Source organism: Suncus etruscus, chromosome X (genome assembly GCF_024139225.1).
Source record: "Suncus etruscus isolate mSunEtr1 chromosome X, mSunEtr1.pri.cur, whole genome shotgun sequence".
Classification (NCBI taxonomy): domain Eukaryota; kingdom Metazoa; phylum Chordata; class Mammalia; order Eulipotyphla; family Soricidae; genus Suncus; species Suncus etruscus.
The window spans coordinates 93488038-93560126 of record NC_064868.1 but is presented as its reverse complement, the minus strand read 5'-3'; the positions used below and the strand labels follow the sequence as shown (position 1 = coordinate 93560126).

At 42.3% G+C, this 72089-nt stretch overlaps 2 protein-coding genes, 1 non-coding gene and 2 pseudogenes across 3 annotated transcripts; 2 read left to right on the top strand and 3 right to left on the bottom strand.

Moving 5' to 3' along the window:
* Positions 1 to 12336: 12336 nt before the first annotated feature.
* Positions 12337 to 12458, bottom strand: LOC126000396 (uncharacterized; annotated as a pseudogene).
* Positions 12459 to 24795: 12337 nt separating this feature from the next.
* LOC125999600 (U6 spliceosomal RNA) lies at positions 24796 to 24903 on the top strand. Its single transcript, XR_007492123.1, has one exon. It is a non-coding gene; the product is annotated as a U6 spliceosomal RNA (small nuclear RNA).
* Positions 24904 to 29392: 4489 nt separating this feature from the next.
* On the bottom strand, positions 29393 to 31056 carry LOC125999475 (histone H3.3A-like). Its single transcript, XM_049767540.1, has one exon. It carries the CDS (start codon positions 31019 to 31021, stop codon positions 30524 to 30526), a length of 498 nt encoding a protein of 165 aa, XP_049623497.1. The 5' UTR covers positions 31022 to 31056; the 3' UTR covers positions 29393 to 30523.
* A 9894-nt stretch (positions 31057 to 40950) lies between these two features.
* Positions 40951 to 42141, bottom strand: LOC125999478 (DNA polymerase epsilon subunit 3-like; annotated as a pseudogene).
* An 11683-nt stretch (positions 42142 to 53824) lies between these two features.
* Positions 53825 to 60331, top strand: LOC125998947 (endogenous retrovirus group K member 8 Gag polyprotein-like). Its single transcript, XM_049766963.1, has 3 exons — positions 53825 to 53840; positions 57921 to 58101; positions 58249 to 60331. The coding sequence occupies exons 1-3, from the start codon at positions 53825 to 53827 to the stop codon at positions 60329 to 60331; spliced, it is 2280 nt and encodes a 759-aa protein (XP_049622920.1).
* The last annotated feature ends 11758 nt before the right edge of the window (positions 60332 to 72089 follow it).

The window sequence follows — 72089 nt, the reverse complement described above, 5'->3', positions numbered from 1 at the left end:
CAAAAGTGACTGTGTCATGGCTCGTGTATTCTCTCGGGAGCTTGAAGATACCTGGCTCATGGCTCTTCCCATCTCTGGAGAGTTTGCCAATGCCTGGTTCATGTCACGTCCCATCTCTTGGGAGCTTGAAGATGACTGGCTCGTGGCTTGACTGGGAGCTTGATCTTTCACCAAGCCTTTGCCTTCTTTTGGTCTAGGAGTACCTGGGCATGGCAGTGGCCTAGAGGTGGCCACCCTCAACAATTGGATGTATCACACCCTTTCACTATGATTGGCCAGACAACCTGTTTCTAGCTACTGGGAACACTGGAGGGCCTTTATCATCACAAAGAGCTAGTCTGACCAGCACGGGGAGGACGATGCCAGCAAAGGCTGCAATCAGTGGGCACAGCTTGCAATGTGCTCCCAGAAATTGCCTACTGTTTGCTCGCTGGGAGTCTGGGGTCTCTTTGGCGATGGACCCAATAGCTAAACCTGGCATTGAGCGGAATACTGCTGATGAGGCAAATGTTCCTTCACATACATTGTATTGCACTTCTGGTCTTAGGAATCCAAACCTACAGCTGACGAGGGCAGAAAGAGACAGAGAATAAGATAGAGGAAGAAAGAAAAAGAGAGAGAGTCAAAGAGAGAAAGACAGACTGAAAGACATAGAGAGAAGTTAGAGAGACAGAGAGACAGAAAGATTAGTTTTGTGTTGCCTTGTTGCTGTTTTCTTCTTCCAGAATTTGGATGAGCTTCAGTGGATGTCCAGTGCCTTTTGGTGATCTGGTGTCTTTTAGATCTAGCAAGTGTGTTCATTGCTGATGAAATAGGCAACACCATATGTTGCTGCTCCCTTGTATATTGCTTATCGGGGGGTGAACATTTGTTTATTTGGTAATCACACCACTGGTGATCAGGGATAACTTCTGTCTCTGTTCTCAGAGATTATTCCTGAAGAGGCTCCAAGATCATATATGGTGCTGAGTATTGAACCTGAGTTTTCCAACAGCATGCTATGCAAGTTCAGTACGTGCTGTTCTATTACTTTGACCTATTGTTATATTTTTATTGTACTAAGTCACTCTGACATACAAAGAAAGTCATTCATAACTGAGTTATGGACATACAATGTTCCAGCATTGATCCCACCACCAGTGTCAACTTCCTTCGACCAAAGTGCCCACTCCTATAGTCTGCCACAACAATAAGCACGTTTTTAAGTTAAGTTGTTGACTTTTGGGGCCTGAGCGATGGTATAGAAGTAGGGCTTTGGCCTTTCATGTGGCTGACCCAAGAAGGACTACAGTTTGATCCCCAGGGTCCCATATGATTCACCCAAACAAGAATGGTTTCTGAGCGCTTTGTCGGGAGTATCCCCTGAGCATCACCAGGTGTAGCCAAAAAATCCAAAATAAAAAAGTTGTTGACTGTTGGATTTCTTCACAGTTTGGTTTGGGGGGGCAACCTAGAGTTTTTCTGGCAATACTACTGGCTGTATGTTCAAGAAATACTCCAAACAGATGCAAGGCTTTATTTTTTGCATGGCCCCACAATTCTTACCTCTTCTTTTCAATGTAGTTAATACTCTGCTTTATTTTGTGAGCTATACCACTTTTTTACGACCTCAATCCTTTGGGCTTACTCCTGACTGTGCTCAGAGATCACTCCTGGTAGAGCTTGAGGGACAGTATTGTTGTAGACTCTACAGCAGCCCCTGCACATGTCTACTGGTTTACGAGATATACTATCTTTCCAGCCCTTTCAATATATTTTTAGCCTAGCAGGCAATCAACTGAAAGAGACCCATGAGAGTTTTCATAAACAATATATTGGACATTACCTACATTCAGAGATAAGTACCCACAGGAACCTTCCTATTAAGCAAGTATATTGAAGCAAATATATTTTCAAATGAATTCAAAGGCAAGTATTACAAAACAAATATTTCCCCAGAAATTCAGTTGTAAAGATGTTTATTTGGATTTTGATAATTACAACAGCCAAAAGGAAAACCATCAGAAGGAAAATGGTTTAAAATTTCTAACTAAATTTGCTGGAGGGATGGCGCAGGAGGTAGGGATTTTGCCTTGCACACACTAAGGACAGATGGCAGTTCGATCCCTAGTCATCCCATATGGTCTACCCAATCCAGAGGCAATTTCTTAGTGCATAGTCAGGAGTCACCTATGAGTATCACAGGGTGAGGCTCAAAAACCAAAAAAAAAATCTAACTTAAATTCTAGGTGAGACTTTGAAAGTGTGAGGAAGATTACTATGTGACTCATACAACCGTGAATCCATGCTATGCAGTGACTGAAGCATGATGAGTGTGTGCCATTATTCAGGTACTTAAAGTGATCATATAGTTCAAGAACAGCCAGGATAACTACTTGAACTGACTTCACAACAATCTTGATTGTGTAAGATTAATGAGTACCAGGATCAGCTTCATTTCGTTTTTGGACTACATCTACTAGTGCTCAAGAGGTACTCCTGGATCTGTGCTGAAGACTCACTTCTGGTTGGCTTGGGGGCCATATAAGATGGTGGGGTATGGGAGAATTCAACACATGTTGTCATCGTGCAAGTCATGCACCCCACCAGCTGTATCATTGATCTGTCCTCAGGAAGAATTTTACTGTGAATTAAATTTGATGGACCTTTACTTATCTCACTTTAAAAATATAGCCACTTCCAGAGATACTCAAGAATTTCTCTTGGCTCTGACTGCAGGAATTACTCCCAGTGATACTCTAGGGGTAATATGAGATGCTATGGATCCAACCTAGGTAGGCCTTGTGCATGGCCTCTATACTATAGCTCTGTCCCTGTACTTAAAAATATTGAAGCAATAATACAGAATTGAAGAGATAATATAGCAGGTAAGGTGTTTGCCTAGCAAAAAGCCAATCCATATTCAATTTCTGGTAGCCGCTATGGTCCCCTGAACCCTGCCAGAAGTTCTTGAGCTCAGAGCCAGGAGAAAGCCCTGAACTAAGAAGGGTGTAGCAAAAGAATGAAAGAGAGCATGAGAAAAAGAAAACAAGTAGGAAGAAAGAAGACAAAGAGAGAACAAACTAATATAGGTATAATGCAATGAAACTTTAGTAATTACATGAATGCAGAGAAAACACTTGGATGAGTTACCTGATAGTTGACAACATTAGGTTTCTTTCTCCTTATCTCCACCACAATTGGTGACTCTGTTGTGTAGCTATATTAGATCAGAGGCTAGTGTCTTACCAATTTGTCCCAGCCTCACCAAACTTGTCAAAACAACATCAAAACTACTTCAGACCCCTCCTTGGAGATATCTCCTTTCCCTGCTCTGCAAGACCTCCCTAAACTATGCATGACCTCACCACCGTGCTCCAAATCTCAACTCCACTCCACAAAAACCCCCAAATCTTCCTCCAAAACTCTCCCAGCCTCCTCTACTCTAGAAATTCAACAGACTCATCACAAACCTCATATTTCGACCCAAATATTTCTGACCCACCCAAAATATGACAAAATCCATGTAAACTTTCCCCAAATTCCTTCCAAAACTCTGTAATCTCCTGGAAAAAATCCTCAATCTTCCCAAACTACTCCAAGACACCCACACTCAACTTCAAAACATCCCACTCTCCTCTCCAAAAGGCCTCCTACACAGATGACCTCAAATCCACCAACAAAACTTACCATATCTCATTCAAAACCTGCCCCCTTTTCCAAGAACTCACACCCCCACAAAACTCCTCATTTATCTCTGAAACTTCCATACCCTCCTCCCAAACCTACTCCTCTTAATGAAGACCTCAGATCCCTCTCCAAAATTTCCCTACCCTCCTCCAACACCAGCCCTTCTTCCCCAGTGCCTCCAATTCTCCTCACAAACCTCCACCACATACCTCCCAAGACTCAGTACATCCTCAAAACCTGCTCTCTGTCCCCCAATTTTGACCCACCCTTCTTCAAAGCCTGTTTTCTTCCTGTCATGACCTACCCTCCTCTAAAACCAGTACCCTAAACCTCATATTCTCCGATAAAATCTTATTACAGCTACCCAATACTCTCTACATATCCAAAATCTGCCTTTCTTCCCTGAAGACCTTACTCCCTTATGGGAAACATACTCTTCTTCCTCCATGATGCCCTCTCATGCCCCAAATCCAGCCCTCCTTTCCAACAAGCTCATTATCAACTTACATAACCTCCTCAGATACCTCCTAAATCTTCATACATGCCTATAACATTTGCCCTCCTTCATACAAGACTACCTACCAAACCCTTCAAAATATCCCCCTTATCTTTGCAACATCCTCTTAGCCCTCAAATTCCAACCCTACATCCCCAAAATCTGGCAGGATTTTCCAGAAGCCTAGCCTCCACTTTCAAGACCAAAAGGCCCTTTTCTAGAACCTGCCCTTCATCATCCATGACTGCCCTTGTTTCCTCCAACACATGCTCACATTCCCCCAATATTCCCCAACATCCTCAAAAACCTCCCCAAATACCTCACAAACCTCATGCCCTTCACCAAAACCTGCAGTCCTTCACCAAGTACTAGCCAGCCAGCCATCGCTAAATCTTTCTGTCCTTTTTCCTACGTAGACCACCATCCTTAGAAACTTGCTTTTCTTTTTCTCAAGAAAACTTGATATCCTTTCTCCCAAATCTCAAACACCATTCTCCAAATGCCTTCCACATACTTCCAAACCTCTGCCTTTTCCCCAAACCTGCCCTCCTTCTCCAAAGACCACAAGACTTCCTTGCAAGGCTCTGCTCCTTCATTCAAGACTTCTCTTCTATCCTCCCAAACTGGGAGTCCTGCCTCTAATACTGACCACCCTTCTCCAAAACCAGACCTCCTTCCTGCATCCCAGACAGCACTTTTCTCTTCCTTAACCTGCTCTTGTTTCTCCAAGACCTCACTTACTCCCACCGCCAAAACTTCCCCACATACCTCCCAAATCTCTGTACTGTCCTCCAAACTTTGTTCTCCTTCCAACAAAAACTCCCCAGTCTCTTCCAAAACCTTAGCACACTCCACGGAAATCTTCACTAATCTACAGATTCCCCTTAGTAACCGCCTGCACCATCTCCCCAATTCTATCTAAGCCTACAAAATTCCTTCAACCCTCATTCAGAACCTACCAAAACTTTCACAGTCACCTCACATATCTCCCAAGACCACTCACATTCCCTACTGTAAAATGTTCTCTTCCTTCTATCAAATCTCCCCTTTCCTCCAAACCTCAACAACCTCTCCAAAACACCCAAATTGCCTTCAAAATTTTCCACCATCCCCCCAAAGGATGCAATCTTCCTCCAAACCTCTCCCCTTTACTCCTATATCTAATTTCAAACTCTAAAACCTCCCCTCCTCTAAGACCTCCCATTTTTCTAAGATCTCCCACCCTCCATCAGTCCCGCCATGTCAAGCTATTTCCTCTCCTCCAATAACAAGCCCCTCCTTCAAAAACAAGCTTTCAAGACCTCCCACCTTCAACCAATTCATCCTCTGAAACCTCCAAATAATTCTCAAATCTCGCCACACTATGTCATTCTAGTGCCACACCTGTTGGTCCTGTGTCCCCTTTTGCTCATGCCTCATGCCTTCACCTCAGTGATCTGCTCTTCTGGACAGCTGAACTCTCCTATACTTTTCCACCAGGGGGCCCTACATTTTTTAATTCAACTATAAGCTCCAGGTGCTCATGATGCCCCTCTTAGTTGTGGCCCAACTGTTGGTGGACACCACACTGAAGTAAGCTGGTGCAGTGCCTGAATCAGTGACCTGGCATTAGACCAAAAGGGGACCAGACCTGCCTAGGCGAGCTTCAGTGGTCCAGACAGATCCCAGCCTGGGTGGTAAAATAAGCCCACTCAGTAGTGGAACTGACAGGGGCTCCACTGGGGTGGAAAATAAAGCAGACAGCTTTGTAATTCTCAATAATTTATTTACTCAGTGGAGTATTTTCCTAGGCTAAGGCTCGAGGTGTTCCTTGAGTGTGGTGGAGGATTATGACAGAAAGTGCTGCCAAGGTTATGAATGGCAAATTGGGTGTTGTACTAAGGCATTCCTCACTCATTCAGTTTCTGAGAGCTTTGTGGGCAGATCCCTAGACTCTGTCCTTCAGAAATAGCTGAAGCAGCAAGCCCTATTATTTGAGAAGTGCCCTCCCCATTGGGCCCATTTCCCTCACTAGTACTGACATTGTGTAAAGCATCTGGATGTAAATTACTTTCAGAACCAGGGGGGCTAATCCCCATGGTATCCTTAACACATAGGTCATTGCTTTGGGCCCCGGATTCAGCACCTTTGCTGACATCCTTAGTATAAAGTCGAGGGAGAAATCTATTAGGCGGCATCATCTCCCTTCTTTTTGCACCTGTTCTGTCCTCTGGGCACGCGGGTATCCCCTTGTTCTTTCTCTTGTTGTTTGTACCAGGTACCTTCCCTTCATTCATGTCATACAAAGTTTACTTTGCATAATACTTCCATTAATTTTATCTCTCTTTCTCTTCTTTCTTCCTACTTCCTTTCTTTCTCTCTTACTCTCTTTCATTCTTCTGCTACACCCTGCTTAGTTCAGGGATTTCTCTTGGCTCTGAGCTCAGGAAATTCTGACAGGTTTCAAGAGCTGATATGGGCTGCCAGGAATTGAATGTGGGTTAGCTTTAAGCAAGGCATGCACCTTACCTGCTATATTATCTCTCCAGCCCTGCAATATTACTACAATATTTTTAAGTACAGCGTCAGAGCAGTAGGATGCTGGGGGTACCTTGCACAGAGGCTACCTGGGTTGCATCCAGGGCATCTCATATAATCTATCGAGTAATCCCTGAGTGCAGAGCCAAGAGTAAGTCTTGAGTATCTCAAGGAGTGGGTATATTTTTAAATTGAGAAAAGTTTTAAGTACAGATACATCACAATTAATTCACATTATGATGCCTGACTATGCACTCAGAAATTGCCCCTGGCTTGAGGGACATTTTGGATGCTAGGGATGATCTGCCTTTTGTCCTTAGTTAGCTCAGGCAAACAAAAGCCCTACCTCCCTCACCATCCTTCAACACTTTTAATTAATTATTTTTAATTTTTATTGTGGTCAAAGTGAATTACAAATCTTTCACATTAACCACAGTTTGATCCCCCAGGGTCCCACATGGTCCACTAAGCCAGGAAATATTTCTGAGCACATTGTCAGGAATAACATGACAATAACCCTGAGCATCACTGAGAGTGATACAAAAATCCAAAAACGTTCACTTTTAGATTTCTTCATATTTTGGTTCTGGGGCGCAACCCAGAGGTGTTTTGGGATTACTCCTGGCTGTATGCTCAAGAATTACTCCCAGCAAGTGCAAGGCATGCACCCCTCCTGCTGTATTTTCGCAATGGCCCTGCACTTTGTACATCTTGATTTCAGTGATTCTCTGGTTTAGGTTGTTATCTATCCCACTTCTTTACAACTTCCATTCATTGGGGCTTACTCCTGAGTCTGCTCAGAGTTTGCTCCTGGTGGCGCTTGAGGGACCATATGGGTATCGGAATAGAGCAGCCTTGCACAGGTCCACTGGTTTATAAGCCATGCTAGCTCTCCAGCCTTTGAAATTACTCTTTGTTTTCGCAGGCAATCAACTGAAAGAGACCCATGTTAGTTCCCATAAACAATATCTTGGAATTACCTACAGTCAGAGATAAGGACACACAGGCCCCTTCATATCAAGCAGATGCATAGAAGCAAATATCTTTGCCCATGATTTCAAGGGCAAATATTACAAAACAAATATTTCCCCCAATGAATTCAGTTGTAAAAATATTTTTTTTGGATTTTATAATTTACAGCAGTCAAAATGAAAAACAACAGAAGCAAAATGGTTTAAATTGCATTCATGCCACATGCAAGGCAAATGCCCTACATCTACGCCATTTGTCTGGCCACAAAATTAAACAACTTAACTTAAAAATGTGCTTATTGTAGTGGCAGACTATAGGAGAGGGGCTGATCCCTGGGCACAAAGGTGGAAAGAAGTTGACAATGGTAGTGGGATCAGTGCTAGAACATTGTATGTCTATAACTCAACTATGAATGTCTTTGTTCATTAGAGTGCCTTAGTACAATAAAAACATTAAAAATGAATGGAAACAATAGAAAAGCACCTATGAACTTGGTTTTCATGCTCTTGGACAACCCAGACTCGATACTCAGCACACTATATAATCTTGGAGCCTCTGCAAAAATGATCTCTGAGACCACAGACAGAAGTAAGCCCTGAGCACCACTTGGAGTGACCCCCAAATAAATGTTCATCTCCCCTAATAAGCAATATGCAACTTCTGATGATCTCTTTCTCATCAGCAAAGAGCACACTGGCAAGATCTAAGAACCATAGATCACTAAAAGACACTAGAGCTCCACTGAAGCTCATCCAATTTCTGGAAGAAGAAAACAGCAACAAGGCAACACAAAACTGATCTTTCTTTCTCTCTGTCTCCCTACCTCTATCTATGTCTCTCAGTCTGTCTGTCTCTCTGTCTGTCTTTTTCCGTTTTCCTCTCTCTTTTTCTCTGTCTCTTTGTGACCACGTCAGCTGTAGGATTGGATTCCTAAGATCAAACTTACAACACAATCTATGTGAAGGAACCTTAGCCTCATTGGCACTATACAATTCAATGTCAGGTTTAGCAATTGGCCCCACCGCCCAGAGCACCTAGACTCTTAGCCATCAGCAGGTAGGCAGTTTGAGAGCGTGCACTACAAGCTGTGCCCACTGATTTCAGCCTTTGCTGGCAACCTCCCCCCCCCCCCCATGCTAGTCAGACCAGCTCTTTGTGATGTCAATGGCCCTCCTGTGTTCCCAGTGGATAGAAACAGGTTCTCTGGTCAATCACAGAGAAAGGGTGTGGCAAGTTCCATTGACTTGGGTGGCCATCTCTAGGCTACTGCCATGACCAGGTGCTCCTAGACCAACAGAAGGCAAAGGCTTGGTCAAAGCTCAAGCTCCCAGTCGAGCCATGAGCCAGTCATCCTCGAGCTCCCGAGAGATGGGACGAGCCATGAGCCAAGCATCTTCGACTTCTCAAGAGACTGGCCGAGCCATGAGTCAGTCATCTTTGAGCTCCCGAGGGATGGGACGAGCCATGAGCCAGGCATCTTCGAGCTCTCGATACACTGGACGAGCCATGAGCCAGGTATCTTCAAGGTCCCAAGAGATGGGACGAGTCATGAGCCAGGCATCTTCGAGCTCCCGAGAGACAAGACAAGCCATGACACAGTCACTTTCGAGGTTCCAAGAGATAGGAAGGAGGAAGGCATCTACTTTGACCCCTCGATCAGATAAGGGGTCCAAGGTGAGAGAGTAGTGCCACTGAAGTACTTCCACTTCCCAGCAATGCCATGCCACTCGTCTCCTGGTCTGCCCTGGCACCTGCCCCATTCCATTGACCCCAGTTTCCCAACCACATTTTCTTGCCCAACCCAGTGACATTTTCTCCTTTCATTCCAGGTCTCCAAACAAAGAAATGGAAAGGAGGAAAAGGCCCCCGAAAATGATTTCTATTCCAACCAAAGTATGACTACATTCAACAAGCAGATGATTTGCTACCAATGCCTAACCTTGATGGAGGCCTCAGTCCGGTTATCAGAACCAGAGGTAGCGCCCAGCACTTCAGAAAGCAAAGGGAACACCAGCCCGAAAGGCAATGAACCCTACCGATTCAAAGGGTGGTCAAAAACCTTGTCCTCAATGTCATCACTTTCATATGACTTTGATTCCACATCCTCTTCAGAGTAAAGACTCAACTATAAACCAGTTTGTCAGCTCTGATTTAGGAAAGGCAAACTTCACAAACATGTGTTCCCACTTGACTCTGATGATGCTAAAAAAAATTGTGAATAATCTTTGTCTTTATGTGAGTTCTTTGGTGGCTCTGAAGGTGGGAAAGAGTTGGCTATGATGGAAAAGGAGAGCACTGTGGGGGTTGGTGGGGTGGAGTCACAGCAGAAGGTCCTCAGCTATAAAGTGTGCAAAGAACCCCATGAAATCTGAACTTGTTATTCTCAATTAGCACAATTTTGGGGATAAAAATTGCACGTTTGGTTATATTACAAACTATGAATCCATTTTTCAGGGTGACATAAATTTAGATTTTTGCTAACAGTATGTGATGCAGTTTTCCCACACCCTCGCCAGCATTGAACAATTTTAACTGTTATTTATTAATGTTTAATTCAGATTTAGCCAAAAGCTATGAGATTGAACATCTTTACCTTTTGGGGGGCAGGGAGAATTGTTTTGGCCACACCAGGGATGCTCAGGGATCACTACTGTTTCTGTAATCAGGGAAAGCTCCTGGCATTATTGAGCAATCAATTCCAAGGTCAAAGGTACAGCCAAGCATCTAGATCTTCTTCAATGGTCTCTCCACCAAAAGCGGTAAATATGAGGAAGATATTAATTAGCTTGACTGTAGTAATTATGTCACTACATATGGCCATGATATCATATTTACAATATATAATTGTGAGTTATTTGTAAGGTGTAGGTCTAGGAGAAGAAATCTGTTTTTGCTCTCTGATAAAGATTGCTTTCTAAGCCATATGTTTGTTGCATGCTATAAGATTTTATGTGTTGTATTTTGTTTGTATTTAATTGTCAATTTTCGATGCTTTGCTTAGTTAAGACTTCATGTTAGATGTGGGAATTTTTTTTATAAATGTTTGTTTACATTTCCTTTTAATCAGTTAAGATTGTTTTACAAGAACATAACTATTTATATGTTTCAGAGGTAAAACATGCCAGGCAACATACATCACCAAAGTGTAAATGTCATCTACCACCTTCCATCAAATCCTGCTGTCTGTCTACTCCTCAGCCCCACTTATGTCTGTGGAAAGAGTCCAAGGATTCTTTTGACTAAATGTTCACTATCCCTTTTTTTATTTCCTATGGTTTCATAAATAAGAGACATGGGTACTTGTCTTTCTCCTCCTGGTTCATACCATTTATCACAATGCCCCTGGGTCATCCTAAGGTGTAATTAAAGGCAAGATTTCACTAGTGCTTAGACTTGAATAGTATTACCTGAATATACACATTTCATGTTTTATAATTACATTATATCATTTTGCACTCAACTACAATTGGTCTCTTGAGCTTTTCCCAGATCTTAGATACTATCAAACGTGCTTCAGTGAACATAGATAGGTTTGCATGTAACATTTGATTCACTAGTTTTGTACAATTTCAGATTTACATATATTTGGGGCAATATTCATGTTTATTGTATTCAATGATTCAGAAATGTACTCTTCTGAATAGTAAAACAGTTTTTTTTACTTAGATACTTAAAGAAAACCCAGACCCTGAAAATTTTGTATTTTAGATAATGTTCTGTATGTATTCTGAAAAGAATTTTATATTGATGATGTTAAACAGGTGTCCTATGAATGCCAGTAAGAGCAGGGTTGTTGATTATTTATGTTTTCCTCATACTTACTGATTTTTCTATTGGGGTCACACCCAACAATGCTCAGGGGTTATGCCTTGCTATTCATTCCGGAATTAGTTACTCTGGGTGGAGCTTGGGGGAGTAGATGGTGTGCCAGGGATCAAACTCAGGTCAGCCATGTGTAAGATAAATGACCTACCCAGTGCCCTATCACATGGACCACTATTCTTAATGATTTTGTATTCTACAATTAATACAATAAAGATACTAAAATTTTCAAATAAATTTGTGTATTTGTCTGTTGCTCATATAGGTTTTATTCCTAATTACTACTAAATATTTTATTGTCATTTATGTAATATAGTTACAATGGGTTAAAGTTGATGGTACATTTCCTAGAAATTACTGTTTTATTTTTTCTTTTAAATATAAATTAGTCTATTTAAAGACTATTTAAAGTATCACATGGTAAGAAGGTTTAATGAGGTCTTAACCACTAATCCACAACTTTCTGTAGCTCTGCCAAAGGAACCCAAACTCTAGGTATGCCAGTATTTGGGCTGATAACACAAGACAGTTTTGGAGTGAGTGCAGGGAACCACCAAACCCCTACTTTCTCCCAATTCTAGTAGGCCTGGCATCTGAAACCATGCTCCACAAAGGCCTCCAAGTCACTAAAGTGATTGAACTTCCAAAAAAACTATAAATTTTAAAATGTTTTCTTTTCCCATAGAACACACCAATTTAGATGCAATGTTTATTAAAAGTCACCTTATGTTCAGAAAGAAAAGGGTAACAGAATGATCAGTAGGAGTAAAAAGACCTCACTAAACCTTCTGACTATTAATTGATGACCTCCTTTTGAGACACAATAATTCTGACAAAATTGAATATCACTGTACATTTTTATTAATCTTTTCTCCTTTTTCCCACTTTTTTCACGAATTTGCATGTCATCCTTGGACAGGGCCAATGCTAATCTTCTATGTATCATTCCAAGTTTGAAAATATGTGCTGTCGAAGTGAGCACACTTTTTTCCTTTTTAAAGAATAATTTCACTTCCACTTATCTCCAAACAAATGTATATACACAATGCCAACAATGTGATACTTTAAATAGCCTTTAAATAGACTAATTTATATGTGGAAAGGTTTTGGAGAATGGTGTTTGAGTTTGGGGGAAAGAATATCAAGTTTTCTTGGGAAGAAGGAGAGCAAGTATTCAAGGGATGGTGCTCTACCTAGGAAAAAAGAAAGATTTAGCGATGGCTGGCTGGCAAGGACTTGGTGAAGGACTGCAGGTTTAGGCGAGGGCATGGAGGTTTTGGAGGTATTTGGGGAGGTTTTGGAGGATGTTGGGGAATCTTGGGGAAGGAGGGTAGGAGTTGGAGGAAAGAATGGCAGTCATGGATGACGAAGGGCAGGTTCTAGAGCAGGAATTGTTGGTCTTGGAAGTGGAGGCTAGGCTTTGGGACATGGTACAGTGTTTTAGGAGGTATATGGAGAGATTTTGGAGAATTGAGGACATGTGGGAAGGACAGTAGTATTTGGAGGAGGAAAGGAAGAGAGAAAGGAAGGCTTTCAGGAATCAAGTAAGTTTTAGAGGGAAAAAAGAGGTTTGGGAGTTGGGGAATTTTCAAGAAGTATTAGTATCTACAAGGCGGGCAGGATTTGAAAAAGGTTGAGGATGTCATGCAGTAATAGGGCAGGTTTGCAAGAGAAGGAAGGAGAGAAAAAAGAAAGGAATGATTTGAAGATGAGAGAAGAAAGATTTGGGATAAGAGAAAAGAAAAGTAGAGAAGGAGAAATGGAAAGAGAGAATTGGTGGAAGAAATTTTTTGTAGAAAGGTGGGGAGGTCTAGGATCTGGGAGGGCATGTTTTTTTTTTTTTTTGGTTTTTGGGCCACACCCGGTAACGCTCAGGGGTTACTCCTGGCTATGCGCTCAGAAGTCGCTCCTGGCTTGGGGGACCATATGGGACACCGGGGGATCAAACCGCAGTCCATCCAAGGCTAGCGCAGGCAAGGCAGGCACCTTACCTCTTGCGCCACCGCCCAGCCCCTGGGAGGGCATGTTTTGCAGGAAAGTAATGAGGTTTGGGAGGTATGCAGGGTTTGTGGAAGGAGGGTTGTAGGCTTTGGGGAATGAGTTAAGGTTTTGGTGTATAAAACTGAAGTCTTGCTGGAAGGTTGAACAGGTTTTGGAAAAGAGTACAGCACTATTTGAAGGAGGGCCTGTTTTGAGGCTACATAGCCTTGGCAGGTATCGGAGGGATTTTGGAGAGCAGTGAGAGGAGGAAGGACTGCAGTTTTTATTGGAGGTTACAAAGGTTTGGGAAGAATGCAAGGAGGTTTTGCAGGATTGTCTGCATGTGATGGGGAAAAGGGCAGGCTTAGAGGTGGTGCAGAGGCTTGAGGGGTATGTGGTTTCGTTTTCGTTGAATGTTTTATTTTTATGACAGGTTTGGAAGTGTGTCGAGGTCTAAAGGAAGAACAGCAGGTTTTGGAGGACAGAATTGAGGTCTAAGAGGAATAGGACAAGTTTTGCTGAAATGTGTGGAGTCTTCAGAATGGAGGGTATGTTGAATGAGGAGGGTTCAGGTTTGGGAGATATGTGGCAAGGTTTGGAGGAAGGTTTGAGGTTTAGGGGAAGAAGAGTAGGTTTTGGTGGAGACTGTGGAGGCTGGGGGTGTATCTGGGGAGCTTTTGGAGGATCTTGTCATGTATTGGGGGTGTAGGGTAGGATTTTGAGGAGCTTGGAAAATGTTGGAAAGATAAGGGTGATATTTTGGAGGGTTTAATTAGTATTGTGCGAAGAAGGGCAATTTTTAGGCATATATGAACGTTAGAAGGTATCTGAGGAGCTTATGGAGGTTGCTGTTTAGGTTATTGTTATTAGAGAAGGGTAGGTATTGACAAGAAGAAAACAGCTTTGAAGAAGGGTAGGTCAATCTTGGAGAATGGAGGGAAGGTTGTGGAGGATGTACAGTCTTGGGAGGTATTTAGGGAGGTTTGTGAGGAGAATTGGAGGCCCTGAGAACGAAGGGCTGCTGTTGAAGGAGGGTAGGGAAATTTTGGAGAGGGGTCTGATGTATTCTTTAAGGAGAGCAGGTTTGGGAGGAGGGTATGGAAGTTTCAGTGATAAATGGGGAGTTTCTGAGGAAGTGGGAGTTCTTGGAAAAAGGAGCAGGTTTTTGGTGATATGTGGGAAGTTCTGTTGGTGGATTTGAGTTCCTGTGTGAAGGAGGCATTTTTAGGAGGAGAGTAGGAGGTTTTAAAGTTGAGAGTGAGTGCCTTGGAGTAGTTTGTGACAGGTTTGGGAAGATTGGGAACTTTCTTTTTTGAGGAAATTACAGGTTTGGGAGGAATTTAGGGAAAGTTTATATGGATTTTGTCATATTTTGGATGGGCCAGAAATGTTTGGGTGGAAATTTTCAGGTTTGAGAGGAGTCAGTGGACATTCTAGAGAAAGCTGGGGGAGGTTTGGAGGAGGATTTTGGTGTTTTGGTGGAGTGGAGTTGGGATTTGGAGGAGGGTGGTGAGGTCACAAGTAGTTTTGGGGAGATCTTGCAGGAGGGGATTAAGGGAAATTTTTTGGAGGAGGTGTCTGAAGGAGTTTGGTGCTTGTCTTGCTGGGGCTTGAAAAACTTGGTAAGGCACTAGCCTCTGACATCAGGTAGCTACACAACAGAGTCACCAGTTATGCAGAGCAAAGGAGAAAGTGACTGAATTTTGTCAACTACCAGGTAACTCATTCAGGTACCTTCCCTTCATTCATGTCATACATTTTTTCCATTGCATTATACTTTCATTAATTTTCTCTCTTTCTTTCTGTCTTCCTACTTCCTTTCTTTTTCTCTTACTCTCATTCTTCTGCTACACCCTGCTTAGTTCAGGAAATTCTGACAGGGTTCAGGGGTTCATATGGACTTCCAGGAATTGAATGTGGGTTAGATTAACACAAGGCAAGCACCTTACCTGCTATATTATCTCTGCAGCCCTGCAATATTGCTACAATATTTTTAAGTATGGGATCAGAGCAGTAGTATACTGGGGGTGCTCTAGCCTTGCACAAGACCTATTTGCGTTGTGTCCAGGGCATCTCATATAATCACCTGAGTATCACTGGGAGTAATTTCTGAGTGCAGAGCCAAGAGTAATTCTTGAGTATTTCTGGGAGTGGCTATACTTTTAAAGTGAGAAAAGTTTTAAGTACAGACACATTAATTCACATTAAAATTTCCCCCTGAGGACAGATCAGTGATATAGGCTGTAGTTGCTGCCTTGCACTAGGACAGCTCATGTTGAATTCTACCACACCCCAGCAGCTTATTTTTTCCCCCAAGACAATTAGGTGTGATTCTTCAGAAAACATACAGCAGCACCATTAGATGTACTCCAAAAACAAAATAAAATAGTTAAAGAAGGTGACCCTAGTCACCATTAATCTTACCCAGTCAAGGTTCTTACGAAGTCACTTCCAGTAGTTTTCCAGGCTGTTATAGAACTATATAATCACTTTAAGTGACTGAATAATGGCACACAGACTCCCCATTTTTTCAGTCACTGTGTAACATGGATTCATGATTTCATGTATGAGTCATATAGAAATCTATCTCACTTTTTCAAAGTCTCACCTAGAATTTTAGTTAGAATTTTTTTTATTCTTTTTGGGTTTTGAGCTACACTCTGTGATGCTGAAAGGTTACTCCTGACCATATACTCAGAAATTGCCCCTGGCTTTGGGGACACATTGGATGTCAGGATCGATCTGCCTTCTGTCCTTAGCTTAGGCAAGCAAAAGCTTTACCTCCTTTGCCACCCCTTTAGCCTGAGATAGGACGATTCATAAGCCAGTCATCTTTGAGCTCCAGAGAGACAGGAAAAACCTTGATCCAGTCATCTTCGAGCTCCAGAGAGACAGGATCAACCATGAGCCAGGCATCTTCTGACATTGGACGAGCCATGACCAGGCATCCTCGAGCTCCCAGGGGACTAGACGAGCCATGAGACAGTCTCTTTTGAGCTCCCGGGAGATAGAAAGGAGGAAGGCATCTACTTCGACCCCTTGATCAAACAAGGATGCCACCTAAGTACCTCCAATTCCCAGCAATGCCCTATCCCTCGGCTCCTGCCCTGCCCTGGTACCTGCCCCGTTCCATTGACCCCAGTCCCCCCAACCCACATTCTCTTGCCAACCCCAATGTCCTTTTCTCGTTTCATTCCAGGTCTCCAAACAAAGAAAGGGAATGGAGGAAAAGGCCACCAAAAATGTTTTCTATTTGCTACCACTGCCTAACCTTGATGGAGACCTCTGCCTGGCTATCAGAACCAGAGGTAGTGCCCAGCCCCTCAGAGAGCAAAAGAAGCACCAGTCCAAAAGGCAAATAACCCCACTGATGCAAAGGGTGGTCTGACACCTTGTCCTCAATTTCATTACTTACATATGATTCTGAATCAACATCCTTTTCAGAGTAAAGACTCAACTATATACTACTTTCCCAGCTCTGATTTAAGTAAAGGCAAACTTCCCAATCAAGTGTTCCCACTTGGGTCTCTGATGATGATGAATAAAAAAAAACTCATGTGAAACATCTTTGTCTCTGTGTGAGTTCTTCGGAAGCTCTGAAGGTGGGAAAGAGTTGGCTGTGATGGAAAGGAGAGCAGCTGTGGGGGTGGGCTGGGGTGGGCTCACAGCAGAAGGTCCTCAGCTATAAAGTGTGCAAAGGAGCCAGTGAATTCTGAACTTGTTATTCTCAATTAGCACAATTTTGAGGACATAAATTGCACATTTAGTTATATTACAAACTATCAAACCATTTGAGGGTGATATAAATTCAGATTTTTGCTAATAGTATGTGATGCAGTTTTCCCACACCCTTGCCAGCATTGGATAATTTTAACTGTTATTTATTGATGTTTAAGATTTAGCCAAACGCTATGAGATTGAACATCTTTACCTTTTGGGGGGCAGGGAGAACTGTTTGGGCCACACTGGGGATGCTCAGGGATCACTCCTGATTCTGTACTCAGGGAATGCTCCTGGCATTATTGAGCAATCAATTCTAAGGTCAAAGATATAGCCGAGGATCTAGATCTCCTTCAATGGTCTCTCCACCAAAAACAATAAATGTGAGGAATATATTAATTAGCTTGACCGTAGTAATTATGTCACTATATATGGACACAATATCATGTTGTATTTTGTTTGTATTTAATTGTCAATTTTCGATGCTTTGCTTAGTTAAGACTTCATGTTAGATTGGGGTTTATTTATAAATGTTGGTTTACATTTCCTTTCGATCAGTTAAGATTGTTTTACAAGAGCATAACTATATGTTTCAGAGGTAAAACATGCCAGGCAACGTACACCACCAAAGTGTAAATGTCATCTACCACCTTCCATCGGATCCTGCTGTCTGTCTACTCCTTGGCCCCACTTACGAATCTCAGGTCTGTGGACAGAGTCCAAGGATTCTTTTCACTAAATGTACTAACACTTTCTTTATTTCCTGTGGTTTCATAAATGAGTAAGAGCCTCGGGTACTTGTCTTTCTCTTTCTGGTTTATACCATTTATCACAATGCCCCTGGGTCATTCCAAGGTGTAATTAAAGGCAAGATTTTACTATTGATTAGACCTAAATAGTATTCCTGTGTATATACATTACATGTTTTTAAATATCTTACATCGTTATGCACTCAACTATTATTGGGCTCTTGAGCTATTTCCAGATCTTAGATACTATCAAACGTAGTTCAATAAACATAGATATGTGTGCAGGTATCTTTTGATTTAGTAATTTTGGACAAATATTGATTTGCAAATATTTGGGGAAATTTTCAGTTTTATTTTATTCAAAGATTCAGAAATAAACTCTTCTAAAAAGAAAAACAGTTTTGTTACATAAAGTCGCTTAAAGATGCTTAAAGAAAAAACAGACATTATTAAGACTGCGAATATTTTCTATTTTAGAGAAAGTTCTGTATGTATTCTGTTAAGAATTTTACATTGATGATGTTGAGCAGGTGTGCTATGAATGCCCGTAAGTGCAATGTGGTTAATTATTTATGTTTTCCTTATCCTTACTAATTTTTCTTTTGGGGTCACACTCCGCAATGCTGAGGGGTTTTCCTTGATATGCATTCAGGAATTAGTTACTCTGGGTGGAGCTTTGGGGAGTAGATGGTGTGCCAGTGAACAATCTCAGGTCAGCCTTGTGTAAGATAAATGACCTACCAAGAGCCATATCACATGGACCACTATTCTTAATGATTTTTTTATATTTTATTTAAACACCTAAATTACATACATGATTGTGTTTGTGTTTCAGTCATGTAAAGAACACAACCCATCACCAGTGCAACATTTCCATCACCAATGTCCCATATCTCCCTCCTCCCCACCCGACCCCTGCCTGTACTCTAAATAGGCTTTCCATTTCCCTCATACATTCCCATTATTAGGACAGTTAAAAATGTAGTTATTTCTATAACTAAACTCATCACTCTTTGTGGTGAGCTTCCTGAGGTGAGCTGGAACTTCCAGCTCTTTTCTCTTTTGTGTCTGAAAATTATTATTGCAAGAATGACTTTCATTTTTCTTAAAACCCATAGATGAGTGAGACCATACTGCGTTTTTCTCTCTTTCTCTGACTAATTTCACTCAGCATAATAGATTCCGTGTATATCCATGTATAGGAAAATTTTATGACTTAATCTCTCCTGACAGCTGCATAATATTCCATTGTGTGTATGTACCACTGTTTCTTTAGCCATTCGTCTGTTGAAGGGCATCTGGGTTGTTTCCAGAGTCCTGCTATGGTAAATTCTGCTGCAATGAATAGAGGTGCAAGTAAGGGGTTTTTGTATTGTATTTTTGTGTTCCTCGGGTATATTCCTAGGAGTGGTATAGCTGGATCATATGGGAGCTCGATTTCAAGTTTTTGGAGGAATCTCCATATCGTTTTCCATAAAGGTTGAACTAGACGGCATTCCCATCAGCAGTGGATAATAGTTCCTTTCTCTCCACATCCCCGCCAGCGCTGTTTATTCTCATTCTTTGTGATGTGTGCCATTCTCTGTGGTGTGAGGTGGTATCTCATCGTTGTTTTGATTTGCATCTCCCTGATGATTAGTGATGTGGAGCATTTTTTCATGTGTCTTTTGGCCATTTGTATTTCTTCTTTGTCAAAGTGTCTGTTCATTTCTTCTCCCCATTTTTTCATGGGATTAGATGTTTTTCTAGTAAATTTCTGTCACTGCCTTGTATATTCTGGAGATTAGCCCCTTATCTGATGGTTATTGGATGAATAGTTTCTTCCACTCAGTGGGTGGCTGTTGTATCCGGGGCACTATTTACTTTGAGGTGCAGAAGCTTCTCGGCTTAATATATTCCCATCTGTTAATCTCTGCTTTCACATGCTTGGAGAGTGCAGTTTCCTCCTTGAGTATGCCTGTAGTCTCAATGTTCTGGACTGTTTTGCCTATGTGTTGTTCTATATATCTTATGGTTTGGGGTCTGATATCGAGGTCTTTAATTCATTTGGATTATACCTTCGTACATGATGTTAGCTGGGGGTCTAAGTTAAATTTATTGCAAGTGGCTATCCAGTTGTGCCAACACCACTTGTTGAAGAGGCTTTCCTGCTCCATTTAGGATTTCCTGCTCCTTTATCAAAAATTAGGTGATTGTATGTCTGGGGAACATTTTCTAAGTATTCAAGCCTATTCCACTGATCTGAGGGCCTGTGCTTATTCCAGTACCATGCTGTTTAGATAACTATTGCTTTGTAGTAAAGGTTAAAGTTGGGGAAAGTAATTCTAACAATATTCTTTTTCCCAATGATTGCTTTACCTATTCGAGGGTGTTTATTGTTCCAAATAAATTTCAAAAGTGCCTGATCCACTTCTTTGAAGAATGTCATGGGTATCTTTAGAGGGATAGCATTAAATCTGTATAATGCCTTGGGGAGTATTGCCATTTTGATTATGTTAATTCTGCCAATCCATTAGCAGGGTATGTGTTTCCATTTCCAGGTGTCCTCTCTTATTTCTTGGAGCAGAGTTTTATAGTTTTCTTTGTATATGTCCTTCACATTTTTAGTCAAGTTGATTCCAAGATATTTGAGTTTGTGTGACACTATTTTGAATGGGGTTGTTTTCTTAATGTCCATTTCTTCCTTATTACTATTGGTGTATAGAAAGGCCATTGATTTTTGTGTGTTAATTTTGTAGCCAGCCACCTTTCTATATGAGTCTATTGTTTCTAGAAGCTTTTTGGTAGAGTCTTTAGGGTTTTCTAAGTAGAGTATCATGTCATCTGCAAACAGTGAGAACTTGACTTCTTCTTTTCCTATCTGGATTCCCTTGATATCTTTTTCTTCCCTAATCGATATAGCGAGTACTTCCAGTGCTATATTGAATAGGAGTGGTGAGAGAGAACAGCCTTGTCTTGTGCCAGAATTTCGAGGGAAGTCTTTCAGTTTTTCTCCATTGAGATTAATATTTGCCACTGGCTTGTGGTAGATGGCCTTAACTATATTGAGAAAAGTTCCTTCCATTCCCATCTTGCTGAGAGTTTTGATCAAGAATGGATGTTGGACCTTATCAAATGCTTTCTCTGCATCTATTGATATGATCATGTGGTTTTTATTTTTCTTGTTGTTGATGTTGTGTATTACGTTGATAGATTTAGGGATGTTAAACCATCCTTGCATTCCTGGTATGAAACCTACTTGATCGTAGTGGATGATCTTCTTAATGAGGCATTGAATCCTATTTGCCAGGATTTTGTTGAGGATCTTTGAATCTGCGTTCATCAGCGATATTGGTCTGTAATTTTCTATTTTTGTAGCATCTCTGTCTGGTTTAGGTAAAAATGTGATGTTGGCTTCATAAAACCTATTTGGAAGTGTTTCCATTTGTTCAATTTCATGAAAGAGTCTTGCCCGGATTTGTAGTAAATCCTCTTGGAACGTTTGAAAGAATTCATTAGTGAATCCATCTGGGCCTGGGCTTTTGATTTTGGGCAGACATTTGATTACCGTTTTAATTTCATCAATAGTGATGGGGGTGTTTAGATATGCTACATCCTCTTCATTCAACTGTGGAAGATTATAAGAGTCAAAGAATTTATCCATTTCTTCCAGGTTCTCATTTTTAGTGGCATAGAGTTTTTCAAAGTAGTTTCTGATTACCCTTTGAATCTCTGTCATATCACTAGTGATCTCTCCTTTTTCATTCCTAATATGAGTTATCAAGTTTCTCTCTCTTTCTTTGTTAGTTTTGCCAGTGGTTTATCAATCTTGTTTATTTTTTCAAAGAACCAACTTCTGCTTTCGTTGATCTTTCGGATTGTTTTTGGGTTTCCACTTTTTTGATTTCTGCTCTCAGCTTGGTTATTTCCTTCTGTCTCCCTATTTTTGGGCCCTTTTGTTGAGCACTTTCTAGTTCTAATAGCTGTGTTATTAAGCTACTCAGGTAAGCTCCTTCTTCCTTCCTGATGTGTGCTTGCAAAGCTGTAAATTTTCCTCTCAGTACTGCTTTTGCTGTGTCCCATAAGTTCTGATAGTTTGTGTCTTTATTGTCATTTGTTTCCAGGAACCTTTTGATTTCCTCCTTGATTTCATCTCGGACCCACTGGTTATTGAGTATGAGGCTGTTTAACTTCCAGTTGTTAAAGTTTTTCTTCTGAGTCCCTTTGGAATTCACAAATAATTTCAGAGCCTTGTGGTCAGCGAAGGTAGTCTGCAAAATTTCTATCCTCTTGATATTATGGAGGTATGTTTTATGTGCCAGCATGTAGTCTATCCTGGAGAATGTCCCATGTACATTGGAGAAGAATGTGTATCCAGGTTTCTGGGGGTGGAGTGTCCTATATATATCCACTAGGCCTCTTTCTTCCATTTCTCACCTCAGGTCTAGTATATTCTTGTTGGGTTTCAGTCTGGTTGACCTAGCCAGTGTTGACAAAGCCGAGTTGAGGTCCCCCACAATTATTGTGTTGTTATTGATATTTATTTTCAGATTTGTCAACAGCTGTTTTAAATATTTTGCTGGCCCCTCATTTGGTGCATATATGTTTAGGAGAGTTATTTCTTCCTGCTCTACATACCCCTTGATTAATATAAAATGTCCATCTTTGTCCCTTACAACCTTCCTGAGTATAAATTTGCATTATCTGATATTAGTATGGCCACTCCAGCTTTTTTATGGATGTTGTTTGCTTGGATAATTTTTCTCCAGCCTTTTATTTTGAGTCTATGTTTGTTCTGACTATTCAGGTGCGTTTCTTGTAGGCAGCAGAAGGTTGGATTGAGTTTTTGATCCATTTAGCCACTCTGTGTCTCTTAACTGGTGCATTTAGTCCATTGACGTTGAGAGAAAGAATTGTCCTGGGATTTAATGCCATCTTTATATCGAAATTTGGTGTGTCTTTTGGTTAGTCTTTTCTTAAATTAGGTCTTTCAGTTTTTCTCTTAACACTGGTTTGGAGTCTGTAAAGTTTCTGAGCTGTTTTTGTCTGTGAAACCATGTATTCTTCTGTAAAACCAGAAAGTGAGTTTTGCTGGGTACAGTATTCTAGGTGAAGCATTCATTTCATTCAGTCTTGTCACAATATCCCACCACTGCTTTCTGGCCTTGAGTGTTTCTGGTGACAGGTCTGCTGTAAATATCAAGGATGCTCTATTTAATGTAATTTCCCCTTTTGATCTTGCTGTTTTCAGAATTCTGTCTCTATCTGATGGATTCGTCATTGTGACTAGGATGTGTCTTGAGGTAGTTTTTCCAGGGTCTCTTTTGGTTGGTACTCTTCGAGCATGCATGATTTGATCACATATATTCTTTTTTTTTGGGGGGGGTCACACCCGGCAGTGCTCAGGGGTTACTCCTGGCTGTCTGCTCACAAATAGTTCCTGGCAAGCACGGGGGACCATATGGGACACAGGGATTCGAACCAACCACCTTTGGTCCTGGGTCAGCGGCTTGTAAGGCAAACGCCGCTGTGTTATCTCTCCGGGCCCTGATCACATATATTCTTTAGCTCTGGAAGTTTCTTTTTAATGATGCTCTTGACCATTGATTCTTCCTGGAAATTTTCTTCCTGGGTCTCTGGAACTCCAATGATGCTTAAGTGTTTCTGTTGAGCTTATCATAGACTTCTATTTTCATCTGTTCCCATTCTTTGACTAATTTTTCCATTGTCTATTCATTTGCTTTAAGTTTTTATTCCAATATCTCCAGCTGTATGGAATTGTTATTTATCTTATCTTCCACAGCACCAAGTCTATTCTCTGCTTCTAATACCCTGTCCCAGAGCTTATCCATTTTGTCATTCACTTTGTTTACTGACTTTTTCAGTCCTGTTAGTTGACATGTTATTTCAGTTTGGAGTTTTGTGATTTCTGTCTTCATATTTTCTTGGTTCTTATTAGTGTTCTATTCAACTCGATCCATGGTTTCTTTGAGTTCATTGAGCATCTTCCATATTGCTAGTCTAAAGTCCTTATCTGAGAGGTTGATTAGTTGGTTGGTCATTATCTGGTCCTCAGAATTGTCATCTTCATTCTCTATGTCTGATGCTGGCCTTTGTTGTTTCCCCATTGTCAAACTTGTATTGTGGGTTTTTCTACATGTTGTGGTGGTATTCATTGGCTATATGATGCAGGCAGCACACTCCTCTGGCTCCGCCCTTTCTGGATGGGTCAACTTGCCTCCAAGGGAGGGGAGTCCTCCGTGGATGAAGCCTCACACAGGATCAAATCTTAGGCCCTAGCACGCAGCAGAGAAGACTGTCCGGGGAGAAATGCTGGGCTTCAGTGATCCAGCACAGTTCTTTGTGTGATTTTTTTCTTCTTGTTGCGATGGTGTTCTTTTCTTAGAAAAAGCCCATGGCCGCGTAGCGAAACGGAGCTAAGTGCTCTGCTGGAGCCTCTTTTCGGCCCACTCCCAAGAGGTTCATGCAACAGGATAGTAGACAGACACACACACAGCACTCACAATTTTTCACAGTCGGGCCCCACTGGGCAGGTGTAGTTTCGTGGATTTTCCCCTCTTAATGATTTTGTATTCTATCAATTAATAAAATAAAGATATTAAAATTTCCAAATAAAATTGTGTATTTGTCTGTTGCTCATATAGATTTTTGCTTCTAACTACTACTTAATATTTTATTATTGTTTATGTAATATAGTTACAATGTGTTAAAGTTGATGGAATATTTCCTAGAAATTACTTTTTTAATTTTTCTTTTAAATATAATTAGTTTATTTAAAGACTACTTAAAGTATGACATCGTTAGCATTGTGTATATACATTTGTTTGGAGATAAGTGGAAGTGAAATTATTCTAAAAAAAGGGAAAAAGTGTGCTCGCTTCGATAGCATATATTTTCAAAATTGGAATGATATAAAGAAGAGTAGCTTGGACCCTGTGCAAGGATGGCATGCAAATTCATGAAAAAATTGGAAAAGGAGAAAAGATAAATAAAAATGTACAGTGATATCCAATTTTGTAAAAATTATTATATCTCAAAAGGAGGTCATCAATTAATAGTAAGAAGGTTTAGTGAGGCCTTGTTGCTCCTATTGATCATTCTGTTACCTTTTGTTTCTGAATATAAGGTGGCTTTTAATAAACATTGCATCTAAATTGGTGTATTTCTACAGGGAAGAGAATATTTAAAATTTAGAGGGTTGGGTAAAGTCCAATCACTATTACTGACTTGGAGTTATTTGTGGGGCATGGTTTCAGATACCAGGCCTACTAGAATTAGGAGAAAGTAGGGGTTATTCACTCCAGTAATGTCTGTGCTATCAGCTCAAATACTGGCATACCTAGAGTCTGGGTCAGTTTTGCATAGCTACAGAGAGTTGTGGATTAGTGGCAAAGCTGGGTCACTGGCAAAGTGGTGATTATGGTTTATGGGTATAGGTGATGTTGCTTTGGCAAGGTGGGACTTGGTTCACTCTCTTCATCTGAGATTGCTAGGTTTCACCTGTTTTGCCTTGTGTCTATGATTTGTCATGTCTTGGTTTACATCTCGTTCAAGAATAGAGAGACCCGTTTGATGCTCAGAGGTTACTCCTGGCTAAGTGCTCAGAAATTGCCCTTGGCTTGGGGGAACCATATAGGATGCTGGGGGATCAAACCGCAGTTCTTCCTTGGCTAACACTTGCAACACTTGCAACACCTTACATCTAGTGCCACCTCACCGGCCCCAAGACTATTATTTTCTATTTTCTTCAACCTAAAATAATTTATTTTTTAAAAACATTTTATTGACTCACCATGAATTACAGAGTTAAATTAATTGTCATTAATTTTCAGGCAACCAATATTAAACCAATTCCTTAGCTAATGTTCACTTCCTTGCACTAATGTGTCCAGTTTCTGCTCCATCCATGACCCAATTGCTTCTTCTGCAGGCTCTATTATTTCCTTTCTCTTAAGTTTATAGTGTTGATGTATAGCGGTACTGTATTCCACCAAATCTAAATGACAAGAGGCCCACCACTTTCTCTGTCACTTCAAGTCTACCTCTTTTCTCCCCACTCTCTCACCTCACATCTGGGTAATCTGAATTTTTCATTCTGAGACCTGGGATTTGTCCTGTTTATTCTCTGAAAAAATATGATCAAAGAGTGTTGATGTGAGTGTGGTGGAAAAGAAATTAAACTAATATAATATAAAACAAACTACAATGTATAAATGTATTTAAATATAATTATATAATGTATTGAATTAGTTGATTAATATAGCTACATATTATAATATAGACATAATACGATTCCATGTTGCATTGCATAGTGAGATAAATATATAGTGTATTGTATTTATTTTCATATTCATATAGTGTTTATTTAAATATATCAAATAATCATTTAATTTCATTGATATAAATTAGTCTCTTTGAATCTAATTTAATGTAAGTTAAAATTTTGATATCTATTCAAAATCTGTAAATATTTTGATGCATTTTCAATTGAACTATATATGATGTGAACATTTAAATTATATATTATTAACATAATTATATTTATATAATTATAATTAAATTTATATTCTTAACATAATTATATTGCATAGCTTATATAATTACATGTTATGTACTATATTAATTCAAAAATATATTTGTAAAATGGTTAGTAAAATTAAATTATATAAAATATAACATAATCAGAAGTAGCATGGTGTAATAATTTACTTATATTTATGTCATGATATAACATACATTTATGTAATTGTTTAATGTATTATAGTTACTAAAATTATATTGTGTAGTTCATATAATTTTATGTACTAACCATAGTTGATTCAATTACATAGAATGCAATATTGCTTCTGTAATCATAGTATATATTGCATTTATATGATTATGTTTCAGGCTAAAATTAATATAATTCCTTCAATAGGTATTGATTGAATATAATGATATATGCTACATAGTTAATATAATTATATTTTATATGTAATGATTTTACATCTTTTTAGCATATTTATGCTATTTTTGTACTATGATATGATGCTAATTTAATCGATACAGGGAAAGTGGTTAAGTTGTCAAAAATAAATTAAAAGAAACAGTTCAAAATTGTAAAGAGAAAATTTACTTCTAGGGAGATTTGCTTATGGCCCAGGGCATTGTCGGGGGCCATGCCTGGCTGCTTCTGAGGCCCAGAGTTCAGACCCTGTACCACTTTCCCCAGCTACCCAGGTAATGCTTGGAATTCTCCAATTCCCTGGAAAACATGGTCTTTGCTGGAAGCTTGGGGACCATGGGGAGAAATATGCTCCCCTTCCTTCAATTTCTGGAGGTCTACCAAAACTCCAACTTCAGGAGAGATCAGCCTATCCGCCATGCTAACAGCAAGAGAAAGAACAAAGGGATACTCACGTGCCCAGAGGACAGAACAGGTGCAAAAAGAAGGGAGATGATGCCGCCTAATAGATTTCCCCCTCGACTTAATACTAAGGATGTCAGCAAAGGTGCTGAATCCGGGGCCCAAAGCAATGACCTATGTGTTAAGGATACCCTGGTTCTGAAAGAAATTTACATCCAGATACTGTGCGCAATGTCAGTACTAGTGAGGGAAATAGGCCCAATGGGGAGGGCACTTCTCAAATAATAGGGCTTGCTGCTTCAGCTATTGCTGGAGGACAGAATCTAGGGATCTACTCAGAAAGCCCTCAGTGAGTGAGTGAGTGAGTGAGTACAACACCCACTTTGCCATTCATAGTGTTGGCGGCATACTCTGTCATAATCCCCCACCACACTCAAGGAACACCTCAAGGCTTAGCATAGAAAAATACTTAGGGAGTAAGTAAGACATTTGATTATCATTTTAATTTCATCAATGGTGATGGGGGTGTTTAGATATGCTACATCCTCTTCCTTCAACCGTGGAAGATTATAAGATTCCAAGAATGTATGCATTTCTTCCAGGTTCTCATTTTTAGTGGCATAGAGTTTCTTGAAGTAGTTTCTGATTACCCTTTGAATCTCTGTCATATCAGTAGTGATCTCTCCTTTTTCATTCCTAATACGACTTATCAAGTTTCTCTCTCTCTCTTTCTTTGTTAGGTTTGCCAGTGGTCTATCACTTTTGTTTATTTTTTCAAAAAACCAACTTCTGCTTTCGTTGATCTTTCGGCTTGTTTTTTTGGGTTTCCACTTCGTTGATTTCTTTTCTCAGCTTTGATATTTCCTTCTGTCTTCCTATTTTTGGGTCCTTTTGTTGAGCACTTTCTAGTTCTATTAGCTGTGTCTTTATTATCATTTGTTTCCAGGAACCTTTTGATTTCCTCCTTGATTTCATCTCGGACCCACTGGTTATTGAGTATGAGGCTGTTTAACTTTCAGGTGTTAAAGTTTTTTTTCTGAGTCCCTTTGGAATTCACAAATAATTTCAGAGCCTTATGGTCAGCGAAGGTAGTCTGCAAAATTTCTTTCCTCTTGATATTATGGAGGTATGTTTTTTTTTCTTTTTCTTTTTTTTTTTTTGACTTCTCAACGGCAAACAAAACCTTTTATTTTGTCTCATCCATCAAGAGCACAGGATACCTTCGGCAGCTCCCCCCATTTTCTCCAATAGAATGTTCCATCATCACCTTTATCGCTTTGGAGATAGCCCACATGGGTAGGCTGAAGACCATCTTCATCCTCAGGCAGTGGAGCTGCAAGTGCCACCAAACAGCCATTTGTTTCCAAGCTGCCCGACCAAGTCAAGGAACCTTTCACTCGAGGAAGCAGTTTGGAGGTTCAAGGGCTATGCACGCGGTTTGGGATGAAGACCCCTTGGACACAGGCAGAGGCTCCTGCATAGGGCACATCCGATTTCCATCTGCTTCCAGAACCCTATGTGAGTTGGCCTCTTTGGCAAGTGCTTGTTTTAAACCAGGCCCTGCAGGTTACAGTGGTCCTTCTGCAAAACCAGTTGACTTTCTACAGGACTCTGACCTATGGACACCCCTCCCCCCAATCTCTAGTTTTTTGAAAAAGGGATGTTTCCAAGTGGCAGATGTCTTTAATAGAAGCAAACTCTTCCTAAACTACTAGGTTCACATATACAGCATGCTTGCTGATGACTAATTTGCCCACACCCACTGACACCTACATATTCCGGTCAATTTTTCACACTGCCAAAGTTTCAGTGTAAAGTGTTGGTTGAGACCCAACATTGCCTCCTGGAACCCTGGGCATTTGCTAGTAGAGCTAGCTCTAAAACTTTCCTTCCCTGGGCCTATGTCCTACACTAAGAATTTATGCTGGAAAACTCTGGGATGGGAAGACAGACTTAAGCTCAGGTATGGCAATCTCAGAAATTTTGAGAGGCAGAGGGCCAGGCACATGCTTTAGAATATTTTTCTGAGATTCCGTGGTCTACCAAGACGGACCGAAAGTAAGGTCAACTTTAAAACACCTTAGAATCTGGATGATGGTGCCAATCAAGTTTTTGACACTGTTGAAGAAAACAAGTTTTATTTGTAAATTTAGCCAATATTACATAATTAGCCTCAAAACTTCCACTTAAGAGTGAGGTTTGCAACCACTCAGAAGGCTGTCACTCCGGGTTTTCCCCAGGAGCAAAGCACACCAAATGTACCCTGACCCAAAACCATCCTAAAACTGGCAGAGGTTCCAATATCCTCTGGAGCTGTGCGCCCTCCCTAAGGGCAAACAGATCAAAGGAAAGAGCTTCATTAAGGTCTCCTCTTGGTAGAGAAATCAGCTTAGTCGAGACTAACCACAACACAAAGGAAAGCTGCACTGAACTAGTTTAGAATATTAGTAACAGATGATGCTGGTGTGAATAACTTGTATTATATTCTAGAGCCCTTATAAATATAAGACCCCCCCAATTAGTGTTCTGCATTATCAGCTAGAGGGTTAGTTAACATGTGGTAGAATGAGGACTTAGGCAAGGGGTAGAATTCGCAAAAGCGTCTTACCACTACAAGGAAAAAGAAAAAAAGTGTCTACTTCAAAGGAAACCAACTCATCTCTCAATTACACACGCCTTAATGACAAGACTCCCCACCAAAATGTGAATGTAAAACATTTAATTTAAAAATGCCGACACTACAATATATAAAATAGCTATTATAAATGCACATAGTGTATTCTATAGCTGCCAGGTTTACGTTTTTTTTTCTTTTTTCTTTTCTTTTTAAGGAAACTGTAAGTTACACTGTGGTTAAGACTTGTTGATCTTCACCCTTGAAAAGCCCACATTCTATCACAGTGATGTATGGTCAGACTTAACAGCCCCAATTGTTAAACACTTGGATCAAGTCATAACCAGTTTTATTGCAAAAGGACCCTGTACACATGTATCGACTCTAGTACCTTAATAAGCTACCCAACAAGTCGGTAACATACAGAAACATGCATCATGAGAAGCAAGAAAAGATCACCCATCCCGTCCCTTCTGCATATTAGCAACTTGTCACTCCTGAGCAACAGCGCTCACATCACTGAGTTCTGTGAACAGTCACTTGTTTTGTTTTGTTATTTTCTGCATTCATCCTGAGTGAAAGATGGAATGACTGAAGTACAAATGCAACATATTATAAACAATCTCTTACAAAAAAAGTCACAAATTAAACCAAAGTATTTTACAGGATTTACTACAAAACACCATAAAAACGGCCCTCGCTGCTTTGTGTTTGCTGTATTTTTTAAGCTCGCCCCCCCCCCCCCGTATCCGGCGAGCCAACTGGATGTCTTTGGGCATGATGGTGACTCTCTTGGCGTGGATGGCGCACAGGTTGGTGTCCTCGAAGAGCCCCACCAGGTAGGCTTCGCTCGCCTCCTGCAGCGCCCCGATGACGGTGCTCTGGAACCTCAGGTCGGTCTTAAAGTCCTGCGCAATCCGCACCAGCCGCTGGAAGTGCAGCTTGCGGATCAGCAGCTCGGTGGACTTCTGGTAGCGGCGGATCTCCCGCAGCGCCATGGTGCCGGGTCTGTAGTGATGGGGCTTCTTCACCCCGCCAGTAGAGGGGGCGCTTTTCCGGGCCGCCTTGGTGGCCAGCTGTTTGCGGGGCGCCTTCCCCCCAGTCGATTTCCGCGCCGTCTGCTTGGTTCGGGCCATGGCTCACCGAAAGTCGAGGTCCCGGGCCGCTTCTCCCTCCGCTGCTGTCGCTGCCGCCACCGCCGCCACTGCCCAGGGAGCGCCGCAGGTCCCGAGCCAGCAAGTGTCACCAGCCAACGACTCAATCGCTCTGCGCCTATGGAGGTATGTTTTATGTGCCAGCATGTAGTCTATCCTGGAGAATGTCCCATGTACATTGGAGAAGAATGTGTATCCAGGTTTCTGGGGATGGAGTGTCCTATATATATCCACTAGGCCTCTTTCTTCCATTTCTCTTTTCAGGTCTAGTATATTCTTGTTGAGTTTCAGTCTGGTTGACCTATCCATTGTTGACAAAGCCGTGTTGAGGTCCCCCACAATTATTGTGTTGTTATTGATATTATTTTTCAGATTTGTCAACAGTTGTATTAAATATTTTGCTGGCCCATCATTCGGTGCATATATGTTTAGGAGAGTTATTTCTTCCTGCTCTACATACCCCTTGATTAATACAAAATGTCCATCTTTGTTCCTTACAACCTTCCTGAGTATAAAGTTTGCATTATCTGATATTAGTATGGCCACTCCAGCTATTTTATGGGTGTTGTTTGCTTGGATAATTTTCCTCCAGCCTTTTTTCGGCCCACTCTCGAGAGGTTCATGCAAGAGGACTGTAGACAGACATACACAGGTAGAACTCACAGTTTTTCAGTCGGGCCCCACTGGGCAGGCATAGTTTTATGGATTTTCCCAGCCTGATGTCACAAACAGAGGACCTGGCTTCTGCAAAGTCCTGCCCTGAAAATGGCCTCTGGGAGAGCGAGTTTTCTGGAGCCTCTTTTCGGCCCACTCCCGAGAGGTTCACGCAAGAGGGTGGGGGCAGAATGCCAGGTCACACCCTAGGGTAGGGTACAATCACTGATCAGGGTAGGGTCAGTAACATAATAATCCCCTAAAATATTTACATACACAACAAAGTATGAAGAAAAATTATCTTAAAAACATTGAATCCTGGGCCGGAGAGATAGCACAGAGGTAGGGCATTTGCCTTATATATGGCAGACCCCGGATCGACCTCATTTGATTCCCATCATCCCATGTGATTCCCCAGCCTGGCAGGGGTGATTCCTGAGCATAGAGCCAGGAGCACTGCTGGGTGTGGCGCAAAAACCAATGAATCAATCAATAAAGTTAAAAAAATTGAATCCTTGAAACCAGAAACATTCAGGTATTGGAAAAGATTAGTGATTTCTACATCACAACTCATATTTATTTGGTTAGATATTAACCTAAATAACTTGGAGTGTGATATTTCATAAGTAAAAAAGATTTTTACAACAGTCCTTCCATAAAAGAAATGAGAAGCCAGAAGTTTTGCCAAAATAAACTTGTTAAAATTTTGGGCATCTGTATGATGAACATTTCCTCTAAGTATAGCTGAATCTCAGGAGAGAATGGTGAGATTTCTGGAGTTTCAAACTTCAATTCCCTTCTTTCTCTAGGCAGAATTCCAACACTCCAGAATGACTGGGGATGACAACCAAATGCCTAGAATTCCCCAAGTAGGTACAAATTTTATGTGCCTCAAAGGTTTCACTCTCAAAGGCCTGGCAATATTCAGTTGACCATCAGTTACCAGAAAAATTCTCACCTTTTTATCTTTTTTTCTTTATTTTTGTTTGTTTTGTTTTAGGGCCACACCCATTGATTCTCAGGGGTTACTCCTGGCTATGGGCTCAGAAATCGCTCCTGGCTTGGGGGGACCATATGGGACTCTGGGAGATCGAACCTCGGTCAGTCCTAGGCTAGCACTTGCAAGGTCTTACTTCTAGCGCCACCGCTCCGGCCCCTTTTTCTTCTTTCTTTACTTTTCTTTATTTGTTTTCATTTTTACTCCTCTTCTCTGCCCTCTTCTCTTTTCTACTCCTCTCCCCTCCCTTCCTCTCCTCTCTCCTCTTCTTTCCTCTCTCCTCCCCTCCTCTCCTCTATCCTCTCATCTGTCCTCTCTTCTATATACTCCTATCCTCTACTCTTTCCTCCCCTTACCTCTCCTCTTCCCTACCACCCTTTCCCCATATCTCTTCTCCTATTCCCTCTACTCACCTCCCCTTCCTCCCTCCCTCATCTATTCCCTCAGACCCTCTCTACTCTTCTTTCATAGCTTCCCTCCTCTCCTTTCCCTTCTCTCCCCTACCATCCTGTCCTCTCTTTTCATCTTTTCTCCTCCACTCTCCACTCCTCTTTATTCTTCTACTCTTCCCCACCCTCATCACCTATTCCTTCCTTTACTCTCCACTCCTCTCCACTCCTCCCCCTCTTCTCTCTTCTTTCCTCTCCTATCCCTTCCTCTCCTCATCTATCCTCTGCTCTTTTATCTTCTTTCATCCTCTCCCCTCTTTCCTCTCCCCTCCTCTCTCCTCTCCCTTCGTCTCTTCTCTCCTTACCCCTCTGTTCACCTTATTTTTCCTCTGCTCCACTCCGTTTTTATCCCTTCCCATTCCATTTAATTCTCTCCCATCTGCCAGAGACCAAACCCTAATATGGAATTCAGTAGGACAAGCCAGTCTGTGTGGCCTGAATACGTAACTCAAGGTATTAGGTATTAACTAAGCCCCAGAGCTCAAAGAAATACCACAGTGTCCTATCAGTCAAACATTCCAGGAAGCTTGTGACATATTTGAAGCTTCACTAGCTTAGAGTTAAACGGTTCCTGTGCTTCTGATATAAAGGTAGCATGTAAATATTACCCACAGGATGCTCTCGGTAAAGATTGTCTGTAACGCAGACTGTTCCATCCTGCCTTCGCTCCACCCCCTGTAAAAATGTGCTTAAAAGGAATCTTTTCCTGATCAATAAACAGAACCTTGACAAATCTTGTGTTGCTTGGTTCCCTTCTTTCCCCCCATTCTTTTCAGGCTGGACCCCTCTACACTCACGAATAACCTGTCCTGCAGGCCAGGACACCCATCCACTCCTGTTCCCCCCATTTCATTTCCATACCTTACCTCTCATCCCATTCCCCTTCTATTCCCTAGTCCCCCACTCACTCCTACCATCTCCACTCCTCTTCCATACATTCCCCTCCTCTAGCCTCCTCTCCTCTCGCCTCTCTCATCTCTCCCCTACCCTCCTAGCTCTCATCCTATCATTTCTCCTCTCCCATCCACTTCTCTACTATCCTCCCACTTACTCTCCTCTTCCTTTCTCTCCTCTCTTCTCCACTTTGCTCTCCTCATCTTCCCTCTGCTCCTCTGCCCTTTCTTCCTCTCAACTCCCCTTTCCTCCTGCCCCCTACATTCCAGTCCCTCCTTTTCCCTCCTCTTCTCTCTTATCCTCCCCTCTTTCCTCTCTCCCCTCCTCTCCTCTCATTTATCCTCCTCTTCTCTCCCATCATCTCTCCTACCCTTCTCTAATATTTTTCATTTTATGTAAGGTTTGTCATAACACTCCACCAAACCAAACTTTAGGCCACCCCCTTTACTCCCTTTCATGGATTTTGCATGCTTTTATCAAGGAGTCATTCACGTGAAGAGCAATATCATTTCAGAAGCTGGAGTTTAGTCTCAGCTCCCCACTGGGTGCAACAGCCAACAGAGAAGGTCCATTTTCAGTAGTGAGTGGTTGGAAAACTTGTAGTTTAATATGACCATACTCAGAGTTCCCTTGGTGAAAATAGCTTTTTCCATGGCAAATGTTTGTCTACATAGTAAATGTTTATTTAAAACAACCAATGGCACTTTCTGGGCCTATGGTAATATATGAGATAAACAATAAACATATCCAATAACATAGAGGACATTCTGGGAAACTGGATAGCTAGACGGGGGCTGTGAAACTTCAGTTCCATAATAAACTGACCACAAAGTTAAATGAGCAGAGACTTTTGTGGCTCACTTCAGAGAATTAAGGTATTATGGAATAAGAATATAAATGCCCCTAATAAATAAGAACAACCCAAATGGAAGAACAATGAACTTTGTCTTTGTGGAGGAAGGATTAAATTCCCAAAGTTGCTGCACTACTATTTTAATTGTATAGTTTTTCTTTAAGGCACTAAGACACAAAGGAGCAATAAAAATAGTTACCAAATGGCAAAATAACTAGTCAATAGAAAATCCCCAAGGGGAACCCCAACTGTTGGAGTTATTAGAGAGATTTTAAATTGGTTACTCTTAACATGTTTAAAAGAAATAATTATCTCGAACAGTCTGGAGAGTGCTCAAGGAACTCAGAATTGAGCTCCCATTTGACCCAGCAATTGCTCTCCTAGGTATCTACCCCCAAGTCAGAAGGACATTAATCCCAAAGTATGTGTGCACCCCACTATTTATCGCAGCACTCAGTATAATAGCCAAGTCTTGGAACCAACCTTGATGTCCAACAACAGATGAATTGATCATTAAGATGTGGTATCTATACACAATGGAATACTACATGGCAGTCAGAAATGATACAATCATGGACTTTGCAGCAACGTGGATGGACCTAGAACATATTATGTTAAACGAAGTAAGCCAGAAGATGAAAGATAAACACAGAATGATAGCACTATTCTGAAGCATCTATAACATACACCATATATACAACTAATACCCAATGTTCAAATAACAGGGTTTAACTGGGGAGAGACTCCAAACACTGTAACAGTCAACATATACTGGGGAATAGTGCCCAAATCACATGAAAGAGAAATAACACAAACTCTTGACTACACATTATACCATAAAGAAACTAACAACAGCAAAAACAGCAGCAAAGAGAGAACAAGTATGTAACCAGCCTTTTACTACAATGGCCCATAATAATCTCTTAGGGATCTTATATAGGATTACAGGTAAAGATTACCATGGGAAATCACTGACTCCAATGGAAGCATTTCAAAATAATATGATTTAATGTCTTAATCTTACTATATTTAAAATAATCTCTCAGCTTTTTTGTCCACAGGCGTTCTTGGATACAAAGGGTGGACAACCTAAGATGGCATCTTGGGTCTCAGTCACATGAGATATCATACCCAGCTTGCGATATGAAGAGGTCTCGATAAAACTCTTTAACATACCCTTTATTTCTAGGTTATACCTTCTTTTAGGACTGGAAGTATGTGACCAGCCAGATCACCGAAGCAACAACTGTGACCTACAGATTTATACTACAGGGCCTACTCATCGAACACATTCAAGCAAACTAACATTCCTTTGCTCTTTTCTCCTATCTTCTCACTATTTTTTCTTCTTTTTCTTTTTAATAGTATTTGCTCTTTTCTCTTTTTCTGCCCCTTCCATATACATCCCCCATTTCCCCCTGTTAGAAATCCGACTATCCCTTCACTTGTCAATCTCATCCAGATTTCCCACCTTATTAAAACTCTTCACCCTCAGTTCTTAATCTATTAGGCATCAAGACTGACCTCCTACCCCAACGAACCAGTATCCAGCACTCAAGTGACGGGACACCCACTTAAACCCACACCTCATCCCCAGCAAGAAAAGACAACCAACACCCCTGCTGACTCATGTGGTGTGGCCCTCCTTACCAACTCTTCCTAACGCGGACTATTGCTTGATACCAGACTTAGCTCTAAAAGGACTCCCAATGTAAGAACTCTACCCAAGACCTCCCTGCCGCAAATCTTTTGCCAATCTCAAGAAGGTCAGGGTGTGTGATGAAAAGGCGCCAGGGAACCCACACCCCACAAGAAAATCTCAAAAGACAATGGGGGGAACCCATACCCCACAAGAAAATCTCAAAAGACAATGGGGAAACCTATAGTTCCATTATAAGTATAAGCCTTGTATAACACTACCTCTTTACTGACTCTTCCCCCAAATATAAGGTAGTCTCCTGCATCACCTTTTTCCTTTAATTACTTTTTATTTCATTTTTATTTTTATTAAAAAACTTTTTTCTTTGTACATATATTTTTATCTCTATTTTTATCTTTTTTGGGTGTGTGACTTACTTCTGTTTTCTTCTCTTTCCACCCCCAAATGCACCAGCAATATAATGTAGCACCATTTCTTCCTGCAAAGGCACACTAAATAAAGGGGTAAGGTTACATATAAAAACAAGCTCTTAACTACTAGGGATAAGAATTCATGCTTTTTTACACACAGGGGCATCTCCCACCTTGAATATATGTCATGTGGACCCAACTTAGAAACCAGGTGATTAGACACCGATCATCCAGCCTGGAACCCTGTATCCCAGGCATAGAAATGACACAGTTCTTCACAACAGCTACAGGAACCAAATCCCATCTGGGACATCCTTAATACTGCTCAAACACCAACATGGCCCAGCTCTAATATGATATCCTGACAACGAGGAAATTAGGAACAACCTGACCTAACAGTAGATTATCCTACCTCACCAGCTAACGATAAGACAAAATCAGAAGACTTGTCACCCTTTGGTCTGTGCAAAAGCAAAGATCACAAGCTACAGATGACTGGCTGATAGAACCATGACTGGGCAGTATGTATCCTGGGACCAATAAAAAAGCCCTAGTCTAGGGTTTGATTCTACGACCTGCACAACAACCATGATCTCTAATTCTAGAGGTCTGTGTGAGACAGTAGCAACTGAATGGATCTCCTGGTAACATAATGAAAGACATTATCCCAGGCTCCATCCTATGATTAGCTCAAGGACCAAGACCACCAACCACAGAAGACGAATTAAAATGACACTAGGGGAACAGAACTTCTAGAACCACAAAGAAAGACTTCACCATAAGTTCCATCCTTGACCTGTACAGAAACCTGTGCAGAAACTGAGATCTCTAGATACAGAGACCTGACTTTACCACCCAGGACGGAGCAGAAGTCTTCCATACACCACAAAAGCACCAACAGGAGAGAAAATGAACTGGAAAGGACTCTATAGTTAATCCCATGACAATATACTCCAAGGATGGAGAAACCCTATATCTCTTAGGCCAAGAGAATTCATTTTCGAATAACCCCAATGTTCACTGTGCCTATGCAGGAGGGGAAAAATAAAAAAGAGAGACAAAAAGTACAAAATAATCTTTTTTATTCTATCTAGTTTTTGTCGATTTCTTTGATTTGGTGTGGATATTGAACTGGTTGTACCCATTTTTATTTATTTATTTTTCTTTCTTTTCTCTTCCGTTTTGTGCTCTGTCATGTTTTTTTATCTCAAGACCATGGCAAGTATGTGGTGCCTACATTTATTGCTGTAGTGCCCATTGGATATTTTATTTGATACTTCTTTTTATACTGTTGTGGTATTTCACCTTTTTTTCCCCCTTTATCTCTCAAACTGAGGATGAGAGCCTCTAGAAGGACTCCTCCCATTTTCGGCATATTTTATTTTTACCCCATCTTATTACTTTTCTCTTCTTCAAACAAAACCACATAACTTTAACTATCTAGTTCTGCCTCCCAATTAGAGGGGGATACAATGGAGGTACCATGACCAAACAGTTGTAAGATTACTAAGTAGTTAGCTAGGCACAGAGAGGATGACTCATTCTAGCAGCCCCAGGGGTGAGGGTGGAGGCTATGGGAGGCAGGACGGGAACAGGGCTGGAGGGAGGACAATTCGGTGGTGGAAATTCCCTTGACTCAATGTTAATATGTACCTAAAATATTACTCAGAACGATATGTAAGCCACTATGATTAAAATTAAAAAAAAGAAAAAAAGAAATAATTATCTCTAAAGATTTACCATATGGTATAAAAGCACTGCTTTACTTGCTAAAGTATACTAAAGAGTAGGACGTATAAAAATGATCAAATATAGCCTGCCAATTCTGTACTTCACTTAGTGTCATTTTGCTATACACTGGAATGAAGGATGATGCAGTTGTAAAAGCACTTACCTTCCTTATAAATCTCAGGTTGGAGGGCCTGGAATTTCACTCCTAGGTAATCTGGGTGTCATGCCCGCAGTTCTACTGCTGGGAATGCCAACTCCACAAGAAGACAAGATAAGACCTTCAGCACACCACATCCAAGTGTATGAGCATAGCAATTAAATTGTGTGAACCCTGGTGAGCACTACAAGCAAAATATGTGTGATCACCATAACTAAAGTCTGTGGCCTTTAGTAGGCCACATGCAAGCACACACAACGTGTGCAATCCTCTGGTTATACCATCTCTAGTTACTGAAACAGTGACATTGAATCAGTGATTCACAAATAGTGGGGCGCACCCCCCAGGGGGGCGCGAGGCTCCATAAAAGGGGGCGTGTTTGACCTTGGCAAACACTGTCATAACAACCTAAGCCCCGTGTTTATGTCTCTGTATGTCTCTGGAGCTAAGAGTTGCTGTGTCCTGCTTCAAACCTCGCTTTGAAAAACTATGCATTGCAAAACGTGCTCATTGTTAGCCATTAATCCAGACATCACCTCTGATTAAAAAATCAGCTCAAATTATTATATATATTTTTGTTTTGCAGGTTAAATTTTTTTAATAAAGATACTATTTACAGTTGTACAAGGGGGCACGATAAATGTTTTCTTCTTCCCAGGGGGGTCATTAAAGAAAATAATTGAGAAGCATTGCACTAATTTGAAGGAAAAGTGAACAAAATTTAAAATATTTAAGAAATGGGGCATTTTTATTTTATGTTTTGTGGATTAACCAATAAAAAGAATAAGATAATAAGTAAAGGCATGAAATTTACAGTGAAAGAAAAATGGGAAAAGTGGAAATTACAGAATCTTTGATCTGGAAGAAGTATCACTTAGCACAAGTTAAAAAGACTACCCAATCTGAATAAGAAAAAGATAACCATGAAAAAGTAGAAAGAGAACAAGATGAAGCCTATGATACATAATCAAGTATACAAATAATAAGTACATTTAGATATCTAAAAAAGACAAGAATGAAGTAGACAGAACTTATATTTGATGAAATAATGGCTCAAAATATCTCCAATTTAATTAATAAAATAGATTTGATAAAATACATTTGAAAAGTTCAAAAAAATGATCGGCTATTATAGACTACTATTTCCAAAAGATATCTTTCTCAAACAGACATGGAATATTTTTCAGGAAAAGCCATAACTTAGATCATAAAATTAAGTTCAATAAAATTAAATGTATTGGTTTTTATTTAAATGTAAATCCTACAAAACATGTTACTGGCTAGTGCTATAGGTGGCTTCTGTCCTACAGCCATCAGTGAGATTTCAGTGAATCCACTTTAGGGAGAGTGGGTTGCATGGGTGGCGAAATACGAAATATAAAATAATGTAATCACACACAGAGAATGTGGGGTCAACACGTTTTTCCTTTTTCTATTTTTCTTTTTTCACTTTTAACAAGAATGTTCTTTATTTATACAAAGCATTAGATTTTCCCCCAACAGTCTTAATTTATCAAACAACATTTTACTGAATTCAATGAACAAATTAATAATGTCAAACTATTACTTCATAGCCTGTCAAACAACCTCTAGTCTACAGATTAGAAACAAACAGAAGTGCTTGGAGCACCAACATGGAAAGAGAAAGACCTAGAAAAGGCAACAGAGGTACTTTTGAAGCAGCTTGAGAGGAAGGATTTTGAAGGGGCATAGAGGAATGATGGATATTAGCTATCACGGATATTAGATTCCTGAGCACCATCAGATTTCCTTTAAGATTCAGAGAAATCTTATAAAATCAGTTGTATTTTGGGGGGCCACAACCAGCAGATCCCCAACCCTTTGAGAATCTTTCTGGCTTCGCAAAACATTTCTAAGACATGTGATTAGAACTAAGGAATTAGAGGAATTTACACTTTGGATTATAAGCAGGTTATCAAAGTTCCTAAATAGATAGGAGACAGAGTAAGTATAAGCAGCAGAAAGATAAGGGGGAAAAGAACAGAGGAGGATGAGAGAGAGAGGAGAGAGAGAGGAGAAAGTGAGAGAGGGGAGAGACAGAGAGAGAGTTGTGCTTAGAGGAAGTGGGACATGTCTGAAGAGTGAAAAAACAGTTACAAGTCTGAGAGAAAACCTAGACTTTTATACTTTCCACATTACTACAGATACCAATGCTTTTTAGAGCAGTAAAATTATGCTCTGTAAAAGTGAACCACTGGCAGTCCTGCTTGACGAACTTCCTCTATACTGCTGAGCTGTACAGCCACCCTGGCAGTCCCAATGCCCACAGGAAATGAGACAGAGCTCCAGCCAGTGGGTTTGAAAAGACACAGAATATTAATGTCAAGTGAAGAACTATCCCAGCAGCAGCTTTCATTCTTCTCCAACAGCCTTTTAGTAGTTTCTTGAAGCTCAACTATCCTGACCAATTGAGATGGTTAGCGTTGCTAAATACTGTACAGTATTACAGCCAGACAACAGAAAAGGCTCAGAGGCTGGTCTGCTTCTACTACCCTGCGAGCAGCATAGAAATTTACTTTAGGGGTCACACGAGCATGTGTGTGTAAAGGAAGTCATTAGGGGTCATAAACTGCTAGTTCTATATACAAGTAAACCAGGAAGATTCAAATGAGCTCCTGAAAATGAGTTACTCAGAATCCCTGTTGCCAGTATGTCCTTCAGACCAACAAAACCAAACAGAATTCTATACTAGAGGCACTGGTCTGGACAGGATTCAGTATAAACAGCATTTGAATTTCCATTTTCTCTGGTTCCTCTGCCCAGCTCGAAAAAGTCTCACCCATGGGTTCTATGCTCTAAAACCTCCCCAGGTGCAAGGTTGGGGGGAACGACCTGGTCAGTTGTCTAATTCCTCCTCTTCATTCTGTTCCTCTTCCTCCAACCGCTCCTCCTCATCTTCGTCTTCTTCCCGGCTCTTGTCCTGCTCTTCTGAGTCAGTTTTTTGTCCTTGTCCTTCTTCTGCTGCTCAGAGACTTCCTTCTTGCCCTTCTGCTCTCTTTTGTAGGCTTCCAGGGCTTCTTTGAGCAGTGTGATGAACCGCTGAAACTCCATCTCCTCCATGGCAGAAAGGACGTTGCTGGCATTCAGTGTCTTGTGTTTCCCCTTCATCGCGAAGTTGTTGGCGCTGGACATAGCGTACAGCATGAAGATGCTGGCAGAGCGGGAGATGGCGCTGCAGGCCTCCTTGGAGATGTTGACGCCATCAGGGAGCGCCTCCTTGGTGATCCTAGTGATGACAGTGTTGGGGAGGTTCAAGTCCTCGGGCCTCTCCACCATCGCTGAGCACCTGGGCTTCAAGCCTCCTCCCAGGCTGCTCTGCTCTAGGTTCCAGACTTGTCAACACGTTTTTCTGGCAGGAGTGCGACAAAGTTAATTTTTTGACCAGGGGAATTTATAGGGGTATAGTTAGCCAGAGGTGAAGAATAATTATAATCACAAAGCAGAGTACAACAGTAACAATACCTAAGCTATGGGTGTGACTGTAAAAATTCTAGGTTACAAAGGACGAAGTTATTACTCAAGGTAACTCTTTGCAAGCTTACTTTAAATGCAAAACTAGGATTAGGAGAGAGTAGAAAATATCTAGAAACTTGATCTTTACTAGACTGGACTCTATTGTTTTAGAGGTTAAATAAAGGGAGGAGCCAAATCTCTAAAAATGAGTTTCCCTATTTCTTTTTTTTTTAATATATTTTTTATTTAAGTAACATGATCATATTTGGGTTACAGTCATAACCAGAACAACCCCTTCACCAGTGTAACATTACCCCCTCCCCCTCCCCATCCCCTGCCTGTATTTGAGACAGGCATTCTACTACAGCAATTTGTTTTTAAGTTCAGTAAGTTGTATTTTTTTCCTTAAAGGATAAGAGTAAAAAAATATAGCAAAGGTGTGATAGTGGGACTCGCCATTGTTTGCATATGTCCAGAAAAATGGGGAAAATGGAAAAAAATCCTTGACCTGATTACAAAAAGGCCTCACCCCAGAAGTTTATTGGCATAAGACAGACTCTGGGTTCCAGGCATACCAGTCTATCCAACTCCAGGTATTCTCAAGGTCCCGGTGAAACTTTTTCACACTTTAGCTATTGTTGGTATCAGATTCTTATATTTAAAGACTCTGGATTCTGTGCATTTCTTTCATCTATGTCAGGCTGATGTGGAGCATCCTATAGTTTCAGATACCATTAAATGCGGATCAATCTGTCCTGCGTGCAGACTGTTCCTGAGTCGTCTGGGTGTTGGGAGCACTCTTTGGAGTAAGTCAATGCCAAAGCAGTGGTAGGTCTTCCCTGGTAGAGGCTTGGATCCTGGTAATGTTAAAGACAATTGTGGTTGTTTCCATAGATGGTATCCATTGTTCAGGTGTGTGTGGGCGATGCCCATTCTTCTGAGGCCTGAGCCAAATCATTATGGCAATGTTCAGGGTAAAAGGCCTAATTATATTACCAAATTTGTGTTCCCATCTCTATTAGATAAGAACTTGTTTGCATATGTATTATTTTCCCATTTTAATGTGCCTATGCAAAAGAGAAGCAATGCCACAAGATATTGTTGGTGCATCTGGGGGCCGATGAATAAAGTCCAACATTCCCCGTAACTTGGTATGAACGTAATATCTATACAGAGATACTCTTCTATCAGACTGGGAACCCCCACACCAGGCGGGTCTTCGTGGCAGGCCCTGGCAACTCGGGCCCTGGGGGGCGGGCAGAGGAGGGAAACTCCTTCCCTTTCAATTTTCAAACTGGAGAGGGAGCCCGCAGTTGAACCCAGTAAAGCGCACATGCCAGGAAAGCTGTCCCTCTTTTTTCTGGTATGTCAGGGTCGCTGGTCAAACAGCAGACCACAGATCTCCTGAACTGAACACTTGGTCCAGGAGACTGGGAACCCCCCCCACACCAGGCGGGTCTTCATGGCCGGCCCTGGTAACTCGGGCCCTGGGGGGCAGTCAGAGGAGGGAAACCCCTCCCCTATGTATACTGGACCCCCTGTATTGTTTGCTACTAACACTATCTTTCAAAACAGTGCAGGCACATTTGCACTCACGTGACAAATATACATTTTTTAATTTTTTTATTTTGAATTATGAGAACAAAAGATGCAAAGAAAGAGGACAAGGTAAAGTTACAGTGGAAGGACAATCACACATAACATAATTCTCAGAAGAAGTCCCCTTGTTGATATCTTAACTTTGAACTTTCAGCCATAGAACGTTAAGATAAATAAAACAGAATCCATGTAATATTACTTTGTCCCTCAAGTCCCCAGATTGTAACACATTATATTTCTTAACAGCACACAAGGCAATATAAAGCCATAAAACTTACATAACTCCTTAAACATTAGAGGCATAGTATGTTTTACATTTCCATGTACATGAATATTAGCTTAAGTTAACCTCAAATTTTAAGTGGTTTTTTTAAGATTTAGAGTCAGGGGTCTCCAGAACGTGAAAACCGGGAGGCTTTTGCAGAAGCCAGCTCCCCTGTTTGGGACATCAGGTGGGGAAAAGCCACGAATCTACACCCGCCCAGTGGAGCCCAACTGTGAGTGCTGCTTGTAAATGTTTGTCTACTGTCCTCTTGCGTGAAACTCTTGGGAGTGGGGCAAAAGAGGCTCCAGCAGAGCACGGCCGCTCCGCTTCGCTACGCGGCCGTGCACTCTTTCTAAAAAAGAACACCATCTCAACAAGAAGAAAAAATCACACTAAGAACTGTGCTATAACACAGAAGCAAGCATTCCTCTTCGGACTGTCTTCTCTGTTGAATGCTTGGGCCTAAGATTTGATCCAGTGTGAGGCTCCAACCATGGAGGACTTCCCTCCCTTAGAGGCAAGTCAGCCAATCCAGAAAGGGCGGAGCCAGAGAAGTGTGCTGCCCACATCATATAGCCAATAAATACCACCACAACACGTAGAAAAACCCAAAATACAAGTGTGACAATGGGGAAACAACGCAGGCCAGCATCAGACATAGAGAATGAAGAGGACAATTCTGATGAACAGATAATAACCAACCAACTAATCAACCTCTCAGATAAGGAATTTAGACTAGCAATATGGAATATGATCAAAGAACTCAAAGAAACCATGGATAGAGTTGAACAGAACACTAATAAGAACCAAGAAAATATGAAGACAGAAATCACAAAACTCCAAACTGAAATAACATGTCAACTAACAGGCCTGAGAAAGTCAGTAAATGAAGTGAATGACAAAATGGATAAGCTCTGGGACAGGGTATCAGAAGCTGAGAATAGACTTGGTGCTGTGGAAGATGAGATACAAAACAATTCCATACAGCAGGAGAGATTGGAAAAAAAACTTGAAGCAAATGAGCAGACAATGGAAAAATTAGTCAAAGAATGGGAACAGATGAAAATAGAAGTCTATGATAAGATCAACAGAAACAACTTAAGAATCATTGGAGTCTCAGAGACCCAGGAAGAAAATTCCCAGGAAGAATCAATGGTCAAGAACATCATTAAAGAGAAACTTCCAGAGCTAAAGAATATATGTGATCAAATCCTGCATGCTCGAAGAGTACCAACCAAAAGAGACCCCAGAAAAAACACCCCAAGACACATCCTAGTCACAATGACAAATCCCACAGATAGAGACAGAATTCTGAAAACAGCAAGATCAAAAGGGGAAATTACATTCAAGCAAGCATCCTTGAGATTTACAGCAGACCTGTCACCAGAAACACTCAATGCCAGAAAGCAGTGGTGGGATATTGTGACAAAACTGAATGAAATGAATGCTTCACCCAGAATACTATACCCAGCAAAACTCACTTTCTGATTTGACGGAAGAATACATGGTTTCACAGACAAAAAGCAGCTCGGAAACTTTACAGACTCCAAACCAGTGTTAAGAGAAAAACTGAAAGACCTAATTTAAGACAAGACTAACCGAAAGACACACCAAATTTCGTTATAAAGATGGCATAAAATCCCAGGACAATTCTTTCTCTCAACGTCAATGGACTAAATGCACCAGTCAAGAGACACAGAGTGGCTAAATGGATCAAAAAACTCAATCCAACCTTCTGCTGCCTACAAGAAACGCACCTGAATAGTCAGAACAAATATAGACTCAAAATAAAAGGCTGGGGAAAAATTATCCAAGCAAACAACACCCATAAAAAAGCTGGAGTGGCCATACTAATATCAGATAATGCAAACTTTATACTCAGGAAGGTTGTAAGGGACAAAGATGGACATTTTATATTAATCAAGGGGTATGTAGAGCAGGAAGAAATAACTCTCCTAAACATATATGCACCGAATGAGGGGCTAGCAAAATATTTAATACAACTGTTGACAAATCTGAAAACTAATATCAATAACAACACAATAATTGTGGGGGACCTCAACACGGCTTTGTCAACACTGGATAGGTCAACCAGACTGAAACCCAACAAGAATATACTAGACCTGAGGAGAGAAATGGAAGAAAGAGGCCTAGTGGATATATATAGGACACTCCAACCCCAGAAACCTGGATACACATTCTTCTCCAATGTACATGGGACATTCTCCAGGATAGACTACCTGCTGGCACATAAAACATACCTCCATAATATCAAGAGAATAGAAATTTTGCAGAATACCTTTGCTGATCACAAGGCTCTGAAATTATTTGTGAATTCCAAAGGGACTCAGAAGAAAAACCTTAACACCTGGAAGTTAAACAGCCTCATACTCAATGACCAGTGGGTCCTAGATGAAATCAAGGAGAAATCAAAAGGTTCCTGGAAACAAATGACAATAAAGACACAAACTATCAGAACTTAAGGGACACAGCAAAAGCAGTACTGAGAGGAAAATTTATACCTTTGCAAGCACACATCAGGAAGGAAGAAGGAGCTTACCTGAGTAGCTTAATGACACAGCTAATAGAACTAGAAAGTGCTCAACAAAAGGACCCAAAAATAGGAAGACAGAAGGAAATAACAAAGCTGAGAGCAGAAATTAATGAAGTGGAAACCCAAAAAACAATCCGAAAGATCAACGAAAGCAGAAGTTGGTTCTTTGAAAAAATAAACAAGATTGATAGAGCACTGGCAAATCTAACAAAGAAAGAGAGAGAGAAACTTGATAACTCGTATTAGGAATGAAAAAGGAGAGATCACTACTGATATGACAGAGATTCAAAGGGTAATCACATACTACTTTGAGAAACTCTACGCCACTAAAAATGAGACCCTGGAAGAAATGGATAAATTCTTGGACTCTTATAATCTTCCACGGTTGAAGGAAGAGGATGTAGCATATCTAAATACCCCCATCACCATTGATGAAATTAAAACGGTAATCAAAGGTCTGCCGAAAAACAAAAGCCCAGGCCCAGATGGATTCACTAATGAATTCTTTCAAACTTTCCAAGAGGAACTACTACCAATCCTGGCAAGACTCTTTCATGAAATTGAAAAAACGGAAACACTTCCAAATAGCTTTTATGAAGCCAACATCACCTTGATACCTAAACCAGACAGAGATGCTACAAAAAAAGAAAATTACAGACCAATATCGCTGATGAATGCAGATGCAAAGATCCTCAACAAAATCCTGGCAAATAGGATTCAATGCCTCATTAAGAAGATCATCCACTATGATAAAGTAGGTTTCATCTTAGGAATGCAAGGATGGTTTAACATCCGTAAATCAATGTACATCATACACAACATCAATAACAAGAAAAATAAAAACCACATGATCATATCAATAGATGCAGAGAAAGCATTTGATCAGGTCCAACACGCATTCTTGATCAAAACTCTCAGCAAGATGGGAATGGAAGGAACCTATCTCAATCTAGTTGAAGCCATCTACCACAAGCCAGTGGCAAATATTATCCTCAACGGAGAAAAACTAAAAGCCTTCCCTCTAAGTTCTGATACAAGACAAGGCTGTCGTCTCTCACCACTCCTATTCAACATAGCACTGGAACTTCTTGCTATAGCTATTAGGCAAGAAAAAGATATCAAGGGAATCCAGATAGGAAAGGAAAAAGTCAAGCTCTCACTGTTTTCAGATGACATGATACTCTACTTAGAAAACCCTAAAGACTCTACCAAAAAGCTTCTAGAAACAATAGACTCATATAGCAAGGTGGCAGGCTACAAAATTAACACACAAAAATCAATGGCCTTTCTATATACCAATAGTAATAAGGATGAAATGGACATTAAGAAAACAACCCCATTCACAATAGTGCCACACAAACTCAAATATCTTGGAATCAACTTAACTAAAACTGTGAAGGATCTATACAGAGAAAACTATAAAACTCTGCTCCAAGAAATAAGAGAGGACACACGGAAATGGAAATGCATACCCTGCTCATGGATTGGCAGGATTAACATCATCAAAATGGCAATACTCCCCAAGGCATTATACAGATTTAATGCTATCCCTCTAAAGATACCCATGACATTCTTCAAAGAAGTGGATCAGGCACTTTTGAAATTCATTTGGAACAATAAACACCCTCGAATAGCTAAAGCAATCATTGGGAAAAAGAATATGGGGGGAATTACTTTCCCCAACTTTAAACTGTACTACAAAGCAATAGTTATCAAAACAGCATGATATTGGAATAAGGACAGGCCCTCAGATCAGTGGAATAGGCTTGAATACTCAGAAAATTTTCCCCAGACATACAATCAACTAATTTTTGATAAAGAAGCAGGAAACCCTAAATGGAGCAGGGAAAGCCTCTTCAACAAGTGGTGTTGGCACAATTGGATAGCTGCTTGCAAAAAATTGAACTTAGACCCCCAGCTATCATCATGTACGAAGGTAAAATCCAAATGGATTAAAGACCTCGATATCAGCCCCAAAACCATAAGATATATAGAACTGCACATAGGCAAGACACTCCAGGACATTACAGGCATCTTCAAGAAGGAAACTGCACTCTCCAAGCAAGTGAAAGCAGAGATTAACAGATGGGAATATATTAAGCTGAGGAGCTTCTGCACCTCAAAGGAAATAGTGCCCAGGATACAAGAGCCACCTACTGAGTGGTAGAAACTATTCACCCAATACCCATCAGCTAAGGGGCTAATCTCCAAAATATACAAGGCACTGACAGAAATTTACAAGAAAAAAACATCTAATCCCATCAAAAAATGGGGAGAAGAAATGAACAGACACTTCGACAAAGAAGAAATACAAATGGCCAAAAGACACATGAAAAAGTGCTCCACATCACTAATCATCAGGGAGATGCAAATCAAAACAATGATGATATACCACCTCACACCACAGAGAATGGCACACACCACAAAGAATGAGAATAAACAGTGTTGGCGGGGATGTGGAGAGAAAGGAACCCTTATTCACTGCTGGTGGGAATGCCGTCTAGTTCAACCTTTATGGAAAGCGATATGGAGATTCCTCCAAAAACTTGAAATCGAGCTCCCATATGATCCACTTATACCACTCCTAGGAATATACCCTAAGAACACAAAAATACAGTACAAAAATCCCTTCCTTACACCTATATTCATTGCAGCACTATTTACCATAGCAAGACTCTGGAAACAACCAAGATGCCCTTCAAAAGATGAATGGCTATAGAAACTGTGGTACATATATACAATGGAATATTATGCAGCTGTCAGGAGAGATGAAGTCATGAAATTTTCCTATACATGGATGTACACGGAATCTATTATGCTGAGTGAAATAAGCCAGTGAGAGAGATAAAAACTCAGAATGGTCTCGCTCATCTATGGGTTTTAAGAAAAATGATAGACATTCTTGCAATAATAATTTTTAGACACAAAAGAGAAAAGAGCTGGAAGTTCTAGCTCACCACAGGAAGCTCACCACAAAGAGTGATGAATTTAATTAGAGAAATAACTACATTTTGAACTTTCCTAATAATGAGAATGTATGAGGGAAATGGAGAGCCTGTTTAGAGTACAGGCAGGGGTCACGTGGGGAGGAGGGAGACTTGGGACATTGGTGATGGGAATGTTGCACTGGTGATGGGTGGCGTTCTTTACATGACTGAAACCTAAACACAATCATGTGTGTAATGAAGGTGTTTAAATAAAAATATGTGAAACAAAAAAAAAAGAAAAAAGTTTATCTTATAATACACATCTCTTCTCTCTACAAATAAAAAATTAAAGAAAACAAAGAGAAAATAAAAAAAAGAATTAGAGTCAAAGGAACACAGTACAATCAGTGTTAGAGTGGCAATTGTTGTTTGCATAGGCCCACCAAAATATGAGAGGCATGGAAAGGAATAACTTTGGCCTAAATACAAAGAGATCCTACCCCTGAAATTTCCTGGCATTAGACCAGCTCTAGGCTCCAAGCAAGTTATCGTCTAATCCAAGACATTGTCCGTAGTGCCAACACACTTTTCACACAGTCTCTGTTGTTGGTATCATGTTTCTGTATTAAAGAACCTGGAATCTGCATATCCTACATTGAAGTCATGATGTGGAGCATCTTCTCGTTTCACCTCACCATTAAAGGGCAATGCAGGAAGCCCTGTCCTGTAAGCAGGTCGTTGTTGTTAGGTCTTCTCAGTGTTAAAGGAAGTCCTTTTGAGCAGGTCGATGTCTGAGCAGTGGTAGGGTCTTCCATGGTAGAGGATTGCTTCCAGGTGATGTTATAGACAAACCTCACCATTAAGGGGCAATACAGCAAGCCCTGTCCAGTAAGCAGGTCATTGGTCTTGTTAAGTCTTCTCAGTGTTAAGGGAAGTCTCTTTTGAGTAGATCGATGTCAGAGCAGCTGTAGGGTCTTCCCTGGTAGAGGAATGCCTCCAGGTGATGTTATAGACAACCTTGGATGTTTTGTAGATGTCTTCTCTAGATCAGGGGTGAATGGAGAATGCCCATTCTTCTGAGGCCTGTGACAGGTCTTTATGTCAATATTCAGGGTGTTATGTCCCATTGCACTACAAGATTTGTGTGTTCCCATCTCTATTAAATAAGAACTTATTGGTATGTATAGTATTTTCCCATTTTAGTGTGCCTAAGCAAATAAGAAATAAAGCCACGTGGTGCTATCAGAGTATATGGGGGCGTAAGAACATTTCCAACAATACCCATGTCTTGGTTCAAACATAAGCATTAAACTGAGGGATTCTTTCACACCAAATTCCATATTGAGCAGTTCACAAAGAGAAGATAAAAAAATGGGGGGGGGATCATCACTGTGTAAGAAAATATTCAGCAAAAGTTATAGCCATCAAAGAACACACCCATAAAATGTTGAAAAGACATAAGTGTCCTTTTTATGCCTTTTAAAATAGTTGGGTGGGTGTTAACTCCAGGGCACCACTTTGGTCTGTGACTTAGGACTCTACAGTACTTAAGTTAGAAAGGGTAAATAAGGAGTAATGATGATAGGGATTAAGGAAATTAAAGAGAAATATGGTTTTTTGAAGGGGTATGCAAAAGGGCAGAGTACAAAATGGATATTCTGCATACATAAAAACATAAATCAATGATAGTGGGTACTATTTATGTTTCTTGAGCGCGCGGGGGTGGTAGCCCCTGCGCGATTTGAAAATATAGACTGGAAAGAGATTACCAGTGACTTCAAGAAGCTGGGAGGCCAGAAGTTCAGAGCCCCACCCAGACCCTCCCTAAGGAGCTGAATCGATAATGGGGGAAAGCCTAGGGTACCTTCAAGTTCCACCCAGGGGCCCAACTCACCGGCTTGCCCAGGCATGTGGCCCAGGGAAGCCCTGCAGATCTGGAGCAAGGTGGTAGAGGGTTGCTGGGGTTACCCAAGTCCCGCACCCCCCCAGGCCTGGTTAAGAAGGCCTCCAGCATGGCGGGGGCCTGCCGAACCCCATACTGCTAGACTCCAACAAATATACTTTTTAAGCATTATCCAAAAATGTTCCTGATCCTAGACTGTTCCTAGGAATGGAATCAGGATGCCCAAGATTTGGATAAAACACTCAAATAGACCTTTATTGTCTAGTCTTTTATGTATTGCCTCTCCCCTCACACCTGTGTCTCTCCTACCTCCTCATCCCCCAACCCTGAACCATTATCTTCCCCTTATTCAACCTTCTTTATCCTCAGTTCCTAACTGGGCAGACACCAAGACTGACCTTCTGCCCCAACACCACCATCCAGCTCCTCATTGAAAGACACCCTCTCGGTCCCCAGCTCATGCCTCTACAAATAACTACAACCACACGCCTGTTGACTCATGCTTGGTGGCCCCTCTTGCCCCCATCAAACTATGAACTGTTGCATGATACTGGAATCAGCTTCAGCAAAACCCCTAGTTCAAGGACAATGTAGGGTTCCATAATGCTGCAAAACATGTCTCAAACTCAACTATCACCTGTTGTCTCCAAATACCCTTGTTTTTTTCTTTCTTTTTTTTCTTTTTAAAACATAAAAGGGTCACATGTATCTCCTTTGTATATCTCAGATGTATTCCCTTAACATCTATAACTCTTTTCGAATATCCTTACATAGTGACAATTTTGCCCACTAGATTTGTTATTTGATTGTTTGATTTTCCCCCTTTGAGTTTCCCTATTTCTAAAGGAGGGTCAATAGTCAATAGCCAGGATCTGCATTCTGATTATGCCCTTGATTAACAGGAAATGCAGCTGCAAGAACATATTTGAAAAAGAGAGAAAAAGTATTGTCTTTGCTTTTAGGGCTGGCTATTGTCCAGAAAAGGGGTTCTCAAAATAATCTTTGGTGCTGGAATTTCTGAGCCAAATTATTTGATAGAGGCCATAATTTTGCCTGATATTTTCAAAGGAGAGTAGTCAAATACTGACTGAAAATGTAATGCCAATCATCTCTTTGAAAATTCCTCAGCCATCCACACAGGGGAAAAAGGCATCCACAGGGGGCCTTTTGAGGAACCCCGTAGGGGTTAATTTAGTTCTCCCCACCAGAAAAATCTGAGGATACATTTGGTGGGCTGAGCCCCCTAAAAGTTTAGGTATGCCCTGGCAGACTAGAGTTGAACAAAATTAAAAATAACAATAGAAAATTTTGCAAATTCACCAATATGAGTTAAGACACGGTAAATTATAAAAGAAATAAAAAACAGAGGATATATTTATTTCATTACTTTCAAATAAAGCACATCAAAATTAGTGAAAAAAAATACCAAAATGTGTCATTCTGGTTTTAGTGCTGAAAGGGAAATTCATAGCTACAATATTAAAATAGTTTAAAGGAGTCAGGAGAGTTTGTACAGTGGGAAAGGTGCTAGATTTGCATGTGGTTCAACTGGTTTAGATCCCCTATACCCCATTTGATCCATCAAACCCCACCAGGAGCTATCCCTGAGCACTGCCAGGTGTGGCCTCTAAAACAGAAAAGGATTAATTTTTTCTGAAATTTGAACATTTACCACCTGCTTGCAGAAATCTAAAAATACTTATTTAAGTAAAACGCACAGTTTCCTATAACATCACTGACTCCCATATCCTGCTTCTAAATTTAGAGGTAGTCAGAAAATTATAGCACAGGTGTGGCCTCTAAGAAATTAGAGGCAGAAAACATTATATCTCCCCTCACCTTCAAATGGTTCAGGAAAAATAATAATATATTATGCATACATATTAACTTTTAATTTTTATTTTGATTCTTTGTTCACTCATAATTCCAATGTACATCCATCAAGAATGTGCCAACCTTCGTTCACTTAGTCATCAATTCCCTCCCCTTCAACCCCTTCCCACCAACAAAATTAATGTGGATCGGTTGTCCCACTGAGTTTCTTTGGTCATTTATTGTTACTTTGCTATATATTTAAGTCCCACATATGAGAGATATCAATGTGTACCACTTCTTTAGGACTAACTTCACTGAGTATGATAATCTCTAGCTTCATGTATGTTACTGCAACTTACATGATTTTGTACTTAGATCTATTCTATTCTGTACCAAACTTCTTTTGGGGGGTGTTGAATAACATATTAGTTATAGAGTCCTGTATGGAGGTGGATGATGGTGAGATGGACGGAGGGTGAAGCCTTTCTCTGCACGCCCCGACAACGCATCTCCAACCCCTTCCTTCCAGCCAGCGGGTCTTAGGATGGCGGTGAGGAGTGAGGAAATGATCCACAGCCAGTCAGGTTTCAGAAGACATGAAGCTTTATTATTAATACGCCCTAGCCACCTAGGCTAACCTTTTCAGCTGCCCTGCCATCTCAACATGTTTCTTCTCTCTAATCCTGCCAGCTCTCCTTCCCTCTCTTGCTGAATCTCTCAATCCCCTTTACACCCCTCAGTTAATCCTTTTGTTACCTTCCAAAGACCCCTCCCAGAATGGGGCAGGTCTTACCATCAGGTAAGGTTATGCAGGAAGATGGGGGTGGTGTGACAGGGGGCACACCCAGTGACGCTCAGGGGTTACTCCTGACTAAGTGCTCAGAAATCACTCCTGGCTTGGGGACCATATGGGATGCTGGTGATTGAATTGAAGTTCGTTCTGGATCAGCCCCCATGCAAGGCAAATGCCCTACCAGTGTTTTATCATTCCGGCCCAACAAACTTCTTGATGCAATAATTCTTAGTACAATATCCAAAATATGAAAACAACCCAAATGCTCAAATACATCAGTGGATTAAAAAAGTTATCTTTATCTTGACCATATCAAAACTGGCCAAGAAATAAAGCTACTTCCTAGAGAGCTAGGTATATAAGTCTATTTAAACTGTTTTCAACGAAGTACTATAGTTAAACATAAGTACGTTACAAGCAACAAAATTTTATTTCTCTAGTTTTAGATACTAAAAATTATCAAGAGGTTGCTCTATTCTGGTCTGATGAAATTCCTTCCCTGTTAAAACTAGTAAAAAATCTTTTGGGGCCCGGAGAGATAGCACAGCGGCGTTTGCCTTGCAAGCAGCTGATCCAGGACCAAAGGTGGTTGGTTCAAATCCCAGTGTCCCATATGGTCCCCCGTGCCTGCCAGGAGCTATTTCTGAGCAGACAGCCAGGAGTAACCCCTGAGCACCGCCGGGTGTGACCCAAAAACAAAAAAAAAAATTCTTTTGGACAGCCCATGTAAATGTGTAGAGGAAGCTTGTGGAGCCTCTTTTAGAATAACACTATGAAATAATCTCCAAATAAGAATTATGTCGAAACAGGTTGGCTGTGTGCAAAGAAAGTGTCTTACCCTGCTAAACTGACTCTCTCTTTAAAAGAAGGCTATCTTGAAAAATACACCTGCCCAGTGGGGCCCAACTGTGAAAAACTGTGAGTGCTACCAGTGTATGTCTGTCTACTGTCCTCTTGCGTGAAAATCTTGGGAGTGGGGAGAAAAGAGGCTCCAGAAAACTTGCTCTCCCAGAGGCCATTTTCAGGGAGGGAAGCCAGAACAGAAAAACCGGCAGCTTTTGCAGCAGCTGAGTCCCCTGTTTGTGACATCAGGAGGGGAAATCCACGAAAATACGCCTGCCCAGTGGGGCACAACTGTGAAAAACTGTGAGTGCTACCAGTGTATGTCTGTCTACTGTCCTCTTGCGTGAAAATCTTGGGAGTGGGGCGAAAAGAGGCTCCAACAGAGCACGGTCGCTTAACTTCGCTACGCGGCCGTGTGCACTTTCTAAGAAAAGAACACCATTGCAAGAAGAAAAAGTCACACTAAGAACTGTGCTATATCACAGAAGCAAGCATTTCTCTCTGGACTGTCTTCTCTGCTGCATGCTCGGGCCTAAGATTTGATCCTGTGTGAGGCTTCATCCACGGAGGACTCCCCTCCCTTAGAGGCAAGTCGGCCCATTCAGAAAGGGCAGAGCCAGAGGAGTGTGCTGCCTGCATCATATAGCCAATGAATACCACCACAACACGTAGGTAAACCCACAATACAAGTGTGACAATGGGGAAAAAAATCAGGCCAGCATCAGACATAGAGAATGAAGATGACAATTCTGAGGACCAGATAATGACTAACCAACTAATCAACCTCTCAGATAAGGACTTTAGACTAGCAATATGGAAGATGCTCAAAGAACTCAAAGAAACCATGGATAGAGTTGAACAGAACACTAATAAGAACCAAGAAAATGTGAAGACAGAAATCACAAAACTCCGAACTGAAATAACACGTCAACTAACAGGCCTGAAAAAATCAGTAAACGAAGTGAATGACAAAATGGATAAGCTCTGGGACAGGGTATCAGAAGCTGAGAATAGACTTGGTGCTGTGGAAGATGAGATACATAACAATTCCATACAGCAGGAGAGATTGGAAAAAAACTTAAAACAAATGAGCAGACAATGGAAAAATTAGTCAAAGAATGGGAACAGATAAAAATAGAAGTCTATGATAAGATCAACAGAAATAACTTAAGAATCATTGGAGTCCCAGAGACCCAGGAAGAAAATTTCCAGGAAGAATCAATGGTCAAGAACATCATTAAAGAGAAACTTCCAGAGCTAAAGAATATATGTGATCAAATCCTGCATGCTCGAAGAGTACCAACCAAAAGAGACCCCAGAAAAAACACCCCAAGACACATCCTAGTCACAATGACAAATCCCACAGATAGAGACAGAATTCTGAAAACAGCAAGATCAAAAGGGGAAATTACATTCAAGCAAGCATCCTTGAGATTTACAGCAGACCTGTCACCAGAAACACTCAATGCCAGAAAGCAGTGGTGGGATATTGTGACAAGACTGAATGAAATGAATGCTTCACCCAGAATACTATACCCAGCAAAACTCACTTTCCGGTTTGACGGAAGAATACATGGTTTCACAGACAAAAAACAGCTCAGAAACTTTACAGACACAAAACCAGTCTTAAGAGAAATACTGAAAGACCTAATTTAAAACAAGACTAACCAAAAGACACACCAAATTTCGATATAAAGATGGCATTAAATCCCAGGACAATTCTTTCTCTCAACGTCAATGGACTAAATGCACCAGTCAAGAGACACAGAGTGGCTAAATGGATCAAAAAACTCAATCCAACCTTCTGCTGCCTACAAGAAACGCACCTGAATAGTCAGAACAAACATAGACTCAAAATAAAAGGCTGGAGAAAAATTATCCAAGCAAACAACACGCATAAAAAAGCTGGAGTGGCCATACTAATATCAGATACTGCAAAGTTTATACTCAGGAAGGTTGTAAGGGACAAAGATGGATATTTTATATCAATTAAAGGGTATGTAGAGCAGGAAGAAATAACTCTCCTAAACATATATGCACCAAATGAGGGGCCAGAAAATATTTAATACAACTGTTGACAAATCTGAAAAATAATATCAATAACAACACAATAATTGTGGGAGACCTCAACACGGCTTTGTCAACACTGGATAGGTCAACCAGACTGAAACCCAACAAGAATATACTAGACCTGAGGTGAGAAATGGAAGAAAGAGGCCTAGTGGATATATATAGGACACTCCATCCCCAGAAACCTGGATACACATTCTTCTCCAATGTACATGGGACATTCTACAGGATAGACTACATGCTGGCACATAAAACATACCTAGGATAGAAATTTTGCAGACTACTGTGGGGAGCAGCAGGGAGATGTCCCTGGACATCCCCCCACTTCTACAGTCGAACCTTGGCTGACCGCAGCTTGCTACAGAAGAATAACAGAACCCAGATAACTGCTGAGGCAAGGCCAACAAGATGTGTGCAGCAAAAAAATAATAGGGACTGGCGGTTCTGAGCCTGCTCTCACTCTGACCAATACATTCCATGGCCATGAGAAAAGTTAGACATATAACAGAACATTCTCTTTAAGGTTCACTGAAAGGTTTAACATTTACCAAAACTTTGTGTACGCAAATGTTCAACTTATGTTTTCATATGTTCCTCTTTATCTAACATTCCATCTGGCTGTGTACGTGACATCCGCGCCTTGTGGTTTTCCACCCCTTCCCCTCCTGGGCAGTGAGTAAAGACTGTCTTGGCAGATGATGATTGGTGCAACTCATGTTCCCCCTTCCCAGTTCCCCTTTTGGCTGATAGTATATAATTGTATGCTGCCCGAAATAAAGTGCTCTTAGTCTCTCACTGAGTCATGAGTCATTACTAACCTTTTGCTTCCACAGGTACTCAGGAGAATCACCCACCACGTTGTGTGGCCACCTTTGGGACAGCTCTGACTGCCGGTCAGCTAGAGCTAGGAACCCCTCACGGGGATCCCCCACAGGGAGCCGCATTTGGCGCCCAACGTTGGTGTCTCCATTCTCCTTATCGGCCGACCCGTTCTTCGGAATCCCTCACGTCTGGGTGAGTTGTGCCCCCGGGACGTGTGCGGTCTTTCCCCGTGCATGCACCCTCGTCGGCCCCCGCCTTCGGGCTACTCTCGCCTTTCGGCTAGTCTCTCGCCTCCGGGCTACTTCTTCCTCTTCTCCTCATCATGGGTTCCGCCCTTAGCGCGGAGGCCCGTTTCCTTCAGTCGCTCCAAGATGAGCTTGTTTCTCGTAAGGTCCATGTCTCTAAGGCTGATCTTTGCCAGTTCCTTAATGTTGTCCACCGTGCCTCCCCGTGGTTTGCTTTCACTGCGCCTAAAATCGCCCGCTCCACCTGGCTCACCATAGGTAACGATCTCACTGCCTTCTGTGATAAGCAGAATGACCCTGCCTTTAAGGACTGTATTCTTAAATACTGGCAGCTTCTTGACAGCATCATCACCGCTGCCCCCATTTCTTCCTCCTGCGCCGATATTCTTAAAGCAGGAGAAGCGGTTCTTGCCTCAGCCTCCCGTTCTCACACCCCTGCGTCGCCCACTCCTTCTCGGGACGGTGCCTCCGCCGTCTCTCAGCCCCCTCCCTACGTTCCTCCCCCTCCTTCTGCACCCGCTGCTCCTGTTTCTTCCTCCACTTCCTCTTTCCTTCCTCTTACCCGTGCCCCGTTCCCCGATCACCTCTCTCCCGAGGACGAGGCCACTCTGGAACAAGCTGCTGCCGCCTACGATTCCCGCTCACAGCCATTGCCCCCTCCCCCTGACTCTGCCGCTCCCTCCCAGCCGACTCCTTCGCAGTTTCAGTCTGCTATGGATAAAATCTGTTCTTCTCTAGACCGCATCCTCTCCCATGTTGCCCCCCCTCCCTCACCGGCCTCTGTGCCCCTCCAAGCTTTCCCTGCTATTCTCCACCCCACATCCGAGCCTTCTCTGCCTGCGCCCCCGCCCTTGCCTGATCCTCCCCATTCCTCCCCGGCTGCTTCCTCTGCCTCCTCTCACCCTATGGTTACTCGTTCACAGGCTGCTGCGGGGCTCCCTCCCGATGACGGTGCCTCTAATGACGGTGTTGGGCATGCCCCAGGAAACGCTGGCCCCTTGCCTCCGTCACCTCCCCGTCGTCGCGGCCCTGGAGCTATTTACCGGGAGAATATAGAAATCAGGGATTTGGACCAAGCCTCCCTTAAGGAGGTTCGCAAGGCTGTCCTTGAATACGGAGTTCAGGCCCCCTACACCCTCTCCTGCCTTGAAAGTCTTTCCTTTGGGGGGAATCTCTTTCCTATCGAGTGGCGCATAACTGTCCGCCGCTGTCTTAAGCCTGAACAAATTATCCTTTGGGAGGCTGAATTCCTCAATTACTGCAAGGAACTCGCCCGTGATCATGAACTTGAATTTCTCCAGATCTCTGGCTCTAAACCCTATGATACCATTCAGGCCCAACGTCCTATTCCTTACCATTTGCTCAACCTTACCTCCCAGGCTGCTCTTCGCGCATGGAAAGCTATTCCTTCCGGGGGCCCCAACCTCCCTCTTGTCAAGATTCAGCAAGCAGATGATGAGCCCTATCATGCCTTTATCTCTCGCCTCCTTGAGGCTATTGATCGTACTACCGGCATTACTGACACCTCTAATCCTTTTGTCAAGCAGCTGGCTTTTGAAAATGCCAACCCTGCTTGTCGACAGATTCTTAAAGGGCCTTCACCCTCTCGCTCTCTTGAAGAGATGATTTCTCTTTGTAAAAATGCACACTCTTTTGCAACCCAGGTTGCGGGCGCTCTAGTTGCTTTTCAAGGTCAAAACTCAGGCCACATCTGCTATTCTTGTGGCAGGCCTGGCCATTTTGCAGGTCGCTGCCCTGAGCGACGCGCCCCTGACATCCAAGCCGGCTCCACCTCTGCAAGACCCTCTCTTTGCCCCCGCTGCCGCCGCAGCCAGCACTGGAAAACCTCTTGCCGCGCCACCACTGACGTGGAAGGCAACTATCTCAGCCCTAACCCTCTCCTTGACCGCCGCCCCAACAGAGCTCCCATGCAGGGACCCTCGATTCCCACACAGGGAAAATCCCCCAGGGGCCACCCCCAGGCCCCGCGCTCCAAGCCTCGCCACATCAATTTTGTTCCAGCCTCGGAGGCTCAGACTGGACTTCCCTCCACCCAACACCAAGTTCTTTATCAGCACCACCCCTCCCAAGCCCTCGTCCCTCAACCGCCACCCTCTTCCGGGCCACCCCAGGTTCCGCAGGACTTGACTTGTGTGCCTCCTCCCCCCACCTACTAGACCCCCGTGGCGGTGTCTATTCCATTCCTACAGGCATTTTTGGCCCCCCTCCTCCGGGTTATTTCTTCATGATCATTGGTCGCGCCTCCTCCACCATCGACGGCCTCATCATCCAGCCTTCCATCGTCGATGGGGACTACACCGGGGAGATTATCCTTAATGCTGTCGCCCCCTTCAAACCTATCCAGGTCTCCCCGGGCATCCGCATTGCTCAGGCTCTTCCCCTTCCCCTTGCAGTGGAACTTCCTTCTCTACCACACCCCCGCGGCGCCACCCATCCTGGCTCCTCTGATGTTTACTGGATTAAAACCATCTGTAAGGAACGCCCTTCTTCCGTCCTTTCTCTCACCATCCAAGGTCGCCTCTTTCATGGCCTCCTTGACACAGGCGCTGACACCACTTGTTTCTCCCCGCTTGATTGGCCTCCTGATTGGCCCACTACCCCATCTCCCGACCCCATTTCTGGTGTCACGGGCACTGCCAAACGTGTTCATCTCAGTGCTCATCGCCTCGTCTGGCAGGACGAGGACGGTGACACTGGCCTTGTTCGCCCCTACATTGTCCCTGACCTACCCATTAATCTGTGGGGGAGAGACCTCATGGATCAAATGGGCCTGGTCCTCCTTAAATGCAAGGACAAGAAAATCCTCAATCAACTGCTTGCATCCGGCTATGTCCCCTCTAAGGGCCTTGGTAAATATCTCCAAGGCATCACCAAACCCATCACGGCCAGGCCCAATCCTGGTCGTCAGGGCCTTGGCTACTCACCCTCCAACACTCGGTTTCCACCCCTCGATTCCTCTCCTTCCGTTTTTGCACAGTTTACTTTGCCACCTTCCTCCTCTGCTCTTCCCTCAGTTTCTCCAAACCCTCGCCCCTCTATGCGTATTTCTTGGTCCTCTAATGACCCCATCTGGGTCGCACAATGGCCACTCACCACTGAAAAACTCGCGGCTGCTTCCGCCCTCATCCAGGAGCAGCTCGTGGCTGGCCACATCGAACCCTCTACCTCCCCTTGGAATACCCCCATCTTTGTTATTAAAAAGAAGTCTGGCTCTTGGCGCCTCCTTCACGATCTGTGCCGCATCAATGCCTCCATGCAGCCCATGGGAGCAACCCAGCCCGGCCTTCCTGTCCCCACTGCCTTCCCTGCTGGTTCTCATAAGATTGTTCTGGATCTCAAGGATTGCTTCTTCTCTATTCCCCTTGACCCCGTGGACTGCCCGAGGTTTGCTTTTTCACTCCCTCCCATCAATGCCTCCGGCCCCGCTGCCAGGTACCATTGGAAGGTCCTCCCCCAAGGCATGGCCAACAGCCCAACTCTCTGTCAGGTCTACGTTGCCTCCTATGTGAACCCTTTTCGTTCTCTATACCCCACCATCTCCTTCTATCACTACATGGATGACATTTTGCTTCTGGGCCCCGACCCAGATGACCTTCTTCGTGTCGCATCCCATCTTGTTTCCTCCCTTAAGGCTCATGGATTTGCCATTTCCCAAGACAAGGTTCAGCTCCACCCTCCTCATTTGTTTCTTGGTTTTGAGTTGCTCCCCTCGTCGGTGCGCACACAAAAACTCCAATTGCGTACCTCCCATTTAAAAACTTACCATGATTTTCAAAGACTTCTCGGGGACATCACCTGGCTGCGCCCCTACCTCAAACTCTCTACTGGAGATATCAAACCCCTCACTGACATTCTCCAAGGTGATTCAAATCCTTCCTCTCCCCGTTCCCTAACCCCCGCAGCCCGCGAGGCCCTTCGCCTTGTGGAGCAAGCCATCCATGCTCAATCTCTTACTTACTATGATCCGCGCTCCCCTCTACAACTTATTGTCTTTGCCACTACTTTTGCCCCCACCGCAGTTTTCTATCAATCGGCCCCTCTCTATTGGATCCACCTTCCCGCCTCACCTCCTAAGGTCCTGGCTACCTACCCTGACCTCGTCATTGCCCTTCTTAACCATGGCCTCACTCTTTCAGTCAAGATTTTCGGCATTCACCCACAGTCCATTGTTCTACCTTATTCTCCCCAAAACCTTCTGCACCTCCAAATGGAATCTGTCGATTGGGCTTTGTTTCTCACTTATTACTCTGGTTCCCTCCTTTCGCACTATCCCTCTGATAAGCTCATCCAATTCCTTAATCGTAACCCTGCCATTTTTCCCTCCCTCTCCAAATCTACTCCCATCCCTGAAGCCACTCTGCTTTTTACAGATGGCAGCTCCTCAGGTACCGCTGCCTTATCTATTGCAGGACAGATTACCACCTTTAATACCCCTTACACCTCTGCTCAACATGTCGAGTTGTTTGCTATCTTGCAGGCTTTTACCCTTGTTTCTGCCCCCTTTAATCTCTACACTGACAGTGCTTATATCGCCCATTCCATTCCCCTCCTCGAAACTGTTCCCTTTATCAAACCCTCCACAACAGCCTTTAGGCTCTTTTCAGCCATCCAACAACTTATCCTCACACGTTCCAACCCCTTCTTTATCGCACACATTCGCGCCCACACATCTTTGCCTGGCCCGCTTGCCGTAGGCAATGCCCAGGTGGACGCGGCCTCCCGGCCCTCCTCCATCTTGGCCATGGCCGCCATTTTCTCTGCCAATGATCCTTCCCCTTTTCAAAGGGCCAAGCGCGCCCATGCCCTTCATCACCTCAACACTCAGACCCTGCGCCATAGGTTTCGTATCACCCGCGATCAAGCTCGGGACATAGTAAAATCTTGTCAATCGTGTCTCTCCCTTCTTCCTGAACCCCACACTGGTGTAAATCCCCGTGGCCTCACGCCTGGGGCTCTCTGGCAGACCGATATTACACATTTTCAACCTTTTGGCTCTCAGAAATATGTTCATGTTTCTGTTGACACCTTCAGTGGTTTCCTTTGCGCTTCCCTCCATACTGGAGAAGCTGCAAAAGATGTTGTTGCTCATTTTCTCCACTGTTTTACAGTCCTTGGCACCCCAAAAACCATCAAGACTGACAATGGCCCTGCCTATGTTTCCGATAAACTTAAATCTTTTCTTTCAAAATTTGGCATTCTTCACAAATTTGGAATTCCCCACAACCCCCAGGGTCAAGGAATTGTTGAAAGAGCTCACTCTACCCTGAAAAACATGCTTCACAAACTTTCCACCCAAGATCTTGTTTTTCAAGGGTTTAAAATAACTCCCCGGCTGCTGCTCAGCCATGCACTTTTTGTGCTCAACTTCCTCTCTTTGGACACTGAGGGCAAGTCTGCAGCTGACAGGCTCTGGCACCCCGCCTCGGCCTCTTCCTTCTCCACAGTTCTGTGGAAGGATGTTCGCACCGGTGCCTGGCTTGGCCCCCACCCTGTCCTCGTTTGGGGCAAGGGTTATGCCTGTGTTCACAACCCTGACACAGAAGAAACTCGCTGGCTTCCAGAAAGACTTGTCAAGCCGTTTATCCCACCCAGGGACCCGGCCCCTGAGGATACTCTCTCTGTTTCTCTTGCAGATTACTCCACCTCCCCTCGGCAAGATGACCCGGGTCCACCCGCCAGCACGCCTTCCTCTTCTCGTCTTGATCCCTCTGCTCCTGCCTTTGCACCTTCGCCCCACCTTTTGTGCCCCGAGCCCCCATAAACCCTCGCCCTATACCCTTTATAATTATACCTGGCTCATAATCAACGAGGCGGGAGATGTCGCAAATTCAACCAGTACCCTCGGCACCGCACCCCCCTGGGACCCCCTTCACGTTGACCTCTGCGCCCTTGCCCTTGGGGCTAGCGAGGTCTGGGGTACCCCTTCCTTTTTCCTCCCTCGCAATTACCCAGTCGATTCCCTCAATGAAGCTCAATTTGGATGCGGCAATCGCGCGGCCCGCGAAAACCTTCGCGCTGAGGTTGTTTACACCTGTCCCGGGGATCACCGTGATCACTCCCTCTCATCCAAGTGTGGTGACGCTTCCTACTACTTTTGTAAAGCATGGGGATGCGAAACCTCTGGCGATGGCTATTGGAACCTCTCCTCCACCTGGGATTACATCACCATCACCAAAACCCCGTCCTCTAACATCTGTCAATATGGCTACTGGTGCAACCCTCTCACCATTACTTTTACTGAGGCCGGAAAAGATCTCAACAAATGGACACAAGCCAACCACTGGGGCCTCCGCCTCTACACCTCCGGCAAGGACCCAGGACTGCTTTTTCAAATCCAACTCCGTGTCGAGGTTCCCCGCCCAAATTCCCTTTTTCCCATTGGGCCCAATAAACTCTCCAAACCTGCGGCCCCAGCTCCTCTCCCTCTGCTTTCCCACCCTGCCAGCCCTTCTTTCGCCCTTCTACCTCCTGTCTTCTACACGTTTTCCCCACCCTCTCTTCCCCCTACTCCATCCTTCCCCAGGTCACCCTACCCCTTCACCCCCACCAGTGAACCCCCTATACAACTCACCCTCCCTCCCGGGGCCCCCTCTGACGCCTCTCGACTCTTAGATCTTATGAACGCCTCTGCCATGGCTATCACCGCTCCTGCCTATAAACAATGCTGGATCTGCTTTTCTCCTGCCCCTCCGTTTTATGAAGGGGTCGCGGTTCTGGACACCCCCCTGCCCGTCTCTGATCCCAGCTCCCTTCCCTGGGGCGCGGACAACGACCACGCCATCACGGTCAGTCAGGTTGTGGGCTCTGGCCTTTGCCTCCGTCCCAATCATACTCGTTTGCCCCCGCAACTCGACTCCACCTGCAACTCCACGTTGATCCTTCCGGGACATTACTCTGCCCCATTCCTCCTTGCCCCCAAGGGCACTTATTTTGCCTGTGCCTCTGGTCTCTCTCCTCATGTTATTATCAATGTATTCGTCTCCACTCATGACTATTGTATTCTTATCCTCCTCCTCCCCCACCTCTCCGTCCACCACACCGAGGATCTGTTACTGTCTCACCTGCCCGGCCCTGGCTACCGCCGCGCAAAACGCGAGCCCATCACGACCCTCACCGTTGGTGTCCTCCTTGCTCTCGGCGCTACCGGCGCCGGCACTGGCATCGCTTCCCTCGTTCAAACCCATGATCAATACCGCCACCTAGTGGTTCTTCAACGCAAGGTAGACTCCGATATTGCTGAACTCAAACAAGGACTTAAACATTTAACTAACACTGTTAATTCTCTTGCAGAAATGGTCCTCCAAAATCGCCGTGGTCTTAACCTTGCATTTTTGAAGGAAGGGGGAATTTGCGCCACCTTGAAAGAAGAATGTTGTGTGTTCAAAGATGAAACAGGTTTGGTTAGAGATAGCATAAAAAGAGTTGAAAAAAGTCTAGAGGAAAGACGTAGGGAGATTGATCAGAGTGAGAGTTGGTACAAGAACTGGTTTTTTACCACTCCGTGGTTATCTACATTGCTCCCAGCTTTTCTGGGACCCTTCATTGGCTTCATGCTGCTCATTTCCTTTGGCCCCTGGGCTTTTCGCCGCCTCACCAGCTTTGTCAAAACTCAGATTGATGAAGCCACCAAGAAACATCCAACAGTCATGTACCAACAACTCGGAACAGCAAAAGACGCTCCTGAAGATTCTCCTCCCCCACCAACACTCGACTTCGATCAATTCGAGCAACTGGAAAAAAAACCTCCTTCCTGCCGCTCGCGGCTTGCTAAAGCCTGGCGCAGATTCAAGCGCAGTTGCAAATACTGAGCACTGCCCTGAAGGGCAACTCCAACAATGGCTTGCTTATAGTAAATAAAGAAAGGGGAGCTGTGGGGAGCAGCAGGGAGATGTCCCTGGACATCCCCCCACTTCTACAGTCGAACCTTGGCTGACCGCAGCTTGCTACAGAAGAATAACAGAAACCAGATAACTGCTGAGGCAAGGCCAACAAGATGTGTGCAGCAAAAAAATAATAGGGACTGGCGGTTCTGAGCCTGCTCTCACTCTGACCAATACATTCCATGGCCATGAGAAAAGTTAGACATATAACAGAACATTCTCTTTAAGGTTCACTGAAAGGTTTAACATTTACCAAAACTTTGTGTACGCAAATGTTCAACTTATGTTTTCATATGTTCCTCTTTATCTAACATTCCATCTGGCTGTGTACGTGACATCCGCGCCTTGTGGTTTTCCACCCCTTCCCCTCCTGGGCAGTGAGTAAAGACTGTCTTGGCAGATGATGATTGGTGCAACTCATGTTCCCCCTTCCCAGTTCCCCTTTTGGCTGATAGTATATAATTGTATGCTGCCCGAAATAAAGTGCTCTTAGTCTCTCACTGAGTCATGAGTCATTACTAACCTTTTGCTTCCACAGGTACTCAGGAGAATCACCCACCACGTTGTGTGGCCACCTTTGGGACAGCTCTGACTGCCGGTCAGCTAGAGCTAGGAACCCCTCACGGGGATCCCCCACAGGGAGCCGCAGACTACCTTTGCTGACCACAAGGCTCTGAAATTATTTGTGAATTCCAAAGGGACTCAGAAGAAAAACTTTAACACCTGGAAGTTAAGCAGCCTCATACTCAATAACCAGTGGGTCCGAGATGAAATCAATGAGGAAATCAAAAGGTTCCTGGAAACAAATGACAATACAGACACAAACTATCAGAACTTATGGGACACAGCAAAAGCAGTACTGAGAGGAAAATTTACAGCTTTGCAAGCACACATCAGGAAGGAAGAAGGAGCTTACCTGAGTAGCTTAATGACACAGCTAATAGAACCAGAAAGTGCTCAACAAAAGGACCAAAAAATAGGAAGAGAGAAGGAAATAACAAAGCTGAGAGCAGAAATCAATGAAGTGGAAACCCAAAAAACAATCCGAAAGATCAACGAAAGCAGAAGGTGGTTCTTTGAAAAAAATAAACAAGATTGATAGAGCACTGGCAAACCTAACAAAAAAGAGAGAGAAACTTGATAACTTGTATTAGGAATGAAAAAGGAGATATCACTACTGATATGACAGAGATTCAAAGGGTAATCAGAAACTACTTTGCGAAACTCTACGGCACCAAAATTGAGAACCTGGAAGAAATGGATACATTCTTGGACTCTTATAATCTTCCAGGTTGAAGGTAGAGGATGTAGCATATCTAAACACCCCCATCACCATTGATGAAATTAAAACGGTAATCAAAGGTCTGCCAAAAAACAAAAGCCCAGGCCCAGATGGATTCACTAATGAATTCTTTCAAACTTTCCAAGAGGAACTACTACCAATCCTGGCAAGATTCTTTCATGAAATTGAACAAATGGAAACACTTCCAAATAGCTTTTATGAAGCCAACATCACCTTGATACCTAAACCAGACAGAGATGCTACTAAAAAAAGAGAATTACAGACCAATATCGCTGATGAATGCAGATGCAAAGATCCTCAACAAAATCCTGGCAAATAGGATTTAATGCCTCATTAAGAAGATCATCCACTACGATCAAGTAGGTTTCATCCCAGGAATGCAAGGATGGTTTAACATCCGTAAATCTATCAACATCATACACAACATCAACAGCAAGAAAAATAAAAACCACATGATCATATCAATAGATGCAGAGAAAGCATTTGATCAGGTCCAACACCCATTCTTGATCAAAACTCTCAGCAAGATGGGAATGGAAGGGACCTTTCTCAATATAGTTAAGGCCATCTACCACAAGCCAGTGGCAAATATTATCCTCAATGGAGAAAAACTAAAAGCATTCCCTCTAAATTCTGGCACAAGACAAGGCTGTCCTCTCTCACCACTCCTATTCAACATAGCACTGGAAGTACTTGCTATAGTGATTAGGCAAGAAAAAGATATCAAGGGAATCCAGATAGGAATGGAAGAAGTCAAGCTCTCACTGTTTGCAGATGACATGATACTCTACTTAGAAAACCCTAAAGACTCTACCAAAAAGCTTCTAGAAACAATAGACTCATATAGCAATGTGGCAGGCTACAAAATTGACACACAAAAATCAATGGCCTTCCTATACACCAATAGTAATAAGGATGAAATGGACATTAAGAAAACAACTCCATTCAAAATAGTGCCACACAAACTCAAATATCTTGGAATCAACTTGACTAAAAATGTGAAGGACCTGTACAAAGAAAACAATAAAACTCTGCTCCAAGAAATAAGAGAGGACACACGGAAATGGAAACACATACCCTGCTAATGGATTGGCAGGATTAACATAATCAAAATGGCAATACTCCCCAAGGCATTATACAGATTTAATGCTATCCCTCTAAGTATACCCGTGCCATTCTTCAAGGAAGTGGATCAGGCACTTTTGAAATTCATTTGGAACAATAAACACCCTCGAATAGCTAAAGCAATCATTGGGAAAAAGAATATGGGAGGAATTACTTTCCCCAACTTTAAACTGTACTACAAAGCAATAGTTATCAAAACAGCATGGTATTGAAATAAGGACAGGCCCTCAGATCAGTGGAATAGGCTTGAATACTCAGAAAATGTTCCCCAGACATACAAACACCTAATTTTTAATAAAGGAGCAGGAAATCCTAAATGGAGCAAGGAAAGCCTCTTCAACAAGTGGTGTTGGCCCAAATTGGATAGCCACTTGCAAAAATTTGAACTTAGACCCCCAGCTAACATCATGTACGAATGTAAAATCCAAATGGATTAAAGACCTCGATATCAGCCCCAAACCATAAGATATATAGAACAGCACATAGGCAAAACTCTCTAGGATATTACAGGCATCTTCAAGGAGGAAACTGCCCTCTCCAAGCAAGTGAAAGCAGAGATTAACAGATGGGAATATATTAAACTGAGAAGCACCTCAAAGGAAATAGTGCCCAGGATACATGAGCCACCCACTGAGTGGGAGAAACTATTCAATATCCATCAGATAACGGGCTAATCTCCAAAATATACAAGGTACTGACAGAACTTTACAAGAAAAAAAACATCTAATCCCATCAGAAATGGGGAGAAGAAATGAACAGACACTTTGACAAAGAAGAAATACAAATGGCCAAAAGACACATGAAAAGTGCACCACATCACTAATCATCAGGGAGATGCAAATCAAAACAACGATGAGATACCACCTCACACCCCAGAGAATGGCACACATCACAAAGAATGAGAATAAACAGTGTTGGCGGGGATGTGGAGAGAAAGGAACTCTTATCCACTGCTGGTAGGAATGCCGTCTAGTTCAACCTTTATGGAAAGCGATATGGAGATTCCTCCAAAAACTGGAAATCATGCTCCCATACGATCCAGCTATACCACTCCTAGGAATATACCCTAGGAACACAAAAATACAATACAAAAACCCCTTCCTTACACCTATATTCATTGCAGCACTATTTACCATAGCAAGACTCTGGAAACAACCAAGATACCCTTCAACAGACGAATGGCTAAAGAAACTGTGGTACATATACACAATGGAATATTATGCAGCTGTCAGAAGAGATGAAGTCATGAAATTTTCCTATACATGGATGTACACGGAATCTATTATGCTGAGTGAAATAAGCCAGAGAGAGAGAGAGAGAAAAACGCAGAATTGTCTCACTCATCTATGGGTTTTAAGAAAAATGATAGACATTATTGCAATAATAATTTTCAGACACAAAACAGAAAAGAGCTGGAAGTTCCAGCTCACCTCAGGAAGCTCACCACAAAGAGTTATGAGTTTAGTTAGAGAAATAACTACATTTTGAACTGTCCTAATAATGAGAATATAAGAGGGAAATGGAGAGCCTGTTTAGAGTACAGGCAGGGGTCGGGCGGGGTGGAGGGAGACTTGGGACATTGGTGATGGGAATGTTGCACTGGTGATGGGTGGTGTTCTTTACATGACTGAAACCCAAACATAATCATGTATGTAATCATGGTGTTTAAATAAAAAATAAATAAAGAATTTAAATATAAAAAAGAAGGCTATCTTGATCTTGATCTAAGCCAAAAAAAGAATTATGTCATAGTATCTCTCTAAGTATACCATGACTTATCTCCTTATTAGTATCCTGATATATCTCTCTAAGAGCACCATGACATTCCTCCATAAAATTATCCTAACATACACCCGTAAGAACATCCTGATATACCACCCCATATAGCATCTGACAACCTTCATAATGCCACCCTGACATGCCTCGATAAAAGCACCATAGTATAGTCTGCTTCCCAAATATCCACTTACTAGTACCAGGGGTCTTCAAACTATGGCCCGCGGGCCACATATTGTATTTATTCTCATTTGTTTCTTCACTTCTAAATAAGATATATGCAGTGTGCATAGAAATTTGTTCGTAATTTTTGGGTATGTTTTGTTGTTTTTTTTCATACTTTTTGTTTTTACTATTATCTGGCCCTCCAACAGTCTGAAGGACAGTGAACTGACCCCTGTTTAAAAAGTTTGAGGACCCCTGCTAGTACACTGCCTTAAGGAATAAAAATTCAGCATAGTAATTAGGGTTGTAATTTGGGTCTAGAGTCGATAATAGATATTGGAAATATATATGAGGTTTTCTTAAATTTTTGCTACTGGATCTTCATGGGCCAACACTGTGGATAAAGCTGACTCTTCTGGGCCCCATAAGCACGGCAGACATTTTGAGGCTTCCCTCCACTACCTCCAGCCTCGGAACGTTGATTGTCTCTGGCATTCAACCCCTGAGGGCTTGGTTCGGCTGAGGTGAGTCATCCTGGGCTGCCAGAGAGTGTGGATAAAGCTGACTCTGCTGGGCCACTTAGATCCACCTATTAAGGGGTGGAAGCAGAGGATAACGGCCGGTCTGCTTCACTGCCCAGCAGCGCACTCCACCTAGCCAATGAATACCACCACAACCCGTAGAGAAAACCACAATACAAGCATGTCTATGGGGAAACTACACAGGCCAACATCAGGCATAGAGAATGAAGATGGCAACTCTGATGACCCAACAACGGCGAACCACCTAGGTAGTCTTCAGATATGGAGTTTAGAGAAGAAATATGGAGGATGTTCACAGAACTCAAAGAAAGTATAGAAGGGAACACTAATTAGAATCAAGAGAATATGAAGATAGAAATAAGAAAACTCCAAACTGAAATATCAGGTCAAATAACAGGTCTGATAAACTCAGTTTACAAATTGAGGGACTCAATGGATAAGCTCTCCCACAGGGTAACAGCAGCTGAGGATAGAATTAATGTACTGGAAGATGAGATGCATAACAACTCCATACAGCAGAAGAGACTGGAAAAAAGACTTAAAGCAAATGATCAGACAATAGAAAAATTTCTCAAAGAATATGAACAGATGAAAATAGAAGTCTTTGATAATCTCAACAGAAACAACTTAAGAATTATTTGAGTCCCAGAGACCCAAGAGGAAAATCTCCAGGTAGAATCAACAGTCAATAACACCATCAAAGAGAAACCACCAGAGCTAAAGAATACATGCGAACAAATCCTGCATGCCCAAAGAGTACCAGCTAAAAGAGAACCTAGGAAAAACACCCCAAGACACATCCTAGTCACTATGATGAACCCCACAGATAGAGACAAAATACTGAAAGCAGCAAGATCAAAAAGGGAAATTACATTCAAGGGAGCATTCTTGAGATTTACAGCAGACCTGTCACAAGAAACATTTAAGGCCAGAAGGCAGTGGTGGGATATAGTGACAAAACTCAATGAAATAAATGTTTTACCTAGAATACTGCACCCAGCAAAACTCATTTTCAGGTTTGAAGAAAGTATACATAGCTTCACAGATAAACAACAGCTAAGAAACTTTACAGACTCAAAACCAGACTTAAAAGAAAAACTGAAAGGTCTACTTTAAAACAAGA

Excerpts from the sequence above, each read along its gene's own strand:
- LOC125998947 (XM_049766963.1), top strand. Across the intron at positions 58,102-58,248 it reads TCGGAATCCCTCACGTCTGG|CGCGGAGGCCCGTTTCCTTC; the intron begins GTGAGTTGTGCC and ends TTCCGCCCTTAG.
- LOC125999475 (XM_049767540.1), bottom strand. The coding sequence starts at position 31,021 with ATGGCCCGAACCAAGCAGACGGCGCGGAAATCGACTGGGGGGAAGGCG.